This window comes from Hirundo rustica, chromosome 24, assembly GCF_015227805.2.
Source record: "Hirundo rustica isolate bHirRus1 chromosome 24, bHirRus1.pri.v3, whole genome shotgun sequence".
Lineage (NCBI taxonomy): Eukaryota > Metazoa > Chordata > Aves > Passeriformes > Hirundinidae > Hirundo > Hirundo rustica.
Window position 1 is genome coordinate 4,336,740 of NC_053473.1, and position 64,078 is coordinate 4,400,817.

Here is a 64,078-nt window from a genome sequence, read left to right on the forward strand (position 1 = left end):
GACAGTGCTGTCCCCAGCTGTCCGGGGCCACAGGCCCGGGGGAGATCAATTAGGAGAATCTGCTCAGACAAAACCCAGGGCAGCACCACAGGTCTCTCCAACAATAGTTCCCAGTGCAATTTGCATTTGTAAGATTATTGCCATGGCAGCAGAAATTTGCATATTAATAGAAGCCGGTCTTAATTGCTGAGCTGCTCCTAATGTCTTGGAGCGTAAAGGAGCCTGCTGTGATTCACCAAGCTACAACTGCCACTGCTGGGGGCCCTGCCTTCTCAGCCAATTCCCTTAAAACTCTCTCTCCTGCTCCTTTTGCCAGTCCCAGTCCAGCTCCAAGACCTTTGCAGCTCTCCACAGTCTCCATTTAGACGTGACATCCCTCTGAGGGACTTCTGGCACGATGCTTCTGGAATCCATTTGCCCGTGCAGGGCTAGTGCTATGCACAGAACCCTTCCTGCGTGCCCAGGATTGTCCAGAGGTGTTTCAAAGCCCACTGACCACGCTAAGTTGGGCACAAGCCCTTGCAGAGCAGGTAGCAGTGGCGCGCCCGGGGGTACAGCTGAAACGACCCTGCTGGAGGGAATTCCAGCCCAGCCACCCGCGTCAGCGTGGTTTAAAATGGGAGAGGCACTCCATCCCTTTCCTGTCCCTGGCTGGGACAAGACGGATGGAGCGGCCAGTTGCCATGGAAGGACTCGAACGTCTCCCTGAGGCGAGGAGTCTCCCTGCTCCCCGGCACAGGCGGATCCTGCATCCCTAGGGTGGGTGCAGGATGCTTTGCTGCAGCCCAGCCCTGCTCATCCTCCTCGGGCCACTCTCCCAGCGCCTGGACAGTTTCCAGAGGGGAAGCCCGGGATCCTGGAAGCAGCCCTTGCCTGGAGCATGTTTATCCTGGGCAATGCCTCTCGTCTGGGCTGCCACGGACACCCAGCGCACCCCACTGCTGTCTGCAGCCCCCGCACTGGCGGGACGCTCCCCAGGCTCCAGCCCGGCACGGTTCCGTCTCTCCGGGCGCCGAGCGGCAGCGTGGAAGGCTCAGGCTGTGCCGGAGCGGAGCCTCCGCCGCTGGATGGCACACGAGCCCCAGCAGAGGAGCCGGGGTGGCCTCGGGGCGCTGAGCGAGCCGCTGTCACTGCGGGCGAGGGCCGGGAGGTGCCGGGCTCCCAGCCCTCAGGTCTGCTCCTCCTCGGGACTGTCCGTGCCTGGGGCGGAGCAGAAATCGGACCTTAGCTGAACAGCACTTGCCGCACCTGCGGCGGGGCGTCCGGCCACTCCTCAGGAGCACACAAGTTTCTTCCTGACCAGCACTCCCTCCAGATAAGGGTGAGCTTACCTCCCTGCTCCTCAGGGAAGTTTTTAAACCCGCTGGCCTTGACGAGCACGGGCTGAAACGAGCTCTTTATTTAATTCTTTATGCCAATGACACTGCTGGAGGGCAGAGCCAATAACCCACTATAAAAACTCTTCTCTCCCCCAAATCCCTGACCAGCCACTTTTCTCTTTGCCCCTGTTGTCCTCTCTGCCCTCATCAGCACAGAGGTACCTCTGCAGCCCTTTCTTCACTGGGACATCTCCACCAGCGTCCAGGCAGTGCAGGGTGGCCGTGTGCTGTGGGATGCCCGGTGCTGGGATGGGGCAGTGCCACACTGCTCAGGCTGTGGCTCCCCTGTGGAGTCACCCTGCTCCAGCTTCTCCCTGGTGCTGCCAGCTCGTCAGCAGGGCCGGATGTGCCCAGGAAAGTGAGCGGACAGCCAGGGGAACGGACAGGTTGTCTCTCTGCTGCCCTTGGCCCCATTGTTCTCCCACGGCCACTGTGTCAACAGGAGCTGGAAGAGGAAATAGGGGCTAAGGAGATGCCAAGACCCCTGCTGCTCAGGGGAAGATAAGGAGGGAGGGGGCATTTACGGACTGTCCAGGGGTGGCGGATGCAGGAGGTTCCCCTGTGGTGCAGGAGAGGGACAGCATTGTGTCCCCAGACAGCTTTCCGTGTACCACGCTGAGCGTGGGCAGTGTCTGGAGATGCATGAGATGCTCAGGTGGTGGCTCAAGCCAGACATTTGAAAAGATGGAAGTGATTTGCCTGTGAAGCTTTGGAGAGGGCTGGCACCGTGGGGAGGACTCCATCACCCACAGACCCTCCTCATGGCACGGAGACGGCTGGGCTCTGGCTGGGGCTCTTGGGATGTTCCTGTCTCCTCCAGTCCATTCCCAGGGTTGTCTGCACCATCCCAGAGCCCTGAAGGGTGGGATGCTAACGGGCCATCCTGGCTGTGTCTGCCCACGGCCCCAGCATCCAGGTCACTTCCTAGGAGGAAGGGAGCACACATGGGAGACATCCCCACTGCCACAATCTCCTTCCTGGCTCCCAGCCCATGGGCTTGGTGGCCAGTGGACCACCAGTCTGCAGCTGCTGTTGGGCAGCAGCCGAGGAGCTGTCGTGCCTGTGTCCTGGACCTCTCCAAGTGCAGCGCCTGCACGTCTTTGCAGACACCCACTGTCTGCCTGGGAGCCAGAGCCAAGCCTTGGCACTCTCAGCCATGCGTGCTGCAGCCAAGCACTGGTGCCTTGTCCAGTCCTGCAGGTTTGCAGCCGTGTCTGCTCACAGGACTTCACATTCACAACGTTGTCAAAAGTCCCCAACACCCCCACAGCCATCTGGGTGCCCTGAATCCACACCCTCCCGGTCATCAAGTGCTTCCCAGGAACAGTAAGGAGATCTCCAGGCCTGTTTTTCCAGGGAAATCACTGCGACACAATAGCATCTTCAGCTGGAGCCTGGCTTGGCTCCACTGCCATGTGGCCAACACCTACAGCCCTTCCTCTCCCTCCCAGCAGTTTGTTTTGTTTCCTTCAACATTTATAGGTCAGCTGGAGTCAGGAGAGCTAATGAGCGGGAGCATGGCCCCAGGAATTTCCCAGGCTCTCATGGACTAGGGACAGGGTGGGATGGAGATGGGGAATGCTCCAACAGCACACAGCTGACTTGGGAATCCCTGCATTTCAAGGGTGGTGCAGGTCCAGTTCAAAGATGATGGAACTGACTTGTGGCGAAAGTGAAAGGTGAAGGTCTTCATGGAGAAAGTCTATGGAAAGAAAATTAGGAACAGTTTAATATTTATCCCATCAGGAAGACTGAATACTGTGTTATATTAAACAATAAAACAGAATGGTTATTTTGCAACCTTTAAGCTATATTCAAATTTACGTTCTCACCACCAGATCAGATCAAAGAATTTCCTGGAGAATTTATCTGAGGGAGGTTTTTGGGACATAGACTTGTGATGCTGCTCTGTTGGGGCACTCAGACTGTGACACTAATTACAACTCTTCCTTGTTGTCACTCAGCATTATTTCCAATGCAGGAACCAACCTGCACATCTGTTCTCTAGGGTGGAAAAGTGCCGGGTTGAGGCAAGGAGACTGTGACCTCTCTGGTAGATCACTGGGTGTGCCCAGTTCAGGGGAGATGAAATGCAAAAGCCAGCTCCTGGTCCCTTGCTGCACTCAGAGGACACGGAGATCAGGCTCAGGAGCCACAGCCATGCAGCGAGTGAGCACCAGTGTGAGCACGAGGCTTTCGGCTGGCGCCCATCTGCCCTGCAGCCACAGCAGCCCCCAGCACTGCTGCTGCAGGAGCTCCTGGAGCCAGCACGGGATCCAAAGAGCACACCGACATCAGAGCCAGGACAAAGTCTGGCAGGACACGGAGAGGTGTGAAAGGAAAACGCTGTCACATGTGCCTGATCCACGTGACGGCCGGCGCAGGACGTTGCCCACACTGTCTGCCCGGTGCTCTGCACATGTGGGGCCAGGATGGGGATGTCTCCCGCCATGCATGTCTCCTGAAGCAAGAACAGAAAGAGGGAGAAACATCCATTCCTGTGGCCACTGAGTGCCTGGACACGCTGTGTGGAGTGTCCCAAGACAATCCCAGTCCCCTGGCATGACCGTGCCGGTCCCTGGTGGGGTGCAGGGCCGAGTGGGTGCGTGTGAGGTGTCCGTGCACCCCTGCCAGGGCATCGCCTTTCAGGGGGCTTTGTCCACACCATCACTAATAATATCAAGGTGTTCTGCCAAGTTCCTTCCAGTAAACCTATGACTTCATTCAAAGTGACAGGGGACCTGATTTATTATACTAACGAGCCAGCGATAAATAAACATGACCTGAGAGAATCCCAATCCCACAATTCCATTCTTGTTCGGCTCCTTGGGGGAGATGAAAGGTTTCCTACAATTTCCCAGTGCTACCCAGAATCTCCCCTACTTGATCTGCCAAAGCTTTCTCCTGCTGTCGAGCCTGGCATTTGATTGAATTGACAGAAGCAGCTTATTAATTGTACTAATGAGGGGCTCAGCAATATGGAGCGGTGGAGAGAGTCCAGTGTGGCTAATAAAATGCTCAGAGCTGAGCAGAGCATAAGGTCACCGTGTTGCCAGGCTACTGGCTGAGCTGCCTGCAAAACGAATATGTGAACCAGTAGGTGACTCTGGGAAAAATATTGCTCCAGAACTCACATAATTAATAGGACAGTGATGCTTTATCTCCTTAGGATGAATATAGAGCAGGGAGGGTGTGAGTGCAGCTGAGCGGCTGGGGTGGCTGGGGGCTGCGGGAGCTGCGCTGGCGGAGGGATAACAGGGTCTCCTCCTCTCCTGGCCTTTTCCCAGCAGCCTTTTACTCCTCACAAACATGCAGGAGCCCAGAGCCGGGCTCCAGGAGAGGCCTGAGGAAGGTGTGCACACTGTGACAGTTTGGCGTGGCCTGAAGGGAGATTTTGGATATCTGGTAACAATAAGAGAAACTGCCCCGTGTTTGACCTGAGCTAATTCCCCAAATACCACTGCAGGGAGAGATAAACAAGGCTAATTAGAACTAACGATAACTGTAAATTTGGCAAGGGGATGTTCTCGGGATCTCTGATCTCTTGAGACAGTAATTCCCACTGGGAGTTTACCACACAGCCCCCAAGGGTTTATAGCAATAAATAGGAATATTTTTGCTCCACTAGGAAGGAAAAAGGAAAAGAAAGGGACAAATACTGATCTTAATCTCTTTATTTGCAGCTAGTTTTGTAGCCCCCATTCAAGTGCTCCAAATTGCACCTCACCAGGGGAGCTTTTTCTCATACCAGACTGTTATCTGAGCAAAGCCCTGGAGCACGAGCGTCTGCCTAAAGCAAACACTGGAAAAAGGTCATTAATCTTTGAGGCTCGTGTGGGACTTGCAGCTGTGGCACTGGGGGCTCCAACGTGCCCCCCGTGCTGCCTGTGAGGCTTCATGGGCTGCCAGTTCTGTGCTGGGAAATGTCAGCGGGGTCCCTGCACACAGAGGGATCTCCGGGGGTCTGGAGTGTCCCCCAGCACAGGGCTGCAGCCCATTGAGCCATGTGTTGGGTGGGCACTGACATTTTCCCCACTGTGTTGGCAGGAGCAGCCTTTCCATCTGCCCTCAGGTGGGCTGGGATTACCTTTGGGAGAGACGGGTCGATGTGGCTGCTGTGGCCGGAGAGCAGCTGCTGCTGAGCCACAGAAAAGACACTCAGACGATTTGGCAGAAAGGTCTCCTACAAAATCCACCACAGTGATGTCAGGAGAATGAGGCAACATGACAGAAAGGGCTTTGCCCGGAGATGGGATCATGGAAGATTTATCCATCAAAACAGAGAGGCCCACGGAGCCCCTCTGACTGCTGTGGGTGTCTCTGGCTGTGTGGGGCTGGATCCTGGCCATGGACTGGCTCCTGGGGAGCTGCTGGTTGCTGCCACACTGTGCTGGGATAAACCAGCTGCTGTTCCCCACAGCGTGGGGCAAGAGCCCAGGGTGCCCAGAGCCACATTCCCGAGGAGCTGGTGGCATGTGGGCTGGTGGCAGGGCTCAGACATCATCTGGTGGTGGGGCGGGAGCTGAGGTGGAAGGGGCAGGAAGGGAGAAAAGGCTCCGTGCTGTGCCTCAGCCCCGGGGCTGCTGAACAATGGCTGGAAAGGTGATGGGGAGATGGGAAGTGTGGGGGGAATGACGGGACACGCTCCAACTGCCTGTGTGCCAGATCCAGGCAGGCTCCTTCCTGCTGGCACTTCCCTCGGGCTGCAGTCTCATCCCTGGCCCTATGGCTCCCTGCCCCACAGCTTCCTGCCCCATGGCTCTCTGCTCTCCCAAGGACATGCCAGACCCTCCCTCCCAAAGTTCTTTGTTTCCTATCTCTGGAAGCCAGTGGATCTGAGGCTCGGGTTTCCAAGGCAGAAAACCAATTTCCTCCCCTGCAAATTGCCCCCGTTTGGTTTTGTTTCCTGACTCTTCTCACACAGCTTTGGAAGCCGGGCTGCTGCCACTGGGGCAGCCCACAAGACCTGTGGTGGTTGCCCCTGGCACCCAGGGCCACCCCAGTATGAGCCCCCTGGGAGCTCTGCAGAACCTTCACCTGAGTGGGTGTGGGAGCCAGGTGCCTTTCCCAGGGAGCTGCCTGCACCCTGGGCTCAGCAATGCAAGCTGGCCAAGCACAGAGCTGCAGCTGACTGCAGCCCCCCGTGCCAGAGGGTGGGTGGAGAGCGTAGCAGTAGGGAGCAGGGATGGAGTCAGGGTTCCTGGGCTCCAGCATCCGGGTGGGACACAGCCTCGGCCTCAGCATGGCCTCAGCTCTGGCTCAGGTGGGATTCTGGCTTTCTTCCGACAGAAATGGGTGATATTAATCCCTTGTTCATCCCAGGGATCCATGCCTGGGGTCACAGCTTCTGAAACCTCACCAAGACCCGTGCAGAGTTAGGGATGTACAGAAGTGCAGACTCTGCTCCAAACAGGCTGGTCCATGGATTCCACCGCGTAAGAGGGAGTTTTGTCTGAATTCCACCACGAGGGAAGTGAAACTAAAGATTTCCTGGTGTGAAGGCTCTGCCAGCACTGATGCAGCCCGCTGGGGTCTCTTGGGCAGGGCGGACCACTCCAGAGCATCCTGCCCTCACTCCCACCCCCCTGCGCTGAGGATACCGAAGGCCTCTCCGCCAAGTTCCTCCGCCTGGCTCCTCCTGCCAGCCTGAAATTCACTTGGGAAAAAAATACTTAGACTAACAAATAACAACCCTGGCGGCTGGCCAGTGATTCAAAGGCTCCAAAAACGAAGCCGAAATTTGCAGCTGGCCACACTCCCTGCCTGACTTGGCAAGGGCTCTGGTGTCTGAACACCTGCCAGGGCCAGGAGCGGCTGCGGCGCCTGCAGCGGAGCGCGCCGAGCCGGCCGCGGGGCATCGTGCGTGCCTTGGCATCGCTGCTGGGCCGCCAAGTGCGGCTGTACCTGTGCCCCGGGCTTTATTCTCACAGAAAGGGATCTTCTGGCTCCCGGGAGCAGCTCTGCCAGGACAAGGAAAATGACTTGGGAGAAAAAAAAAAAAATAATAATAAAAAAATGTTTGCAAACAACGCTGCTGCTGTGGGAGGCAGGGTGCGCGCCGGAGCTCAGCACTCCCGCATGCTGTGGAGCTGCAGGAGGACTGACTGGTCCTTCACCCCACCCTGGGCAGGCTGGTATCACTGCCTGAGCCAGCTGAGCAGCAGCTCAGCCGGGATGGGTGCTGCTGGGGTGGGGAGGGAGCCGGGGCTGGCTGGGCAGAGGGGTCAGTGCAGTGCTGGGGAGCGAACAGGCGGCTGTGGAAACTCAGCAGAGCCTGGCAGAGGGTCGGGGCTCCTGCAGAGAAACACAAACTTCGATAATCTTAAATGACAAGGAGGCAGAAAGGTGCAGGGGGGTGGAGGAGCCGGGCAGGAGGCTGTAGGAAGGGCAGGGCACTGGGCTGCAGCCCCTCGGCCCCCCCCATGCCCAGGAAGGGGTGTCATGTGGAAAGGTAATTGGATCCCGGGATTTACTGAATGATACTGTGGATTATTTCCCAGCCATCATGTCACAGTGTAATCTCGTTATGGCATTACACGGCCACGTGCACGTGCAGCCCTACTGGGCCCATGGCTGGGGACACACCAGGACCTGCCCGGGATGTACGTCTGCCGAGGGTCTGAGACCAGACAGCAGAGGAGGGGTCACTTAGTCAAGGGTGGCTGGTGACAGCTGGGACCTGGCATTTTCCAGGACACACAAGAGGCCGGGACAGGGTGCCGTGGCTTTGTGGCAGAGAGCTGAGCCCCTGGGCACAGCAGGAGCACTGGCAGGTGGCAGCGTGGCCAGTCCTGCCCTGGTGGCACTGGGGCTGAGGTTCTTGCCTCCAGCCTGGGCTCCTGGGGCAGAGGCAAGAGGCGGCCACGCAGCTTGGAATGCAGCATGGGTGCTGCGCTGGTTGTGACAGAGCTCAGACACTCAGAGGGAAATTCTCCATCCCTCCCGGGAGAACTGAGCCCCGGGCAAACTAGGGGAGCATGGTGAGGGCATTTCACAAGGCAAAGGGGGCTGGGATGCTGCAGGAGCCCTGGAAGGGGGGTCTGCAGCTGCAGCTAGCCCGACGACAAATATCTGCTGCGAGCCCAGACCATGTGCGTCCCCTCCCGCTCCCTGCACCACAGCTGCCTGCTTTTCCCAAGCATAACAGAGGCAAATCCCGTTTCTGAGACAGCGAAAACACAGCACACCCCCGCGAGGTGTGTAAGAATAGCAGATGAGCCGGGGCAGGCAAACAGCCTTGACCACAGCTTCCTGCCACAGGCGCAACAAGACGGAGCTGAAGGAGTCCCTGTGTCTCTGCCCTGGGGCATTTGGAGCCAGCTGGGGACTCACCGGTGCAGGGGTCTGAGACCTTTGCCCACCCGGGCTGGTGCCTGAACCCCCAAAGACAGAGGGTGTAAGGAAACTCTGGCATCCTCCTCTCCCTCCCTCTCCCTCCAGCGCAGGATGGGGAAGTGAAAATCACAGGGCGGCACAGAGAGCTGCCACCACCCAAGCCATGGCACTGGGCACTGTGTGATTAATCATGTTTGGTGCTTGTGCCCTAATGAACTTCCACCCAGAAAGTAAGTATTTGTACCCGGCGGCAACAGGCTTAATCAAAAACAAGGTGGTTTTTTTTTAATTTTTTTTTTTTTCTTTTTTTGTTTGCGATCAACTGAAACATGGAAATCTGAAAACACTGCAGATCAGCCAACTCTCCCACAGCGGCTTGCCAGCAGGTTAACTTTGAACTGGGACGATAACAAATTATCTGCTAAACACACATGTGGACGGAGCTCAGTGCCGGTCTGTCTGACTTGTCTTTAGCTGCTCCTGCTCTAAAATTTCAATTTTCTTTCGCATTTTGTATCCCTCGATTTTGTTCCTTTAAGCCTATAAACCAGGGAAAGGGTAGCAGTGCCTTTATCCTAAGATGAAGCATGACCTCCTGCTTTAAAACAAGAGCTGGCTTTATTTATTCCCAAGCTGGGCTTGGGGAATAACAGAAATGTTTGTTGTCCCACGAAAGACTGGCTTACCAGCTATTATTAGAGCAGTAATGGCAATTTAGAATCAGCTTATTAGGCACATTTAACCCTGTTCTTTGATTATGGAAGATCAGGGGTTTGTAACAGGGGTTGTTGCAACTGTTTTCTTCTGATGGTTTTTGGAGCCAGCACGGGGCCCCCACTAATGCAGCTGTGAAGCCATGGGTGGTTGTGCCACCATGATGGGTCAAAAATCAGTTCATGGGACACCTGCCCAGTTGAAGAAGAAGTTCTGGCTTGTACAAAAGACTCATTAAATTGCTTTATATAACTCCTTCTGCCTGTAGAGCTCAGTCACCAGAGTGTGTGTAAACCCAACACAAAACAACACGTGGAGAGGGCAGGACTGAATCTGCCGGTGAGAGCTGGTTTTGATGGACACTTCACAGTGCCCAAACCTTATCTCCAGCAACCTTGACTTGGAAGGCAGGACCTGGGCCCTGTAAATACATTTTCTTCCCCAAAACAACCTTCTTTCTTCTCACCGCTATGGACAACACTATTTCAGAGAGAGAAGAGTAGGACCTGATCTGGTGTGTGGCATCTCTGCCTGTTGTGAGGAGGCAGAATGAAATGATCTGCGAGGTCTCTTCTAACCTGAATGTTTCTATGATTCTGTGCATGGTCAGAGCAAGCAGGGTGGGTGGGCAGAGTGGGGAAACTGTCCCAGTGGGATGAGGTGAGAGAAGGGTGCTGACAAGTGATGGACGAGGCAGCAGCTTCCCGAGGACAAGCCACCTGCATCCTGACCTGAGCTTTGCTGCTGGCAGGGCAAAAAACCCCATCCCCGTGGTGGCAAAAGGCAAAGTTCCCAAAACCCGTTCAGGGCAAGGGCTGCCTCCGACTGTCGGTGTACTTTGGCGGTGCTGGACTTAGGCCTGTGTTTGTGCAGGGAGGGCACCTGACCCACTTCACAAAGAGCAGTCTCCACGCCAGCCACGGGCACTGCTCCTTGCTGCCTTTTGCCCAGGGTCAGAAATGATGCTGGGTTGGGCTCTGGGAGGGAGCAGGGCCTGCAGGGTGCCCTCCCTGCTCAGAACTGGAGCCCGCTGCCTGTCAGCAGCAATCCTGTGTCAGGGCATGCAGCAGCGCTGAGCTCCTCTCCGGGGATCTTTCCTCCAAACGAGCACGGTCAAACAAAGCCAGGGGGACAGAGGCTTTCCTGACATTGTCAGTCCAGGCTCTTTGGGAACAGAACAAGAGGGGGTTTGGAACAAGCAGCACAAATACGTATTTACACATGCACACAATAGGTTGTGTGCTCACAGTGTGGGATGGGAGCACACCGTGGCCATCCTGCCAGCGAGGGGAAGATGGAAACAGTGACACACTCAGCCACAAAGAAACTGCCAGTGTTGGATCTCCTGTATCCCCAGCTCCCTTCCGTGCAGCCTGATGAGCTGTGGGCTGGGCATTTGAAGGGACAGGCAGCTGCACTGGCTGGGGCGCTGCTGGCAGTGTGGGGCAGGTACCACCTTTCTCTATTTTCATTACTGATGGCCTCTGGGGGGCTGTTTTGGGGCAATGTTCGGCTATTTTGGGGGAATGTTCGGGTATTGAGCCAGCCCAGAGAGGGAGGAGGGCTGAATGGTCTCATGCTGCTGCCATCCATGGGGGCAAGAGAGTTCAGGGCACCTGGGTAGGGATGCCAGGGGACAGCCACACAGACTATTGTCCCCTCTGCCTCCCCTCGGCCCCATGAGCGGGGTCATGTTCACAGCACAGGCACAAAGGTGACTCCAGAGGTGGTCCTCCTCAGAAACGCAATCTGAACCACCAGGAACTCACCTGAGGGCTCTGCATTCCCCTTACTGGTACAGTAAGGGAGCATGTCCCTGCCTTCCTTGCTGCAGCTTCTGCCTTTATTCCCTGACAGACTCCCAGATACAGAGCAGCTCAGGCTCTGCAGCATGGGGATGTGCAGTGGTGCTGGCCTGGCACAGGGAGAGGTCAAGTCAGCTGGTACTTGCCAAGCTCCAGTTTAAAAATACCTGAGGAAAATAATCCTCCAGGCTCATCAAGGCCAAAGCAATTCTGAGCAGATTTCTGGACAAATACCGGGGTTTGTGTTTTTGTCTGTTTTCAGCACATACTTATCTCAGCACTCACTGCCTCCCCAGTGGGGTCAGGAGGTGTCAGTGGCCATCCCAGCCATGTTGTGACTTGAGAGGGAAGTGTAAGACCAGACAACCATAGCGTGCTGTGGGACAGGAGTGCACAGCCCTGTTTAGAAGCAGGAGTGGCCTGAGAGCAGCTGAGGCCACAGCATGTTTGGGAGGGAGGTGTTTCATGCCCAGGCCTGTGGTTCTCACCCCTGGCCAGTGTTCACTCTCTGTCTCAGCCTCCTCCTTCTCCATAACCAGCGCTGTTCTGTGCATCTCTGGGTTCCACACATTCGTGTCCCAAAGCACCAAGTGGGTCTCTCCAGTGATTACCCCCACGCTGGGAGCACTGAGGCTGGCACTCACCAGAAGCAGCAGGAACAGATGCTCTGGTGCTGTGGGCAACCCTACGTGACTGGGTAATGGGACCAGGGCAGGTGTCACGGTCAGCTGGTCAAACCTCCTGGCTCTCAGGCTGCCTGCAGTCCTTTCCCCTCCTCTTCAGACCTACAAAAGTGCCCCAATATCCCCTGAGACGATGCAGGACCAAAAATGTCAGGTACTAGAGAGAGAGAAGCCAGGCTTTGTGCAATATCTCAAGCAAACAGCTGCTGTAGATGCTGCAAATGAGAAACAGAACTGGAGCACAGCCTGGAGCTCCAGCTCATCCCCATGGTGATGGTACCCTGAGCTCGCTGAAGGCAGCATCCTTCCAGAGACAGCCCAGTCAACAAACCCATCAGCCATGGAAACTGATCCTAAAGATACTTTGTGTGGAGAGGGAGAGGTGCTGAAGCTTGTTTGGAGATTTAGGAATGCCACCAACCTCTTGACAGCCAGGGATCACACAAGGCAGGCTGAAACCAGGAAGAAACGGCCTCTCTGGGCAGGGATACAACAGAGAATGAAATGCAGGTGAGCTAGTGTTATTGACATATGAAGTTATTTGGTGCAGGATATGGTTAAATTATTTGCTGAGCCCCCACCTTTTCCTCCCCACCCCAAGAACAGGAATAGAGTCATTAAAACAGCATGTTCTGGGACAGTGGAGATCCCATGGGAGAGCTGGACACAGCAAGAAGTACACCCACCGCCGTGGCCTGTCCCAGTACCCTTGCCTCTCGCCTCAGGGGTCCCAACCCTGCCAGAAAGCTTTTGGATAAAGATGATCCCAGCGTCTGGTGTATGTAGCAGAACAGGATCTTGTACTGGTCAGACTGGTTTGGGTGACCCCAGCCTGAAGACAACAAGCATTGCTGGGATGCTGTTGGGTGCTCATCCAGCAGCATCACCTCCGTGTCTCCTCCACAATGATGCTCCTTTCCAGTGGGGTGTCACCCCCTGGGGTGATATTCACGCACCAAGCCCCTCGTGTCTGCATGGGGACACCGACCCCTTCCCCTGCCTGCATGGGGGCTCTGGCAGCACTGGCTATAAACCCTAAAGGATGAGTTACCTGCTGGAGTGAGGACTGGTGCTGCCAAGATACGCTTGTCAGGCAGCCAGCACTTGGGAAACAAGGAAAGAGAATGTGGAAAGAACAAGTCACTGCACTGGGAACATATGGGATAGCAATCAGGGAAGGACAGCAGCCCACACACTCCTTGAAGAGAGAGCAGAGACCTCATGAGTGAGTCCTCACAGAGCGTTGAATTAGTGTTGGAAAAAGAACATTGAACAGCCTCACTTTCCTCTGGTTCAGGAATGGAGGGGCAGGAGGAACAGAGATGCTGTTTCTTGTGCCGGATAAGTTCCTTGGCAAAAGGTGACATGCTTGTGCAGGCTGCAGCATGAGGGGCCTTTGAACAGAACCAGGGAGCTCTTACCCCAGAGCATGAGGAAGAGGCACAGTGCAAGGGACAAGGGAGGACTATAGCAATGGTGACATCTCAAATTTTGCCATGTGGACTCCATGTGGTCAAGGATCTCTTATTTCTAGGCAAGCCCTTCAAAGCGAGGATGCTTCTCCTGGCAGCAAAGAGCAGGAGTGGCAGCTGCCAGGGTGCAGCTGGCGCTGGCACAGCCTTCTCTTTCTTAGGCAGGATGCAGCAAAAACCAGATCAAAGCAAATGCAGCAGGCAAAGCTCTCTCTACGGGGCACAGTTACCCTCTTCCCATCTGGAACAGCAGGACCAGCTGACTTGCTGCCTCTTGCCTCTGAGTGCCACCACCCCGCACCATCCTCCTCACTCTCTTTCCCCTGGAGCTCACAGGGAGGTGGCAGCCCCTTTTTGGTCAGGGCTCCGAGATTATCCTCTTCCTGCCAGCCTCACATCATCTCACGACCCAAATCACTCTCTGTCTCACCGCTCACTGGTCACACAGTACCCCAACAGCCAATTTCAACCAGAAATTATCTCCAGTGCCACTAAGTAACAAGAACTGGGCTCTTCATGCTGACAAAAATGCAGGTCTCTCTGACACAGCCGCAAGTGTCAGGATCCAAGGGAGATCTCTGGGGAAACACAACCTTGTTAAGCGCTGGTCTGCGTTGCTGGGGACGTGTCTGTGAGCCTGGCACAGGCAGTGACAGAGCAGCAGTGGGAGTCCAGACAGGTAAAAAGTGTTGAGCATAGAAATGAACACAGTCACAGAGGTCTTCCATGGTGTTAGTGGCCATTTTGAACATCTGAGCAGGCCCTTTCTCTCTAAGGCAGATTATTTTCTAAACAATGGCAGAAGCTGTTGCATCACTACACCCCTGAACTGTGTCGTACCCATATCTTCCATGGAGGAGCGCTTGCACATTCCATGAGGACAGTGATCTGATGCCTTCTGTTGTCGCGGGGTAAACTCAGAGCCTGGAAGCTTAGTTGAAGGGAAATGTCAACCCAAAAGTTCAGAAAACCCTTCTGCAAAGCCTAGTCAGGAAACCAGGATGGATATCTCGATAGAACAGACTTTCCCAAGAGATTTTCAATAATTCCTGGATTTGGACTCAAGTTGTTACTTCTCTTATCAAGCAGGACATGCGTGTTCATGACAGATGAGGACTAGACTTCTACATCTGTTAGAGACATTAATTCCGGGAGAAATCAGAACTAATGATTATGTTTTGAGATTACTAGAGGTCCTTAGTGTTCACAGTGGAACACAGAAAACCTGAATTTGTACTGCTCTGCTGAGGCCACTCTCACGCTCTGGAAATGAAACGGTTTGGCTGTCCTGCATGTTGAACTTGCTCAGTGTCCACCACAAATGCAATCAGGAGCAGGGCTGCGAGGCTGCTTTGTGTTGCTTTTCAAGGACAGCTTTGTTGCCCAATATCCTGAAATAATATCCTGTTTTCCTCACAGGAAAAAAATTCCTAATAGGATTAATATTAAATCTGTCTTTTAAAGGAGACAAAAATGCAGCAGCAGAGAGCAGGAAGGACTCCTTCCCATTTTCAGTAAGATGGAGAAGCAGCAGGAACAGCAGGAATAGGAACAGCAGAGATGTCCTGGAGCTTCTCACCTGCCCTTCCAGCCCATCACTGCTCTGGCAGCTCCCTGCTCACCTGAACTCTGCCATCCCCAGCCTCTTGTTTTGCACATTGCTCTAAAACCCACACACTGGGGCATTGCACATCAGTGCCAGATGAAGGACATGCTCTCTGGCTTCATTCTGGGTCTTCTCACACGAAACTGGAAGACCATGTCCCACCTGGGATCCATCGCAGCACTTCCCACTGTTCGTCCCCTGTGGAGCAGAGCACTTGAGTCTAGCCAACAGCAGAGCCAAGTGGCACTTTGAGTTAGATCCAAAATTGCCCCTTTGAATTGTTATTTATCTTGTTGTCTAAGCAAAACAGAGTGCAGGCCTCTCCCTGCTCAGTCACACAAGAACAGATGGATCGACAGATCCTCCCACCCACTCACTCTTTGGGTTATGCTGTCTCACCTCAGAAGTGGGTAAAAGAGCTGCTTGTAGTCCCTGGGCTTTTATTGAGTGCACCTGGTCCATTGAGTGCCTCAACACGCTCAGAGTACACCCGTGACCATGCTCGCTCTGATGGAGGAGCAGTGGTTCCTTTGATATGGAAGGGCTCACACCTCCCCACAGCTGCTCCGTCTCCATCTGTGGAGAATCACTGTTTATTCCCTTCTTTCCCTTCCTTGACTCACAGTTGAACTACACCGCTCTTCTTTTGGCTGTAGAACAAATTAGAGCGTTACACATGCAACCCAGAAATGAAGTGGCATCATTAGGCTTTGGGATACAGCAAAAAAACCAGGGAAAACCAGTAACAGTGCCTTTGTGCAGGACGTGGGACACGTGGGGAATGAGGAACACTGGATGTACGGCTGCCATGGGGTGGTTTGCATCCAGAGATGAGGAGCTCTGCTTGTGATAGAAACATGCTACTAGCAAGGGCCTCTCCCACACACCGAGGTGTTTGTCATCCGGAGCCTGGGACTGTTTTATCCTGCAGAACCAAACCGTGAGTGAAACGGTGAGGGCATCCTGCTCCTTCACATCCCTGGGCACAAAGCTGAAATAACTGTGATCCATAAATGTCCCCCCTGGCAGTCTGTCTTTACCTGGGGAACACAGCTGCCAGTGCGGGCTGGCAACGCTAAGAAATGTTGTGAACGCAAAAGCACAATCGTCAGGCAAGATTATGATATTATATGAATTTTTAAGTGTTGATGGGTTTTAATACAGACACTGTACAGCATTAAGCACCTGAAGGGGTCCAGGACCCCGGGGGCAGGGCCAGGTATGCCAGGAACGGGGCCAGGACTCCCGGGAGCGGGGTCAGGGCCCCTCGGGAGCAGAGCCAGGATCCCTAGAAGCAGGGCCAGGAGCCCCGCGAATGGGGTCAGGACCCTCGGGAGCGTGCCCAGGACCCCCGGGAAGGATGAGGGCACGGCAGCGAGGGGCAAGGGGACCCCCTGCTCCTGCTCCGCGAGTGCAACTCCTGCGCCGAGTCACTCGGCGGGACAAGCTCAGCGACATCCCGCGCTGCCGCCGCGCCGGGCAGTGTCATCCTGCCGGGCCTGCCGGCACAGCCGGCCCCGATCCCCGTCCCGCCGCCACCGGGGGCCCGGAGGGGCCGGGGCGGTTCGCGCCGGGGCGGTACGTGCCGGGGCGCACGGCCCAGCCCGCCGGCCGCGGGGCTCCTGAGGGCGGGCAGGGGTCGGGGGGGGCCCGGCCAGGCGCACGTGGCGCTCCGGGGCCGGCGCTGCGGCGGGCACGCCCCGCTCCCGCCCGCCGCGCCCCTCCGCCCTTATAGCGGCGGGGGCGGGGGCGGCCGCACTCGGCGGCAGCGGCGGCACCCGCAGGTAGGGCTCGGGCGGCCCGCGTGGTGCGATGGGGCGGGCTGGGCGAGGGAAGGAGGGGAGGGCCTCGGGAGTCAGGCCGCCGGCTGTGGGAGTCCCGCGCGCTCCGGCGGCTCCCGGCCCGGCTTGGCGGTGCTGGAGCCGGCGATGGTTCCGGGCCGTTTTTGGGGCGGCCGCCCCCGTGGCCCTTCGCGCAACCGTTTGGTTTCACGCCGGCGTTTCTGGCCGTGTTGGAAACGTCCCCTCGGTCTCCCCCGCTCTCGAGCTGAGGGGGGAGCCATGTTTTGTTCCCGCTCTGGTATGGCCGCGTGGTGAGGATCCCAAAGCACCCTTGCTCCGACCGCCCTCGTCCCGCTCTCGCCGGCAGTAGCGCTATGGGGTCGGGGTTTCCCCGGGCCTCCTTCCCCCTCCGAGCAGCCAGGGTGGATGGTGGTGGCCTCGGGGGGCCCGGGTAGCCCAGTTGCCCCCAGGTGGGGGTTCCCTGTCCCGGGGAGCTCCTCGTTCCCCTTGCCCGGCCCTTCAGGCCGCTTCCCCAGCGTGTTTATGGGGCCTTGCGGGGGAATCTCCGCCCCATTTGGGGGTGCTCGATAAACGCTGGGATGCGGGGAAGAGGTGATCACTGTGTGTGTTTGGCTCTTGATAAAGACAGCGATGGCCTGGAAGCAGCGTGGGAACCATATCCTGGGAGTGGGTCTTTCCTGGGTATTGGGGTGCCCGGGGGTAGCCTCCGTCCCCATGGGGAGCACTCCTGCAGCCTTCAGCTCCTGGGTGACCACTCCATCGGGATGCCGCTCGAACCTGCCTTCAGGTGGTCCCCCTTGGCAGGTGCTCAGAGCTGGACCTCGGGCAGTGGAGGCTGCTCGGGTGGGTGCGTCACCCAAGCCCTTCAGCACTGTGATCCCGTGCTGACTCTGCGGGATGGACTGCAGAACCGTGCCTCGGCTCCAGGAAGGGCGCCTTCAGCGCTTATTTCTGCCTTGCTCAGGTGGTAGTAAGGTCTTGATGGCCCCATAGGTGTTTGGGGCATGCATCCACCCTCCGGTGTGTGAATCGCTCAGCTGGTGAGGTGTTGTGGTGACCAGCAGCAGAAAGCTGGGGCAGTTGGAGTTCTCTGGTGGCTGGTGGTAGCTTACACTCTCTGGGTAGCAAGAGGCTGTCGGAACGCTCCCAAAACCAGCACGTAGCAGCTCTGGTCCTGAGTTGAAGCCTGGTGGCCTCTGGCAGGTGTTTGCTGGCCCCAGGGTGAGATGCTTGGGGAGATCAGCAGGACTGGTCTCCAGACATGCTGCTGGAATGCTTCACCCAGGGTGGGTGTTGCCTGTCAGGCAGGAGTCCTGCAGCTGAAGGGTGCACAAATGCATCGTGAAAGTGAACAACGCTGGAGGGTCTGAAAGCTGACTCAGGCAAAGGGGACGAGTGTGAACAGGAGTATCAGAACGAAAGTGTGAATTGTATCTGCAGCAGGAGAGGTGTGATTTGTGTCCTGAAACACAAATCCCTTTAAGGGTGGACCTTTTTGCATGATGGTTACTCATGTTCTCCAGCTTTTAAGTTTCTTCTGAGCAAAAAGGTGGGGTTCCTTAGTTGCATCACAAGGAAGCAGGTATGATTCTGGGTTTGTGCCTTTCTCTGAGCCTTATTTCTTTTTGTGGTGCACAGGCATCCAATTTTCATGCTAAATGAGGTAATTTAGTGCTGTTGGATTCTCCTGGGTGTCTTTGCTGAGGTTCCCTTGGCTGTGTCTGAAAGGAAAGGAGCGGTGCTGAGAAATAGGCCAGGGCAGGGAGCAGCTGCTGTGTGTAAAGAAATTCCCCAAACTCCTGATAGTGCCTTTGTTAGGAAGGAACTTTCTTAGTCTTAGATGAACCGCTGGGGTGGTGGACCTCCTAATTATGAACAAGTTCTGCTAGTGAATGGCAAATCTCCCTGCTCCAAAGTCGTGGGGGCTGTCCCTGTCACTCTTGGGAAGGTGTGAAACATTTTTCCCTTCCAGGAGGTGTTACCTGGAAAAGGTGTGAATGGTTGCGTGTGCTTTTCTCTTGGCTCCTATTTGACACAGTTGGCCTGATTTATCTGGCAGCTAAGGTGGAAAATACCTAGTGATTTTCATGCTGTCATTTTTATATCTCCTTTATGAGGAGTTGAAAAGCTGCACGTAGGCTTGGGAGGTGCATCTCATTTAAGCCCTGTAGTGCAAATCTATTGTTGCACTTTTATGGCTTTTCCCATTTCCCATAACAGACTCTTAAGAAAGTGGGAGCCTCTCACCAGTGGTATCGGTATGACTCACTGTGTCCTTAGAGCCGCTGCAGTGTAGTTGTTCTGTAGCCAAGGAAAATCCACGTGGGGCTGTAGTTAATTACTGAAGCCCCAGTCACTGGAGTGCTGCTGGGCCCTTGGTGTGAGGACCTCTCCTGCCTCCATCCCAGTGCTGCCTTGGTCCTGGTTTGAGGGCTGGGTGCTCCGTGTGAGTGTCCCACTTCCATCTGTGTACTGCTGGGCGCTTGGCGTGACCTCCTCTCCCACCTCCACCCTTGTGCTTTTGTCCCACCTCTGTCTTGGTGCTTACTCGTCTGTGGTTTGCGGGCTCGAAGGTGGCAATAATGTGGCAGTAGCTGGGATCAAAATTCAGGCTCCTGCTCTTAGGGGAGAGACAGCCGGTTCTGTTTGATGATGACCGCTGTGACTTTTTGTGGTTTTGCAGCCCCCTGCTTTGCCAAGACACCCGGAGCAGTCTCTGGCTGGCATTGCGGGTCTCTAATGAAAGAATGCCGATGCTATTCCATACTACATTTTTCTCATTCTGAGGATTTCCGGGCGGGCACAGGGTGTCCTGAGAGCGTTCCTGAGTGCTGCTGGTGCAGGGAGGATCAGCTCTGTGTCCTGGCAGAGCATGGCTTGTGCTCAGGGTGTGACCTGGGAAACCCTGTACAGGCTTGAGCACCCCCTCTCCCCTCCTGAGACAGGGGATTGGCTGGCAGCTGGTGTGTGAATCCCTTTCCCTAGGGATGGGGGGACAGTTGGAGAGGGGACTCTAGGTGCTGTGCTGGGGGCTGAAGCTGATGTGAGCCCAGATTACATGCCAGAGCTGCTTGCTTCACGTAATATTCTTGTAACTGGTCTGCAAACCCCTCTGGCTGCAGGGTTTTGGGTTAGAGGGCTCTAGACGAGCCATGACCACAGCCAGGCTCTGGTGTGGAAATAAGCCAGGCTTTCTCACTTGGGCTTGTTGGTAGCTTGCTTAAGCTTGACTTCATGCTTTCTCATGCCAGTGAGATGCTTGGTCCTTACTGAGTGTCGCTGATGCCACAGCAGCCCCAAATGGGAGCTTCTCTGGTGGATGAAAGTACCTGCTCATCTCTGGTTGGTTGGCTTCCCCCAAAGCTGCCGACAAACTACCCCAACATCTCACTTTGCATGGCAGCTTGCAGCCTTTCATACCCTGTGCCATGCTGGGAGCGTTTTGGGGGCTGAGGGGCTGTGTCCACCAGAGAGACCAACTGTGAGTGTCCAGGAAAAGTCCGTGGTTGTGGCCAGTGGAGCGAGCAGGATGATCCGTGCCTCTGCGGGCTGAGGCTCGTGCTGCCAGTGGGGGAGCTGGAGGAGGGCAGCTGCCAACGCTGTGCCCCATGGCGTCTGTCTGTCTGTCTGCGTGCTGTGTTGGCTCACCGGGCCGGCAGACCGGGGCATGTCTGCGAGTGTGTTGGCCATCCCCGGTGGGAAGAGGCACTGAGTGGGCTGGGCTGCTTCTGGCCAAAACCTTGAGCTTGCCTGTGCGGGCTGCCGGCCTTGAGTGAGCCCTGCCTGTGCCGCTGACCTTGGCTCACCCCGGCAGCAAAGGCTGGGGCTGAGCAGGGCCTCAATTGACTATTGTCCTGGTGCAGAGCCCTTGGAAGCGCTGGGGAGTCACGTAGGCCATGTGCTGCCAGGTTAAACCCCGGCTGTGGGTGCCTGCTGGAATTAGAGTTCTGTGCATAATGCTCTAAACCTGCTTAAAACTGGTGGAAGTCGTGTCTCAACTCCTGACAGTCTCTATTTCGTCTTACTTCAGGCCAGAAAAAGGCCAGATTTGAAGCTCTAGAGTGTTATTGGCTGTGAACAGCTGGTGATTGCCAGCCCCTTGATTTCCCCAGCAAAAGATCTCAGTTTAGTTTCAGGGATCAGAAGGGATGTTGGGCAAATGTCCCATGGATGTTCACGGCCCTGTGCTGGGCACTGGAAGAGCCTCTTGTGGTGAGCTGGGCTTGGGAGGTTGTGCTGGGAGGGGTGGATGTGGCTAATCCTGTGGCTAATTCCTTGGGCTGGGCGGATGGGAACAGGCTCCTGGGGAGCAGCAATCCCCCTTTCTGCTGGGGGCTTGAGGGAAGAGCTCCCTCAGAGAGTGCCATCTGTGCTGCTAACAAGGGGCAGCTTTGTGCCCATCCTGCCTGGCCTCGGTGTCTCACTGTTGGCATTCCCAGGTCAAAGGCTGGGTCCAGCTGATTTAAGGCACGAGGAGCCCAAATGGCCGTTGGATAACTGGGACATCCCTGAACATCTTTTTGCTGTGGAGATCCTGCTCTGGATGGTGCTGTGTCCACCTCAGAAGCTGGGGGAATACCGGAGGAACAGGGAGCAAAGACAGCAGGGGTGGAATGAGCCACTGTGGATTGCACACCTACCAAGACACTGGATGAACTTCTGCTGGCAACAGCACAAGCCTGTGTGAGCACTAGGCTGATGATGGGCTGTGGGAGAAAGATACAGGGCTCCCTGCGTGTCCTGCTCCGTGGGAGCAAGAGTTGAGGCTCCCTGCGTGTCCTGCTGCAGCTCCCAGGCTGGGAAATGCTTTGTGATCCCAAAGGGCAGCAGATGCCCCCGAGTGTATGCGCAGTGTAGGGAAGCCTTGAGCCGCAGGGATGTGTGAGAGGAGGCAGAGGTGTGTTGTGCCTGGGCAGGGCCTCTGTTTGGATGGGGGAATGTCCCTCTTCCTTTGACCCCAAAAAGGAGCGCTGTGAGCCACTTTAATAAAGGCTTTGCCCCAGAAATACTTGGGGGCATTTGCGGCACTTTATAAATGTGAGCCTCTGTCTTTCTGTGCTGGAGTCCTGCCAATCTGAGCTTTCAAAAGCGCAGCAATTTACTGCGTTATGTAACTGGAAGTCATGAAATCGTACTGTTCCGGGCCTCTTCGGAGAAAGGATGACTGCTTCTGTGTGGGACCTGGGAGATGGCAGGGTTTTAATCTCCTGGGGGATCTGCTTTGAGGTGATACTATCCTCGTTGCCTCAATTCCTGCTCTTGCTATTGCTGTGCAGAGGAGTGTGGCTGTAGGCTACCCATTCCTGCAGATTAGTCAGGACTTTTATAGGGAGCAGTTGTGATACTCACAGCCATTACTTGGTCTCGTCAGTCTTAATTACTGCAAATATGGTTATTTTATTTCCAAATAGGGCAAATTGTAGCTGGCTGCCTGGCAGCTGTGAATTTGATTTCTAATCACGTCTTGCACGTTGCAGTTCTTCCAGAACAGAGCTGAAAATGTCATAACTATGTGTTCTGGTTGGTTGTGTTTTTTTTTTTTTTTTTAATTTCCCTTTTTGCAAATGGGAGGGAATCTTTCCAGTTGGGCTGGCTGCCTGACATGTGCTTTATTTTTTTTCCTCACTTGTGTGAAACTACTTCTGTGTGGGGGCAAGGAGTAAATTGTCAAGAAGCCTAATGGGGTTGAAGGATGAGCTTTCTGAAACTGGTCTTCCTTAATAAGGATTTTCAGTGAGTCAGGGAAAAGTGTTGTGGCATGCAGAAGTCCTTGTGTAAACTCTCTGGCGTCAGACTTCGGGAATCTTTAGTCTCAAAACCTTGTTCAGCTCAAGGTTTTTCACTGTGCCTCAGCAATGCAAGAGAGGTCATGTCTACCTGCCAGAAGCCTTTTATTTTACAGAGAGATGACACCTCAGCACCCGCAGGAGGAGGAATGCTGCTTGTAGGGGAAGAAAAAATAAATTAACCAAGCCACAGACATTTCGGAGCAGTTGAGCCGTGGGAGCCGTGGCAGAATTAAACCAGTGTGTATGTCTTGGGAACAAAAGAGAAAAATCCCCAACACCTCATCAGAGCTCCCTCAGCCTTTGCCTTGGATGGCTTTTATTGCCTGTAGTTTTAATTAGTGCTCACAAGTAGATTATATTCCTTGCTGGGAGCTTTTATAGCCAACACTTGGCAGTTTCAGCTTTCAAAAATGTTTTGGATAAATCAGTGTGGTTGGGTGATGCTTTAGGGTTCACTGAAGGCTGTGAAAGCTCGGTGTGACTCAAAGCAAGAGGTGGTGGAAACTCCAGTGTGCAGCTTATGTGGGGAGGGCATGGTCAGCAATTCCCAGTGCTTATGGGGGTGGGCTGCATCGGGATACCAGACCAGACTGCATCGGGACTCTCTGGAGCCTGGCAGTTTCCTCGGTGCTGCTCATCCCGGGTGGGTGCCCACAGGTGTGTTTTGGCCCAGGGATCTGCCTGCAGCCAGGCTCCATTGATACGGGCTCATCCTGGTGAGTCCCAGAGAGGAAGTCAGAAGAAACGGGCTCTGGCTCCTGGGCATAGTTCAGCTGCGGACGTGCCAGGGGCAGCGTCTTGTCAATGATTCCTTTGTTGGAGTGGTGGGTGGCTTGGAGCCGCTCGTGACGGTCATGTGTTGCACTGGCCAGGACGCAGGAAAATACCCTGCCAGGGAAAAAAATCATTGTCTGGGTCACACTAAACCAGTCTTAGCAGCTTACAGAAACCGACCTCCTGGGCTTTTCTTGCTCTCGCCCCATGTGGGTCTGGGGCATCACCTGGTAGGCATCACCGTGGCCAGGTGTCGGGTGGCTCTGGCACACCTGATGCTGTATCAGATAACTGCTGCAAGTACCTCGAGTGCCAGGTAGGAAGGAGTAGGATCTCCTCATGACTCTGGATCACGAGCTGTGCTTCGACCAGGACATCGGGATCCCAGCTTGGATGTGCACCAAGTGACACGGAGTGAATGAGAAGGCAGGAGCCTGCAGTATGTGCCGTGGGGATGTGCCAGGTAGATGCTGGCATGTCAGCAGCCATGGATGAGATGGTAATCGCTGTGAGCTGGGGCGGATGCAGGCTATAAATAGGAGGCTGCACCTCTCTGAGCCAGCGCCACGCTGCTTTGAAGTTGTCACTTCTGCCTGGTATGGCCTCAGGAGCTCTGGAAAAGGCTCTCCTGCTTGGAGAAGGTGGCTTTTTCCTCGAGTGCAAACCTGAGCGGCAGAAAGCTGCGGAGCAAGGGGCGGGCTCTAGTGAAGGAGCCTAATGTTTCCCTTTGGCTGGTGCACTGAATATGGGTGGGTGAGGTGGGGGTTTCTCTGGCTGTGAGGCTGGGGAGGGCTGCAGTGCATCAGAAAATGCCTTCTGAAATCCCTGGAGGCACAAAGGAGTTCTGGGGCTGGCAGGGATTTCTGTTGCTGTGCGTGTTGTGACCCTTGTTTGTGAGCAGCTGCCCTTGTTACGGTTCCTTGCTGTGATGCCTTGTGCTGCTCTCGGCTGCCTGCACCAGCCGACGTTTGGAGTAACAGCAGCTCTGGAGTGTGAGCTAGTTCTGCTGCAGTGTGGGCCCATGCATGAGCAGCCTGACCCTGACGGCTTCTGGACTGCTCCCAATCAACCTCTCCGAGGGGAGTCAACACTTCAGCAAGCCTGAATGACGTTTTCCTGTTTGTTTTGCTTTCTTGTTGCTTCTCGTTTTGAGCTTTTTAGATTAATTGTTTTTATATTTGGGTGCTTTGTGAAACCTGCTGTAGCCCTTTCCATCAAGGAGGAGGGTTTGGATGCAGTTGGGTCAGGAGGTGCCCTGCCAGGGTGAAACAGCAGGGGAACAAGGCTCTGCAGGGACTGCTCTGTGTGGATCCATCTCCACCTTCCCTGGTGGCATATAGAAGCCTTCCTTAGTCACTGCTCAGGCTAAGTTTAGCCACAGTCCCTGACCTTTAGGGATGGAGGGTGTGCTGTGACACCCAGCTGCCCCTTTTCAGCAGAAATAGTGGTGTCCTGTTTGGCTCATGCATGGGGACTTACTTCCCCTCAGTGTGTCTACATTTAATAAGCAGCTCTTGCTCTAGGTGGCTTGGGGCTGCTTGGGATTTTGCCCTGCTGGGATTGCACTCCTGCAGATGCTGTGGGAGCTCTGCCTATGCAGATGAGGCCTCACTGTTCTCACAGACACTGCCTGCCCTTTCCAGCTTAGATCAGGGCGTCATGCCTTAAATTTGTCACTTAGAAACGTGTGCTGACTGGAGCTCTTAAAGGCCAGCTGCAATCTGAGCGTGTGCTTTGGGGTGGCCCACTGCGCTGGTGATCCTGGGGTGCTCTCACCTCACAGATCAGCTTTCCTCATGGTGCTGGGGGCACTGGTGCGGTGCCAGCCTTGCAAACCGAGCTTGAGCTGTGCAGCTGTACGCCAGGAGCGGAGATTCTGCTTTCAGCTGAGGCAATGCTTTGTCGTTTGCAGATCTGTGATCCGCGACCGAGTCATCGCCGGCTTGACTGAAGATGCCACCGGCCATCGGAGGCCCCGTAGGATACACTCCTCCTGAAGGAGGGTGGGGATGGGCCGTGGTCATCGGAGCCTTCATCTCCATCGGCTTTTCCTATGCCTTCCCCAAATCTATCACAGTGTTCTTCAAAGAGATTGAGGTCATCTTCAATGCATCCAGCAGCAAAGTCTCGTGGATTTCCTCCATCATGCTGGCTGTTATGTATGCAGGAGGTAAGTGGGCTGGTGTTGGAGTCCAGCTGGAGGCTGGAGGCAGTGGTGCGTGGGCTCCTGCATCGCAGCACGAGGTGCTGCTCTCCTGCTGGGGCTGGTGATTCCCACCTGACTGTAGTGACAACACCCAAAGTTTTGCTGAAACTCGGAATTCTCTCCTTATGTCAGAGCAAAACCTCCCTTAATGAGTTTTCGTAAAGGAGGTTCAAAAAGTTCCATTTAATGCCCAGAATGCAAAAACCGGGTTAATCTGTCCTCCTCTGTAAAGCTGTAAAATCTTTCCGGGGAATTATGACTTGTGTAATTCTGCCCTTGTCCTTGTTACAGAAGGCTGGAGATGCTGTGTCTGCTCTCAGCATCTTCCTGAAGGCTGGGGAGCTGCTGTGTCACGTGTGGCAGCTCTGCTCTCAGGGGCACTTTCTTTCAGCTAAGACATTGATTTTTATTTTTTTTTATTATTTTTTTTTTCTTTTTTTCAATTTGGTGAATAGTGGGTATGTCTAGGGATCTGTCCCCAGTTTCTTGTCAGCTCAGTTGTGCTTAGAGTGCACTGAAGCCTCGTGCTACATGTAACTGCTTGCTGGTGCCAAGAGGCAGCTTGTGCTATTAGAGGATGGCAGTGTGCACTGGAAGTAGAGAGACATGAGCAGAATAAGGTAAATAAACTAAAACAGCTCCCCTCCCTCCCCTGTCCTTCAGAAGCTGCCTTTTAAAGGCTTTTAATTCCCAAGCTGGGTACTTTATGCATGTTTTTAATGGGTGAGGAGCATGCAGAGCGTTCTTGGTCTCTAGACCCTGGGGTCTTGTATGTGCCTGCAAACACAGCGTTGTGCTGGGCTGAAAGAAACACTGTGAGCCTGCTGTTGTGGCCACTTCAGAGGCAAATGGGAGCTTGCCCACGGCCGCCAGTCCCCAGCTGGCGAGTTGCCTGCAGCCTTGTTGGATTTGTGCATCCAAAGGAGCTGACGTCAGCTCCCGGCTGAGCACGAGGCTTTTCCTTTGTGGGGAACAGGCTCTGCTTTGTCCTCGCTCAGCTAGCGAAGCGACCAGCACATTTCCCCGCTCCAATGTTGTAACAAGCTTGTAAACCGTGTAACTGCCTTAATGAGACCCAATCTGGGCCATTCCTCCTCTCCCAACAGCTCAGAGCTGGTTCTTCTGGGGGCACTGTTTGGAGCTGCCTGGCAGCAGGGTAAGAACTCCCTCCTCTGGTGCTGGAGTTGTGGTTGTCCCCATGTCCCCCTCCATCCATGGCGGTACTGTCTCTCCTGCTTCCACTGAACTGTTGCCATTAAATTCCTGTGAATCTAGAAAATAGGAGTGGGTGTGAATTATTTTCCTTTAAAAAAAGGGGGTGGGTATGGGGGAAGTTGCCCCTAGAGTTCCTGGCACTGCCCAGCTGGGTGGCTTCCTGCTGGTTGCCCTTTGGAGCCTGCTGCTCGCCGCTGGACTTCCCGGAGGAAAGGCTGTGGCTGCCTTCAGACTCTGTTCAGGGGCATCTCGTTTGCTGAGTTCAAGGTCCAGGTTTTGCAAAGTGCTGAGTGCTGTGATGTGGCAGCTCCCAGGTGCTGCTGCTTTTCACAGGACCGTAGCCCCTTCCTGATGGCATTTTGCTGGAGCCTCTGGAAGCAGAGACGGAATGCCGTGGGGCTGGGGGCAGCCTCTGCAGCTCCAAGGCTTCTGTAACCTGCTCCAGGCTTTGTTTAAACTGGGCAAAAAGGTCAAGTACCATCTGAGGACCCATGAATAACATGTTGACAACCTCCCTGTCTGTTAATGGCAAAGCAAGGTCTGTTAATATTCAATGGATGTTCATTCAGTGTATTTAAATACATTTTAGTGTCTGTAGAGCATGCTTGGCAGTCTCTAATCACTGTTTGCTTTGGATTAAAGCTCCTGATAGTGAAGCACTTAAAAAGGCAATTGGATCCTGTCTGCCTTAGGGGTAGCAGTGAAAACAGAAGCACCCCTTCTCCTGGGTCAGTGCTGCTTCTCCCCAAGCCCTGGGGAGCTTCATCTGCACCCAGAGAAGGTGTTTCCTCACAGCTTTGTCCGGTCTTGATCAAAAACCTCTGGCAGGAGATGTGCAGTTGTTTTGTGGCTGAGACCCCAGCCCATGGTGGGTGGGTGGCCGCAAGTGGGGCAGAGCCCACGGCATAGCACGGGGCAGGTGGCTTCAGCCTGTCCCAAAGCCCTGTCTCTGGGGCAGCTGGTGGCCAGGCAGCTCCTGTTTCAGCCCACAGAAGGCAACTTGCTCAGAGAAGTCAAAGCTTTCTGTGCTTCAACAATTCTCTCTTATGGTTGGTTTAGATTAGATATTTAGGAAGTAATTCTTCCCTGAGGGTGATGAGGCCCTGGCACAGAGAAGCGTAGAGAAGCTCTGTCTGCCCCATCCCTGGAAATGTTCAAGACTGGGTTGGATGGGGCTTGCAGCAACCTGTTCTAGTGGAAAGTGTCCCTGCCCATGGCAGGGAGTTGGAACAACATGATCTTTAAAGTCCCTTCCAACCCGAACTAGTTCATGATTCCCTTATCTCCAGCTGCCTCTGAACCTCCTGCCCTTTCCCCTTACCCCTGCTCCCTCACCGGGAGAAGCAACGCTGTGTGAAAGCTGGAATCCCCTGGCAGTAAAGCTGCAGTGTGCCTGTGTGTGTGTGTGTTCAGCCTCCCATGCAAAGATAACTCCTCTCTGGGTGCACCTCCTTTGTTTGCCCAGGTCCCATCAGCAGCATCCTGGTGAACAAGTATGGCAGCCGGCCCATCATGATCGCGGGCGGCTGCCTCTCCGGCTGCGGGCTGATCGCAGCCTCCTTCTGCAACACCGTGGAGGAGCTCTACTTCTGCGTTGGGGTCATAGGGGGTAAGTGATGGCTCTGCTCTGGTGGGGCAGTGAAAGCAGCAACTTCAACCCAGTAATTATCAGCTGGTGTCTGAATTTGCATGAATTCTGGCTCTTATCACTGCCTGGGCGCCTCTTCTCTAGCTGGCAGCAGGAGCTGACTCCTGCTCATGCAGCTGGGGAGTGGGTGGGTCAGGGGTTGGAATGGACTGTCTGGGACACTGGTGGGATCACCATCCCTGGAAGTATGTGGATGTCACACCTGGGAGCGTGGGTTAATGCACCTGGCAGTGCTGGGGGCAATGATTGGACTCCATGATCTTAGAGGGCTTTTCCAACCTAAATGATTCCATGATTCTAAGTTGAAAATGCAGCTGCCAAACCCCACTTGTCACACCAGCCCTTCTGCCAGTGCCGCTGGGGGTGTCCAAGCCCTGAGCCCCTTATCTCTCTCCTGCAGGCCTTGGACTTGCCTTCAACCTGAACCCTGCCTTAACCATGATCGGCAAGTACTTCTTCAAGAAGCGTCCTCTGGCCAACGGGCTGGCGATGGCGGGCAGCCCCGTCTTCCTCTCCACCCTGGCACCTGTCAACCAGCTCTTCTTCGGCATATTTGGCTGGCGTGGTAGCTTCCTTATCTTGGGTGGCCTCCTGCTGAACTGCTGCGTGGCTGGATCCCTGATGAGGCCCATAGGTCCCAAGCCGGATCAGCTGAAGAAAGAGGCTAATAAAGAAGTGCAGCAGGAGGCCGGGAAAGCGGGGAAAAAGGATGATGGTGACACCAGCACAGACCTCATCGATGGAAAGACCAAGAAGGAGAAGAGCTCGTTCTTCCAGACAATCAACAAATTCTTGGACCTGTCTCTATTCACACACAGGGGCTTCCTGCTCTATTTGTCAGGCAATGTGATCATGTTCTTTGGGTTGTTCGCTCCCTTGGTCTTCCTCAGCAATTATGCAAAGAGCAAGAAGATTGCTAGTGACTCTGCAGCCTTCCTGCTCTCCATACTGGCCTTCGTGGACATGGTGGCCAGGCCTTCCATGGGACTGGTGGCTAACACCAAGTGGGTCAGACCCCGCATCCAGTATTTCTTTGCCATCTCTATTATTTACAATGGGGTTTGCCACCTCTTGGCCCCCATGTCCACCAGCTACGCTGGCTTCTGCATTTATGCCGGCTTCTTTGGATTTGCCTTTGGCTGGCTCAGCTCGATCCTGTTTGAGACCCTGATGGACCTGGTGGGAGCTCAGCGGTTCTCCAGCGCTGTTGGCCTGGTGACCATCGTGGAGTGTTGCCCTGTGCTGCTGGGACCCCCTATGCTAGGTAGGGTGTGCTGTGCCTGGAGAACTCACTGGAGGATGTGGTTTTAATGGGGTGGGGCTGGGTTGGTGATTGAACTTGATGATCTTCTTTGACTCTGGCTGTCCTGCCTGGACTTGCTGAATGGTGGTGGGGTCCCTTGAGCCATGGGCAGTGGTCAGGAGACCACCCCAGCATCTGAGGAATGGCCAAGGATCTGAACCCCTGGTGCAGGGTAGGGGAGCAGGGAATAAAGGAATGTGGGACAGATCCTTGCCTGAACGTGAGGGTGATTGGCTTGGGCTGCTCTTGGGAGCATCTCCATGACCTGGAGCTGCTCTGGTGGGGCATCTTGCTAAACTGTCCCTTCCCTTGTCTCTTAGGGAAGCTCAATGACATATATGGTGACTACAAGTACACGTACTGGGCCTGCGGGATTGTCCTGATCATCTCTGGGATCTACCTCTTCATCGGAATGGGCATCAACTACCGCCTGGTGGCAAAGGAGCAGAAGGCGGAGGAGAAGGCGAAGAATGAAGCGAAGGAGGAAGAGACCAACATTGATGAGGCTGGGAAGCAAAAAGAGGCAAAGAATGATGTGGCCCCCTCACCTCAGAAGAACGTGGAGGATGGTGTCAAAGAGGAGGAGAGCCGCATGTGAGGGACTGGTCTTAATCCCGGAGTGTCGGGGAAGCGCTGCTGCCCTGGCGCGGCGGCTGGGGCAGAGCTCCGCTGGCGCTGGGTGGCCGTGAGAAGTGTTTAAACCGGGTGTTCATTTTTAAACAGGCTCTGAATTGTCTTTCCATCTGTGTTAAAACAAAGGTAACAGGACTACACATGCAGTATCCTCGTGTGTCCAGGGGCAGGGGGGCTTTTACAGTCTGGCTTTTTAACAGTAACATGAATGTACTAATATGTGCCTTACAGTCTCCATATCTAGCTGAATCTGAAGGAGCCTTAACTCTAAACTGTGCTTTAGCTCTGTATTCTGCTTGGGGTTGGGGGGTGGGGGGATACGTGTGTGTTTTGGGGGAGTTTTGTTGTTAAAAAGCCATAAAAAAGCAGGATACTGGATTTGTTGAAGCACGATGGGCTTCAGGGCCGGCCCTGGATGAATACTGCTTCACACGCTTCTTACTGCAGGCCCTCTGCGGGGCAGATGCGGGCATGGGGCGAGGTGCTCCTCGCCCCCTGTGCCCAGTGCCTCCTGGCTCTTTAGGTGGTCTTTAGGTATGTTTTGAAAACAGTTTTAGCTACTGTAGTTCTTTGAAATCCCTGTTTTTTGTAGCTGTTCTCTCATGGGATATTCAGGTAGAAGAAAGGTGGCTGCAGTTCTTGCTGGGCAGCGTCACCCACTCCAGGACCGTGGCAGCCCTGCTTGCCCAAGCCTTTTGTGGGGCAGTGTTGGGGTCCCCTCTGCCTCTCCACTCTGCCTCAATAGTGCCTCTTCTCAGCTGGGTGATGTGAAATGGGCTCAGGTTTTGGTGCTGGCGTTCACCTTGCTGTGGGCTGTGCTGCTCCATCCTGCCCATGGGGTGGGTTTCCACCGCAGCATCCCATCCAGCCGAGTGTTTTGGGTGCCTGACCTTGGGCAGAGTGGTGAGGTTGGGGGGAGTTGGTATATCCCTGAGACTTTTTCCTGCTTTTTGCTCTTTTATCTGTTAGAGAAACCTCTTTTACTTGCTTCTGTTCAACTGAGATCTTAAGGCGGTGGATGCTGAACCTCTCACATCTAGGACACGTTAAGGGGGAGGAAAGAATTTGTACGTATTTATTTTTTATTTTTTAGTGTTGGAAAATATCTCAACGTACGTGGAGCAGGTTAATGGCTCTCAAGTTCTAGTAAATGTTGATCAGAATTCATGTTAAGAGGCTGAGTTTTTTCAAATAAACTTGTTTTTTTACAATTTACCCTTCAAATGTTGAACTTCTTTCTTAGAAGTGTGATTCTATGTGCCAGATCACATAGATTCAGGGTCAGTTTTGGGGAGAGGGTGAGTGGGGCTGTGGCAGGGCCTGGCTCTCCTCTTGCTGCTCCACCACCCTGTGGAAGCTGGATGCTTTCTGAGAGGGTGAGGTGCCCTTTTCAGCTGGAAGAGGAGGCTTTGCTTAGCAGTTGGGATGGCTACAGCAGTGGTTTAAAAACCAGCACTCTGATTTTAGAAACCTGTAAAAACCCTTGAGAACTCCCTTAATTGTGAAGGGGAGGGACATGCCCTGAAAAGTCTGAGCAGTGCACAGATGCTCTTGCTGTGTTTCCTTCTGGGCTGAGTGGAACCAGCTTCAGCGGGGCTGAAACTAAATGAGGGGTTAAATGAAGGTGGTCTTAAGGGAGTTGTTCTGGGATCCCTTCGTCTGGCAGGTTCAGGCCCTGTGTTGTAACTGCTCTCCTTGCTCTCCCTTGTCTGTGTGACCCTCTTTGCCATTTTTTGGTTTAGATATCTCATAAAGCAGCCTGGATTGTTGGAGGGTTTTTTAATACTGTAATTATAAAAGCGAATATTTTGTGCAAGAGGATGTTTTACAGTTAGTGAGCTGTGATATTGTAAGGCCAGGTAATTGTATTTTCATAGCTGGGGTGTCTGGTGGACCACAGGGGTGGGCTCATGTCGCAATAACCAACCCCTGGGAAGCTGCTCCTGATATCCAGGTTTTTGTAGACACAGACAATGTGTCCACACATTGTCCCCTGTGTGTGTGGGGTGGTCTCTGGTGGGACTCAGGGCTGCAGGAGGTGATGCCTGTTGAGAAGAGCGTCCTCTGCAATGCAGGGTGAGCTCAGCCTCTCTCTGCTGGTCCCTACTTGTGGGCATTGGCGGTCCTGCCTGGGCTGTGTCCACAGCTGACATGGGTGTTCCTGTAGCCAGCACCACTGGGAGAGGCTCACACAGCCAGGGCAGGAAGCCAACCCTGCTTCTAAGGAAAAATGTGTTTAAATAATTTCCTGCTGCTTGGATGTGGCTGTCTGAGGACACTTCAGTCATAAATCCTGGTTGTTCTCTACTGGTGACATCCACGCCCTATCTGAAGCTGGGTGTCAGCCCTGTCCTTGCTCCAGGATCTCCTGTGGGACTTGTTCCTATGATCCAAAGCTGTGGAAATGCAGGTGAGAGAAGAAAGATGCCTTTTGGATTGGGTGGAGAAACTTAAACTCTTGTCCTGTGTTAGGCTATAAACTGTGAAGTGTCCTGACTGGGGTAGAGCACAGTCCTGGCCGTGGCAGGCGTGGCAATGCTCCAGGGCACACTCTCTGCCCCGGGCCAGCCTCTCCCACTGGGCAGGGGCTGTCCCTGTGCCTGCTCGTGCCTCAGCTCTCAGGAGCAGCGGAGCTATATTTAGTGCTGTTATTTCTGCAAGCCAAGTTATCTGCAGTGATGGGAAGTACATGACAAGGACCACAGCACATCCATGGGGACGTGTGTGCTTCCCTGCTCCCCAGGCCAGGAGCTGTGTGTGGTTGGGAGCATTGCTGGCCAGATTCCCCCCTCATTCTTCCACAGGTTTCCTCTGTGTACATCGCCTTCCTTCCTCCAGGGATAGCAAAATAAAATTCTCTTCATAGCGGGCAGAATTGAGGAAATACTTGGGAGCTAATTCCCCCGCAGTTTGTTTTCCCAACCAGCTGAAGCTGCCGGCCAGAAATGCTCTGCAGCAGCTGGAGGAGTTTGGGGGCTCCTAGAGGAGCTGCTGACTGCTGGTGGCAGCCAGGATTGTTGATGGAGCTGGGACGAGGCAGGCAGACCCCAGCTGTCCTCCTTTCTCCCCTCTGTTGGGAATTTGGGGACAGCTCGCTGGTGAGCTCTCTGGATTTGGTGCCTATGGGCTGTGGTGTTGGGCCATCACCTCCCTGCAGGCTGCCCAAACGCCCCCCAGCCCCGTGGCTGCCTTGAGCCCATTTTCCCTGCCCTGTGGGGCCGTGGTACTGTGAGAGGCCAGGCAGCCCCACAGACATTCCCAACCTCCTGAAGCAGCCTAATCCTTCCCACAACGCAGCACAATCCCCTTCCTGGGGCGAGGGGAGCCCAGCTGCAGAGCTCATTCATGTGACAGGCATGAGGAGGGGATCTGGGTCCCTGCCTGCTCCTGCTCTGCCCAGGGCCTCTATTCAGTTCTTGTGGGAGATTTGGGTTATGCTGATTGTGCAGCTCTGTCCAAGCACTCTGGGCTGCTGCTCTGCAAACAAATGCTGCTGTTCCCAGCCTCTGCCAAGGTGCTGGTGGGGCTGGGCTGAGCAGGTCTGTCTGTCCCATGGCCAGTAATGTCTCTGGCTGTGTCTGTCTGCCCTGGCAGGGACAGGGGCAGAGAGAATTACAGGATCATGGAATGGTTTGGGTTGGAAGGGACCTGAAAACTCATCTCATTCCACTCCGTGTCATGGGCAGGGGCGCTTTCCACTAGGCCAGGTTGCTCCAAGCCCCATCAACCTGGCCTTGAGAGCTTCCAAGAAAGGGCAGGGTGATCAGTGCCACCCACACTGCTGCGGCTAGCTGCCACCTTCCTGCTGCAGGTGGGTATGTGGGGGTGACCACAGCTGTGCAGCACCCATCCTGGCTCCCACAAAGGCTTTGAGCTGAGCCTTGCTGTGGGGACACTTCCAGCATCACTCAAACCACCCTGCTCGCAGCTGAGGAGCAGGAGGAACTTGCAGGAGGAGCTCCTGGCCCTCCAGGGAGCCTTCCTCTTTCTCCTCTTCCACCTCGGGCTGCCTGTGGGACAGGGCTGTGTCCAGGTTTGTGCCCTGGCACAGAGCAAACTCCCTTGTGCAATGATGTTGGAGAGCTCTGCCCGTGGCCTGGCATGGCACAGGGATGGATGTGCGGGAGTGGGCACAGGGAGAGGGCCACGGCTCAGCCTGTGCTGCCTGGCCTGGGCTCTGTGGGGACAAACAACAGGAGCCAAGCAGAATTACAGGAGACAGAGAATCGATGGCTGCAGGATGATCATCAATTATTTTCAGTGCACATTATATTCTGTTAATGAGAGGCCTTGGCTTTGTCAGGGTTGGGGGGGCTGAGCAGTGCCCCACTGCCGTGGAGCTGTTCCAGAGGGGGTCAGGGATACCCCAGTGCCATGGAGCTATTCCAGGGGGGGTCAGGGGTGCCCCAATGCTATGGAGTTATTCCAGAGGGGGTCAGGGATACCCCACTGCCATGGAGATATTCCAGAGGGGGTCAGGGATGCCCCACTGCCATGGAGATATTCCAGAGGGTCTGAGGGATGCCCCACTGCCATGGAGCTATTCCAGAGGGGGTCAGGGGTGCCCCACTGCCATGGAGCTATTCCAGAGGGGGTCAGGGATACCCCACTGCCATGGAGATATTCCAGAGGGTCTGAGGGATGCTCCAGTGCCATGGAGCTATTCCAGAGAGATGCCCCACTGCCATGGAGCTATTCCAGAGGGGGTCAGGGGTGCCCCAATGCCATGGAGCTATTCCAGAGGGGGTCAGGGATGTCCCAGTTCCATGTGGTGATGGGGCACACGTGCAGGGTGCCCAGGGTGGCTCTGTGGGGCACAGGCTGTGTTCACTGCAAACACTGCCAAGGACAGACTGTGCTGCACTTTGCTCAGGCTTTTCCCCTGGGTGGGCCCTGGACCTTTGCTCTGCTTCAGGCAGAGGTTTTGCCGTCCCCACGTTGTGCAGCCCTGGGGATCAGCCCTGCGCTCGGGGCTGTGTGGTGGTGTGGGGGACGTTGCTGCCGTGTCCCCACAAAGTGCTTGAGGTGCTCCAGACCAACGAGTCAAAGGAGGAGAAGCTGTTTGGAGGCACGCAGGGGGCACAGTGGTCCTGTCCATGCTGTGAGCTGCACTGTGCACGATTGGGAGAGGCTGCACTGGCCCCGTGATTGGCTCAGGCACACCCTGAGCATCCCAGGTTTTTTACAGGGCTGGCACATGGGAAGTGCCTGAAGCTGCTGGGGCCAGTGCCTCAGCCAAATGCCCATCTATGCCCACTCCTCTGCCTGCCCTGTGCTCTGGGGAGAGGAGGAGATGCTCAGGGCACGAGATGCTCGTTGGAGCAGTCTCCGATTTCTTCCATCTAGTGCCCAGCAGTGAACAGCTGGAGCTGTGTTGGGAGGTTTAGGTTGGATATCAGGAAAAGGTTCTTGGCCAAAGGGGTGAGCAGAAGTGGAACAGCCTTCCCAGGGCAGTGGTCAAGTCCCCAAGGCTGCCAGAGCTCGAGGAATATTTGGACAACACTCTCAGGCACAGGGTGGGATTGTTGGGGTCATCCTGTGCAGGGCCAGGAGTTGGACTCAATGATCCTCGTGGGTCCCTTCCCACTCAGAATATTCCATGATTCTATAATTTACCCTCTAAATCAGTAAAACCTCCCGGAGCCACAGAGCATCATCTGCTCACCCTTGGGCTCTCAGTGTCTCAACAGCAGCTTTTGTTGCTGTGCTGCCCTGTGATGGGTTTGATATGAATATAATTATCACCATTGATCATCAGAAGGGGCTGTGCTGGTGGCTTGTAGAGCCCCCTCAAGATTTACAGCCGGAGCAGCTGGGCACTGGTAAAATTAAGGCTGGGGCAGAGCATCAGCGACCCACACTAACGATTTACAGCAGCAGGGCGCAGGCAGGAGGCTGCGCAGTCGTTCCCGAGTCAGCTCCAGCTCCATGAGCACCCTCTCGTGGAAGCACTCCACGCACGGCCCTGCTGCCCCAGCTGTGCCCAGAGCCTGGACTACAGGGGGCTGGAAGCTGCAGCCTGGCAGCTCCCACAGCTCAGCTGTCCCTGCTGGGGGAGGATGAGGTGGGAGCACAGTGACACAGGGTGCGGGGAGCCTGAGGAATGCGGGGGTGCAGTGGGAGCCAGGACCCTCCAGGGGCTGTGGGCTGTGCAGATTTATCCCAAACCCCTGCACCTGTGACTGGTGTGTGAGAGCTGGGAGTGATTGAACTGGGAAAAGGCTAAAACTGAGTAAATCAAACCACGATTAACAAAGTATTAACTAACTACACACCCGCAGAAAGAAAGGTTGCTAATTACCTTCTGTGGAAAATTAAGGGGGGAAAGACAGAAAATGAAACACGTTCGAAATGTAGTTGGAGGCCACAAAAGAACGAGCCGGGTTTTGTCAATTTAATTGTTGGCAGTTGCAGATCAGTGTCTCATTTCCATCTCCTCCCTGTCAGACTGGGGGCTGCACCCGTTCTCCAGTGGTGCTGATGTCTCTGCATCCCCCATCCACGCTGGACTCCCACCGCCCCACCACCCTGTCCCCAGTCACGGGCTGCCCAAGGTAGGGGGACCCAAGTGGTGTCCTGAGGGCTCCTCCGCCAAGAGCCTGAGCAGCTCCCACATCTCCCAAAGACCCCACAGGCCCCTGCATCGATCCCTTTCCTTTGATCTCCGCGTCAGGAGTGCCCATGATCTGCAGACAATGCCACGGTGAAGCTCAGCAGGCTTTGAACTGCACTAAACCATGCGAAAATTGAATCAATCCTGCAGTCAGATGACTCAGCCACCAAGAGCCGAGTCCCCCACCGCGGTGTGACACATCTCGGATATCTTCATTGCTTTTATCTGCGTGGAGGGAGCAGATTTACCGGGCGGCTTTTCAACCAAGACTGCAGCAAATGGGCTGATGATTATCCCCACCCAGAGACAGCGCAGAGGTTAATCCCTTGATCCATCCCAACGCACCAGGGCGGAGGGGAAGCCGCCGGCAGAGCTGGGTTCTGCACCATCAGCCAGTGCTGCGGGGCAGCGCCAGCATCTGCAGCTCTGGGTGGCAGGAAAGGTCCTGTTTGCTGTGCGGGGGCTCGAGGGGGGCTAGGCGGGGATGGGTGGGCACCGCGGCTCGTGAGGAGGGGTCAGGGTCAGGGTCGGGTCAAGGTCAGGGTCAGGGTCAGGGTCAAGGTCGAACCTCTCCGGTCTCCCCTGCCGTTCGCAGCGGGGCCGCCAGAGGGCGCCCTGCGGCCTCGAATCGTTCTGGGATGGGGCAGCTCGGAGCAGCGTCCCCCAGTTCTGCCCCAGCGTCCCCCAGTTCTGCCCCAGTGTCCCAGAGCAGCGTCCCCCAGTTCTGCCCCAGTGTCCCCCAGTTCTGCCCCAGTGTCCCAGAGCAGCGTCCCCCAGTTCTGCCCCAGTATCCCAGACCAGTGTCCCCCGGTTCTGCCCCAGTGTCCCCCAGTTCTGCCCCAGTGTCCCCCAGTTCTGCCCCAGTATCCCAGACCAGTGTCCCCCGGTTCTGCCCCAGTATCCCACTCAACCTACCCCAGTATCCCGGACCAGTATCCCCCCAGTTCTGCCCCAGTATCCCCCAGTTCTACCCCAGTATCCCGGAGCAGCGTCCTCCCTGTTCTCCCCCAGTATCCCCTCTAACCTGCCCTCCGACAGTGCGACACCATCCCCCCTTGTCCCATCACTCCAAGCTTTTGTCCAAAGTCCCTCTCCAGGTCTCCTAGAGCCCCTTTGGGCACTGGAAGGGGCTCTCAGCCCTCCCTGGAACCTTCTCTCCTCCATGCTGGACAGAGAGGCCACGTTCTACAGCTAAAGTGAAACAACTGCTGCTGGCACACCGTGCTAAGCTGCTGCTCTGGCTGGCTCGTTATTAGAGGTCATGGGCTTTGTCTGGAGAAGAGGAGGCTCAGGGAAATTATCACTCCCCACAGGAGGTTGCAGTGACACGGGGGTTGGTCTCTCCTGCTACAGCTGCTGTGAGGGATCCAGAGGATATGGCCTTAAACTAAGGGGGGGATTCAGATTAGACACTGAATTTATTTTTTCAGTGGTAAGAGTGGTCAGGCATTGAAATAGATTGCCCAGGGAGGGCGTGGAGTCATCATCCCTGGAAGTGTTTTACATTGGTCTGGATCTGGCACTGTGTGATGTGGTTTAGGGATTTAGGGGTTGCAGTGGCAGTGCAGGGTTGACATTTGTACTGGATGATCGGAAAGTTCTCTTCCAACATTGATTATCCTATGATTCTATAATTCTATTCTACAACAGCCTTCTTTAGCCTTGAACTTTATAAAAACAAACTAACCAAAATGACAAAAAGTGGGGAAAACAAGTACCAGTGCTCTCAGGACGTCTCTGTGCAAGTAGAGCGAGCAGGATAAATGCACAGCGAGGCTGAAGAAGTGCTGCTCTCAGCTGTTTCAGAGAGACAAGAAAGGGAATGAAAGCAAAGCGTGGGAGGGGAATTAAACTTCACAAAGATGGAACTCTGAGCATTTCACTGAAATGACCTTCACCTGTGAAGCCCAGAGGAAACTCACAGGATTCAACATTGCTGTGCCTCAGCCTTTGCTGGGAAGCTGAGGGCAGGTGCTTGGCCCTGATACTGGTGAGAATTAAAGCTTCCTCAAGGCAGGAAATCCATCTGCTGCCACACAAGGACCTGAGCACACAGCTGGCATCGTTTGACACACAGAGTCACTTAATTTACAGGATTTATGGCCTCCAGTGCTTCCTACCCTTTCCCTACCCTCTCCCATTAATCCATAACCCACCATTATAATGCTTAGGAAATGATTTATATTTTTTTTCCCCTTCAATTTCCATCTTGGAAATGGCACCTGTCAGCATCACAAATGGCTCCAGGGCTGGGAAGTTGGACAGAGATGGTGGGGAAGGGCCAGGGGAGATAACAGGGCAGTGATTTTGTCCTGTGCCCCAGTGCTCCTGCACAGCACCGAGCCACAGATCCCCTGCTCCTGCCTTCACCAGAGTGGTGTGGCGTGGTCTGGGTTGGAGAACAGTGGGCACCAGCTGAAAACAAAGCACCAGGAGCCCAAAATTCCAGGGGCTGCTGGTCTGTATAAAGTAATTTTCCTGTCACTGCAGCCACTCTTGGCAGCGTGAGCACAGCTGTGCCTTCGGCTGCTCAGTGTGCCTTCTCCAGAATTAATGCACAATCGGCCAGGGGCAGGGATTATTATAGGGAAATTATGCAACTAAATAGGTTGTTAACAAGTTGATTTAAAATTCATAAATGAGGGGGGAAAGATAACAGGGCAGAGAACAGCAGGCTCAAATTAATTTGAACTGTTTGATGAGGAATCAGTGAGGTGGGGAGTGAGATAAGGGAGGAGGATTAGAGGGAGTTCCTATTCAAAATCAGTTTGAAGAGGTGCCAGAACCCACTCCTCTGGGACTTGGCCATTGTGAGTCCTCACTGCTCCTTTCCTTAGCTCCAAACTCCTTGGCTGTTCTTAGTGGATCCCAGATGGGGGAAAGGCTGGGCAGGGGCTGATCTCCCACCAGGGGCTGCAGAATGCCTTTTCTGCCCCAAATGGATCTTCTCAGGACCACAGCAGCCTGGACCCTGTGCCAGGGCAGTGGAAAGGCACAGGCACATCTGAGGAGAGCCCAGATGGTGGGTGTGAGGACAAGAGGTGCCTGGGGAGGGAGGATGGAGAAAGAGCAGCGACAGAGACAGCTCCAGGTGCTGCGTTGGTGCTGCAGAGGCACAGCTGCTGCAGGAAACCGAGGAGGGAAGGAAAGGTGGCTGCAGAGCTCCTGCCAACGACTTCTCCACCGCCATCACGTGTGTTCTTGTGATGGGTTTGCATAAATGAGGCTTGGAAGACCAAGCTGAACCCAGCCAGTGAGTCATGTCCCGGCTCAAGACGTAAGCAAAGCAGGGGAGAGAAAGCCTCCAGCTCTTGTCCTACTATGCCTAGTCCTTACTGAGAGGGAATATATGCATTTTAAAGAATAATTTGCTAAATCATCTTAGAATCCCAGGGTGGTTTGGATGGGAAAGGACACTAAACTCCTCTTGTTCCACCTTGGGCACCTTCCACTACCCCAGGCTGCTCCAAGCCTTATCCAACCTGGCCTTGGACACTTCCAGAGACGGGGCAGCCACAGCTTCTCTGGGCAAACTGATGTCAGGGCATCACCACCCTCAAAGAAAAAAAAGTAAAAATAAATTCTTCCATATATTAAATGTAAAGTTTAAATTTTTTTCCCCCCTTGTCCTATCCGCCTGTGTAAAAAGTCTCTCTCTCTTATGAGTAAGTTCCCCTTTAGGCACGGGAAAGGGCTCCAAATCCTCCCTCCTGAGGCTGAGCAGCCCTGACTCTCTCACCTGTCACACCACTTTCGTGTGGAGCTTTGTCTCCCGGGAGCGGCAGCTCGGTGGCAGTGCAGGATGCGCTGTGGCCACAGCCCGGCGTGCTGACTCCCTGTCTCAAATAAAGACCCGCTCCCAAACAATTTGCAATCAGGAGACACGCGTAAAGCTCAATTACGAATTGTTTTCACTCTTGGTGACTCCTCAGCTCGGCAAACATTGGTGTTCAAAACCATTAATCACCCGGGCTCCTTTTGTGCCATCCGGCCCCTCACCTCCTGAGCCGGCAGGTCTGAAACCCTTTCACCGTGCGTTTAACTTCCCAAATGATTTATCAAACGCAGCACCCAATTAAACTGCCCTTCTGTATCCATTAGCCACGATATCGATCTCCTCCTCGCTGCCCTCGCTGCTGGCCGTGCGCCTCGGCTTCGGTTAAACCGTAAATATTATTGCACATCTTCCTAAAATCCTGCTGATGAGCCCGCGCTGAGCGTCACCAGGGTTCGCTCCACTCTGCCTGGCCCCAGCTTGACATTCTGCCAGCCCCCGGGCTCAAACCTCAGCCGCTGGTGGCAAAAGGCAAGAGAAGGTGCAGAAATCGCAGATGTCTCAGTAAATCCAAAGCTTTTCACTGCGGGGAGCCAGTGCAGAGGGAGGTAGGGGCTCCCGGGTGCTCCCTTGGAGACAAGGGCCGCTCTGGGATGTGCCAAGGGATCGCGGCTGTCCCGCGCCAGCACGATGAGGTGGGATCCCAAAAGGTTCCCAAGCTCCAGAAGCGCCGCAGGGCATGCGGCTGGTTTGTCACGGAGCGCACGAAAGGGAAGTGACTTGCCCCCGGCTACGCAACACACGAGAGATTAGAAGCCAGGTGTGCTCAGTTCCTCTGCCCTGCCCTCCCCACCACGTAAAGCACCTTCTTTAGTCTTCTTTGTGTCCACAAATCTCAGTTTAATTAGCTGCATCTCCACATACCTGTTTTATCTCTCTTCCTGTGGCCTCAGAGACTGATTTCTCTCTCCATACCCCTGGGCTGTGTGTGCTCCTCGTAAAGACCACCCTCTTCACCCCCAGGAGAGACAATAAATGAATTCACCCTTTGGGCTGAGGAATATTCTTCTTGGTTCATCAACACAACCAGGTGGTTTGTCTCAATTCCTCACAGAAGCATCCCAAGTAAGACAAGTTTCCATCTCTAATCCTGTGCTGTTTCATGGCTATTTGGAAATAACACATTAAAGGAAAAAAAAAACCCTGGATTGTGTCAACCTGCCTGGGAGCACTGAGTCAACAGCAAAGATAATTAGATACTAACACAGTTGTTCCATATTGTCCTCTGAATTATATTCAAAAAAAAAAAAAAATGCCCTGGATCAAAGCAAAATGGGAAAAAAATGCAAATTCCAACTGGCTTTATCTGCTCCTCTCCTCACAGCCCAGCTTCTGGAGCCTGGAATGTTGGATGGGCACTGGGTGAGGGATGTCCTGAACTCCTCTTTCCCTTACCTACCCTCCTGGCTGTACCATGGGTGCCCGTGGATCCGTTTGATTCACCCGGGGGTGACAGAGTCCGGCACGGGGTGGCACCAGGGGAGATCACTGTCCCCTGCCCAGCCTGCAGCCAGGAGCTCACACACGGCATCGAAATCAATCAATTCATTTATTTACCTAATTAAATCGGAGTGGTGCTATCAGAGAGTCAGCAGATAGAGGAATGAGAGCTGTAAATAAAAGAGGAAAGTGTCAACTTTGCCGCTGATCCCGTGGCTCAGCCATGAGGCTCTTGGGGGCTGCGGGGCAGCGCTGGGTCCCAGGGCAGGAGGATCCCCTGTGCCTGGAGCATGGAGGTCTCCAGGGGGGCTCCCAGGAAGGCTCCTAATCTTCACAAGTCTCATCCAGAACCTTCCTGAGGCGAGCATGTCTGTGCCTCTGCACGGTTTGCCCAGCCACCCACCTGCTCAGGGGAGCATTGACACAGGGCAGTGGAAACTCCTCTGGCAGCAGCTCTGCCTCGCCCTCTCATTCCTTACGGCCTGCTGGAGGGGATGAGAAACCACCCAAGCACATTCCTGTTATTTCCACATTAATATTTGTCTCTCTAACCCTCTCTTCTCGCTCCCTGGTGCAGCCCTGTAGCGTGCACCCCAGGCTCTGGCCGTGCCACCAGCCCTGGGAACAGCAGCTGCAGGATGAGTTGGAGAGCTCACAGCCACTTAAGTCAGAGCCTGGAGGAAAAGGTCGGGAAATTTCCAGCTCCTGGCACAGCTGCAGGCTCTTTGCAGTGAAGCTCTGTGTTTTTTTTTTTTTGAGTCTGGAGAATCACAGATTTGCATGCTCACCCTGAGCATCACCTGCTTTTCTCCATCATTATTATGGGTTTTCCCCACCATTACTATAAATTTGCCCCACCATTGTTATGGGTTTTCCCATCATCGCTCCCCTGGGCCCTGCTGAATGGGCAATGTACAACCAAATAAGTGTTCTTCACAGAATAATGGCATTTTTGACAGTTTTACAAGGTAAACCAACTACATATTATTGCGTTGTTGTTATCTCAGCAATAACTCATGCTGTTCATGATATTGTTCTAAACCACCATTGGTTTAGCTACTACCACTGCATGTCACTGTCCTGACAGTGACAAAAAGATCCTGTGTGAGGTTCAGCAGGACTGAGAGGCCCCAGATCCTCACTGCAGGAGCTGCCCCGCTCCCTCACCTCACCCCGGCACGCTTCTCTCATTGCACTGGGTGATGCCAACCCTGCAGCAGAGGGATGGAGGGGACAGGGACGCGGCTGGTGGCTCTGCACAAGTGCCCGGGAATTCTGCACACTGCAGATTTAGCAGATCGACGGGAAAGGAAAGAGACAAGTCCAGAAATCCTTGTCCTCAGAGGGGATGCACCAGTGACACCCAGCTTGCATCCCTGCAGAAGGAAGAGCCGTTCTCCTTGCTGGAACCTTCAGGTCTCGAAGCATTTCAGGCGCAATTTGGTTTCCTAATGCAAAATGGAAATGCATCCCAGGCCCACAGGGCCAGCAGCAGCCACGCTTCCTGCCACTACTGCAGTTAAAAGCCTTTTGGAGAGCGAGATGGTGAAGGAGAAGGAAGCGATGGCAGAACAAAGGGATGCAATGCTGCTGCCATTCCAAAGGCATTGCAGCTCCACGGGCTTGAAATATTTATCATTATTTTTCTTAGCTCCTGAATTACGAAGCACTGGGCGTGTGGTTTATCCCACAGGAGCTCCTGAGTCGTGTTTTTTTCTGAATGAACGGGGTGCTGCAGGGATTGCCAGGGATTCATCCCGCCGAGCGGGAGCGCGGCTCGGCGCCGAGCCCTGCCGGAGCTGCCAACCCAGCCTGCGTCCCTGGGGATGCCAGAGCTCGTTCTTCAGCTCCTGGGGCTCGGTTCCAGCTGTGAGCAGAGGGCACTCAAACGAGCACAGCCAGTGCCCGGTGCTCTGCTCACAACGCTCCCTCCAGCACACTCAGAGTCAGGAACGGCTCCGTGTAGCTCCCTCCTGCTCCGTGCCAGCTTTGAGCCTAGCCAAGGAGCACTGTTCAGCTCAGCCTTGCTGCTCTGCAGGTTAGTCTAAGACCCGGTATTAACCGAAGGGGATGAGATCAGGTCATAGAGACAAGGCCTAAGGCAAGGAACGGGCTGGGAAATGCCTGACGCAGTCCAGCCTAAGGCTTTGAACGCAGAGCAGGATCCACAGTCCTGCTTGGAAACTGATTTGCAGCCCTGCAATGATGGAGAAGGCTGGGTAGAGGCAAGAAAAGGAGTAACTTGGCTGCAATTCACCCTCTGTATTTTTAATTTCCCTTGTATCAGCAGGCTGCAGTCCATTAAACAAAGGAGCCAAGTCCTGGCCAAATTCCCCTCGCTCAAGCAGGGAAGGACCATTCTGGGGGTTTAGGGGCTGCTGCAGGCTGGCAGCAGCTTGAGAGATGCCTCATCTCTGGAAATGTTCAAGGCTAAGCTGGATGGAGCCTGGAGCAGCCTGGTCTAGTGGAAGGTCCTTACCCACAGCAGAGGGTGGGATCTGCTGAGCTTTTTTGAGGTTCCCTCCAACCCAAACCAGTTTGTGATTTCATGAGTCCGTGATTAGGAGAGCAGAAGGCTGCAGAAGGCACCAAAGGAGCCCTTGCCAGGCAGGTCCAGGCTGTGTCCAGAGCAGGCAGATGCCAAAAAAGCAACATTCGGGAGGAGCTGGGTTGACAATGAGTCACCAGTCGCCGTTCCCCTCCACGCTCCAAGGCTTATCCACAGACAAACGGGGAACATCCTCTCCTGAGTTCAGCTGCCTTCAGAAGGGGCTCACCAGCCTCTCTCGGGTGCTGCAGATGAAGGACCAGCAGCTCCTACACCCTGTGCCGGGGCCAGGAATGCAGCTCATGCCAGCTGCTGGCACAGGGGGCTGTGGGGGCAGCTTGGGCTGGGGAGCACCAGGCCCTGGGAAGGGATTCCTAGTCCGTCAGGCACCAGGAAAAACCCTGTGCTGTGGCTGCTGGGGCTTTGCAGGAAGGAGGAACCCAAAGTGGGTTTGCAGGGGCTGTGGGGGAGGTGAAATGTGGGATGAATTTGAGGACCTGGAGTCAATCCGTTTTATTCAGCTAAAATTGCAAAGGCTAAAATTTAGGATTATTTTTTGTGCATATTGCTTTGAAATGCAAATTCTAATGCCAGCTTAGACACTTGCTGAGTCTCACAGGGTTAAAGGACAAAGGCCAGCTAAGAACTTGAAAAAAAAATCCATTTCCTCATAACACTTTGTACTATCAGGCAGAATTTAGCTTGTGTTTCTTCTACCTGGATGATTTCCATATATCCAAGAGTGAGAACTCCATTGTACTGTGCAAATAGCATGGAGTTCTGAGCAGTGGCTGGTTCTCACCTCATCCCGTTGGGATTCACAGGGAATGCCAGATGCTGCGGTGTCAGGGAATTACCAGGCTTTGCTGTCCATCACGGGGAGTTCCCCTTTTCCTCTCACTCTTCTCTTCATGGTTACCTAAAGCTGACGGGTTTTCTTTCATTGTTAACGTTGCTTAAACCCAGACGGATTTACAGACTGCCAGCCCTGGTGCTGGGCACAGGCTGCTCTCCAGCACACACCCCGGGGGTGTGTTAATTAGACAAGGGGGGCGTTAATTAGACAAGGGCGCGGCGGCAATAACACACGGTGAATGTTCAGTCCTCCCACTCTCTGCGTGTGGAGCAGATCAATAAGCAATCCAGCCATTAGAAATAAAGGTCCTCCTATCATCTCCTGATCAATAATTCATTAGTCTCGGATGTACCTGCCTTGGAGCACCTCTGGAAGGAGAGAAGCTTCCAGCAGGCAGAACACGGGCAAGTCAGGGCGTGCAGCGATGTTTTCCCCTCCCACGCCCCTGTGAACCTTTGGCGACTGAGGACAGTGGGATTTTCTGCAGCCCAGGTCTGTGTCTATGATTAAAATGCAGCAGCAAACAGCTTTTTACTCTTGCACACTCCCTGCCCTCCCGTTGCTGCTTCCCCCTGCCCTGACTGGAAATGCTGGCAGTAATAAATGGCTGGAAAAGCAATTATACACGTTAAGCTGAGAAGTATGGAGCCGAGGTCAAAACTATTTTCTTTCTATAATTACACGGAGGGTAAATTAATTTTGCCAATAAAAGCAACACAGAAGGTCGTGGTGGGCAGGTGGTCACGCTGTCCCATGGGGAGCTGCCTCCAGAGCCATCCTCCCCTGTGTCCCGAAATCCAGGGGTTCAGCTGGTGCATTTAACTGGAACATGGAGCTGTGAGGAAGCCCAGAATTGGGCAAGAGCTTTTTGCTTCTCTTATATTTCTCTTTTTGCTTCATTTATATTTCTCTTTTTGCTTTCAGATTACTTCCGGGCTTCTTGAGTGAGCGCTGAGCTGGCCGTCCTGCTCTTTGAGTGCGAGCCAGCCCTGAAACAGGGGTGTTCGCCCTGAAATCACGTTTATTAAACTCCAGCAGGGTTTGTAACTCTGTTGATGCACCATATAAAAAAAGCTATGAAAATCAACTGCCAGGTGTAACAACCTGCTGGCTTCCAGCTGAATCGCCTTGCCTGCTTTATGACTGAGTTTATCCTCTGCAGAGGAGGGAGAAGAGCGCGCTCTGCAGAGCTGGGATGTTGTGCCCATCCTGCCTCACGCCCTGCTCCCACCTCCAGGCCCCACCTGCAGCTGGGTGACCCGGGGTGATCCCCAAGGATGATCTCCAAGGGTGGACCGGGGAGCAGAGGTGGCTGGAGCACCCATCACTGTGCTCCTGGAGTGTGTGGCCTCTTGTGGACAGTGCTGGTGATCAGAGGTGATCTTGAGCTTCCAAAACCTGAGCAGATTCGATTTTTTCCTGGGTATAAACAGTCTCCTGGGGTCAAGCACATCATTGGCTTTCTAAGCACTGGTTTCAGTGGATGCCATCTGTAGGAGTCAGCATTTCCCACAGCCTCACTGCCTCGGGAGCGCCTTAGAGCAGAGGTAGCACATGGCAGTAGCTTTTGCTGGTCCGTGGTACCCACCATCCATCAGCCATCACCAGTGGGATATTTTTCATTTTCCCTGGCCAGGGAACAGCTCACAGGGGCACAGGGCCAGGTGGGAGCAAACAGCAGCAACACCGAGCTGCGTGTCCTGGTGGCATTGATGGGAGAGAGTTGGGTACAAAACCCAGGACTCTCCTTCTGCGGGGTGAGGTTTCTCCTAAGACCCCAGATGGCTGGCTCTGGAGTATCTGTGGCTGAATAAACACCTGTCCTGTGCTGGGAAAGCATTTCCATGCCTTAAAATTAGTTTATGCTTTCTTTGAATCAAAGACCTGAGACAATTAATCACCGCCCACCTCCTGCTTGTGAGGTTAAAATGCCCAGTTTGAAACAGAGAGCAGGAACACAATCCAATCACTCTGTAACAAGGTCTTCAAAATAATCATCACTGTCCTGATGTTGCACTGAAAGAGCAGTTCTGCCTCCTTGCAAAGGGAGAGGATTCACCACCAGCAGCCAGGAATGACAGGATCACAATTCCTGCTCTTCCCACTCAGGTGCTGGAGCGTGTCCAGAGAAGGGAACACAGAAATCAGGCAGTGTGGAGGGTAGGTTTTATGATGAGCAGCCAAAGGGGCTGGGGTTCTTTATCCCGGAGAAAAGGAGGCTCAGGGGGGACATTGTGGCTCTGCACAACTCCCTGACAGGAGAGGACAGCCAGGGGGGATTGGGCTCTGCTCCCAGGGAACAGGCACAGGACAGGAGGACGTGGCCTCAAGCTGTGTCTAGGGAGGGTCAAGTTGGGTACTGGGAATAATTTCTTCACTGAAAGGGTTGTTAAGTATTGGGATGAGCTGTCCAGAGAGGTGGTGGAGGCCCCATCCCCGGAGGTGTCCAAGGGATGAATGGCTGGACGTGGCACCCCACGCTCTGGGCTGGTTGACAAGGTTTGGGCACAGCTTGGCCTTGATGGTCTTGGAGGGTTTTTTTCCAACATGATTCCTCTTGCATGGGGGTGAGATCTGGGGCAGCCGCTGCTCCTGGAATCATGCAGTGCACTGGAGGAGGAGGAGGAGGAGGAGGAGGAGGAAGAGGAGGAGGAAGAAAGCATTCCCAGCCTTTCCAGACACTGTGCTTTTGCCAAGCCCTCTCCCAGGGCAGGACAGCAGTCAGAGCACAGCTCCAGGGCTGCGAGTCTCAGGGATGGGGGTCCCTGTCTCCCCAGGAGCTCTCTGCAGCAGAGGCCAGTGTGACACCTTCCCCTCCCTGGTGGCACTGCCACCACTTGTGTCTCAGCTGGCTGCTGACCTCCTGCTGCTCTCAGAGTTCTTGAGTTAACATCTGGCAACACCTAGTGACAAAAACCCTGCAGTTTATTAATGACTTCCATGCAACATTTACAGTAAAAGAGCATTTCCCACAGCTGTTTCGATTTCAGCAGAGGCGTGTGCAACCTTTCTGTGGGATCCCCAGGGCCCCACTACGGTAACAGCATTCAATAAGGAAAATTCAAATCAGCTCCTTTCCATTTCCCCCCTCTTTCTTTCTTAGTTCACAAACCATGAAGGAAACAGATGGGAGTTAAAGAGAGATTGAAAACGACAAAGGAAGTCTAGAGACATTTATTTCCACTCAGAACAAATTAATTAGCATGTCTGGGGACAACTGATTAAAGTTCCTGACAGAGGAAGGGAGCTAAAGCACCATTCCCTCTCTGCACAGGGAATGCTTTTGTACGCTCCATCACTGGGACAAGGGGGCCCCAGCACAGGCAGGATCAGGCTCACTGTCCCCTGGATGGGATCTGGGAAGCTGTCCTAGAATCCTGGAATGGTTTGGGCTGTGAGATACACTAAACTCACATCCCTCCCCTGCTCAACATTGCTGGAGTCCAGGGCATGTGGAAAATCCCTCGAACTGCCCTGGGGTCTGAGACCCTGGCTGGGACCCCAGGAAAGCATTGCCTTTGACCTTAGAGCATGGGAAAAACTGCCAATGCTCAGAGATGAATTAAAAACAACAAAAAATTGAAATAAGTAGTAGTTTAGTTAGTCACAGGGTGAAAATTTCTAGTTTTGGGTTTTTAGTATGGAGATAGATGAGAGCAAGATGAAGGATTTCAGACAGTGTCTCCTTCTTCTTCTTCTTCCTCTTCTCTGTTTTCTGCTCTGACAGTGGCACAGAGACATTGGTGGAATGGGTTTGATGCAGAAATTGCGTGTTTAGAAGAGGTAGCGATTATTGGCACAGAACTGTAAATATAGTACATTTTAAGAGTTAATTGGACTAGAAACCTTTAAAAGACCTTGGAATTCTTCGGCTGGCGTTCTTGCCAAAAAGCTGCAAGTTCCATTCATCTTTTAACCCTGGTACAGGACTTGGTGGGAGAGAAAACTCTCGACTCCCACAGCCCTGGGCAGGGACACTTTCCCCTGTTCCAGGCTGCTCCAAGCCCTGTCCAACCTGGCCTTGGTCATTTCCAGGGATGGGGCAGCCAAAGCTTCTCTGGGCACCCTGTGCCACGGCCTTACAACCCTCACAGGAAGGAATTTCTTTCAGCCACTCTGTTTTCCAAGCTCCCAAGGCACCCAAAGACTATTTTATTATATATATATATATTTTCCTGCTGGGTTATTCTGGGGTTTATTGCCTGTATTATAAGAAGAAGGGAAAAAAAAAAAAAAAAAGTTCAAGTTTTAAAATATGATAGTTTTTCTCTTTCTCTTTGATATTGGGCTTTCTCTCCTTCCCATTTTATTTTGCATGACTGCCAAAGGGGAAGAGAAATAAAGAAATGAAGTGTCAGGAGAGTTGAACCTGAAGTCAAAATGAGAAGCAGTGGGAGAAAGACTGGGAACAGCCTTTAATCTTAGAGATGTTCCATCCCAGGGGATTGCCCTTCCTCTTAGCAGGCAATTAAAGCCTTTATTAGGGAGCCCTTCATTAAAAACCAGCTCCTGGGTGTGGCTGCTGCACCAAACGCCTCTGAAGCTGCAGCAGAGGAGCACAAACACCATCGGGTCTCAATAATCACCTTTAATGCGAGTCCCCCGTCTCAGTTAGGCGCTAATTGGGTGTGACACTGCAGGTCCTGTCCCAAACAGCCGCAACAGTTCCGAATTTCGGGAGCCCGGGCAGCACCCAGAGCTTTGCAGCTGGCTCTGGGTTTCATTCAGCTTTATTTCATGTCCGTTTGGGTATTTCCAGGCAATTTCTGCTTAATGTGCTTCTGGCTCAAGTAGGGACAAGAAGGGTCTGGTTTGCCCGGATCAGGATGTAGGTGGTCACTGGTGACTGGTGACTGGGACACCAGTCACCCATCCATGCTGGGATGTGCCACAGGGATGGCAGGTGCTAAATGGGCTTGTGGAGAGCTCAGCATGAGCCCCCTGTGCATGGTGGATATCACATCACCACCCGAAATTAATTACCCCTGGCCCCAGAGTGCCCTGCAGCACAGAGCCCTTGAAGCACCCAAGGTTTGTGCCTGCAAACCAAGGCAGAACAGGGATTTCCACCCATGACTGCAGGCTGGGATGGAAGATCCAGCCATGACTGCAGGCTGGGATGGAAGATCCATCCATGACTGCAGGCTGGGATGTAAGATCCGCCCATGACTGCAGGCTGGGATGGAAGATCCACCCATGACTGCAGGCTGGGATGGAAGATCACGGCTACAGAACGAAATGAAGCTTTTCAGGATTCCCAGAGTCTCCTCCTGGTGCTGCTGCAGCCAAAGGAGGAGATTGGTCCCTGAGGCCATCGCTCCCACGGGGTTGTGATGCCGAGGTGGGCAAATCCTCACGCCTGTCCCGGGAAGTGACAGCCTAATGAGCCACTTCCATTTGCTGTCTCCTAATCTGGCTGGAGACATCGCAGCACATGGCAGCAAAATGCTGTGTTTAAATCCATAATGACTCCTGGCACTATTCCTAATATAAATCGAGGGGGATGCAGCTATGGGAGAGAATGTTTTTATGACCCTATCTTCATATCATCTGTCAAAAAGACAATTTGGCCTCTGCACTATTCATCTATTTTTATCTAGACATGTGCACTTGTTACTCCTGTGATATCACCTTCCAAATGGTGAGATTTATTTTTTCCCTCTCAGCCTCAGGAATTTCTTCCCTTCCCCTGGATGCTGTGGACGGGTAAATGCACATTTATGGCCTGATGTAAAGAGTTGGAAAAGCCCTTTGACACCCACTGAGGGGGCTGAAGATGGCACAGAGCAGGGTGGTGAACCCTGGGCATTCCTGGCACCGTGCCTGGACCTGGCACGGGAACTCCTCCAGCCAGGACACAATTACCTGAGATGGAAGAGTGAAGTCCTTCCTAAATTAAATATATATAAAATCTCTGATTACCAAGCTGTTTTCAGCAGAGAATGCTGTCTGCTCCTGCTCATTCCCACTCAGTGGTCCCTCAATTTGCCCCCATTGCTGGGTCTAAAGTACCTCCATCCTTCTGTACTCTGAGGGGACCTTTACCAACACCCCCATCACACCCCACCTCTCCTCTCCCATTGTCCTGGATGTAGCTCAGCTCGTGATCACAAAGAGGGAAGGAAGAGGATGAGGGAGGGAGAACATGCCAGTGTATGTGTGCGGGGATTTCTCCCTCAATAATTCCTGTTTAAAATTCGATAAACTCTGTGAGAATTACTCCAAGTGAATGTGATATTGCAGATATTGCTCTCCAAGAGAATGCAATATATCTGCTTTGGAGGAGCTCTTCCGGAGGCTGCAGATGTGGGAGCGGGGGTAGGATTATCCCCGTCCTCCCCAGGAGAGGGGAGGGCACAGGGAGGGTGTGCTGGGGCTGAATCCATTTGTATCAGTGGGAGTTTTCTCTTTAGACCAACCACATCTGGAAATTTGCAGGCTGCAAGAGCACATGCCCTTAGAAAAAACGAAAGGAGAACTTTGCTCATGGAGCATTTCATGCCCAGAGTGGTCGGACGTAGGAGCAGGGCTGCAGGAATGAGCAAACATCACGATGTAACCCATGCATGGGGGGGACACTCAGACGTGCCTGCAAGAGCAAGGCATCGATCAGTTTGGCAGCACAGGCAGGGCTAAGCAGAGGACAAGCTCTTCAAAAACCCCCTTTTGCTCATGTCACCATCCATCTCACTCATCCCCAGGCCCCCTGCACCGCGCCAGGTCAAGCACTGTGACAGGAGTGGTGCTCCCTGTGTCCCTCCCTCCTCCTGCCCAGCAGCCTCACAACCACACCGAGGAAAAAATAATAAATAATAACAATAAAATGGTGTAAGGCCCCAAATGACTCGCTAAATAACACTTTTAAAAGGTCTTACCGGTGTTCGTGTACTCTGAGTTAGATGCATGGGAGAAATACCAGCAAGGTATTCTCAAGAAGTCAAAATTGCAAGAAAAACTTTATTGAAAGAAGAGTTTTTCTTGTTTTTACAAGAATAATGCAACTTTAGAAGATCAAAGGATTTTGGCAAAATGTTTAGAGCAGCATTCAATCAACATAAAACACGTCTTAAAGCATTAACCTAGCTCATTCAACTTAAAAAAGTCTAAGCCCATTCAATTTTTAGTTACTCAGAAATTCTGAGTTGTTTTGCCAAGATTGTTTTGAGAAGAGGTTTTCTTGAGAACTTCTCCCTTGGGAAACACTGCTAGCAGGCTAAAATCCCTTCAGACCTCGAAATGTCAGGCTCACAGGGCAGGGCATCGCCTCACCAAAGGCAAGGTCTGATCTGCCTCTTCCCCCATGCAAAGAAATGTTTGGAGCCAACAAACCCCGCAGCCTCTCACACTGTACAACAATAACAACCGTACCAATGCTGATATAAATAATAATGCCAACAATAATAGCAGTAAAACTAATGCTAACAATAATGCTGCGAAAGAAGGAAGTGACTTTTCCTCGGAGCCGTTTCCCCAGCCAGTCGAGCTGCTTTCAGTGCCCAGAGAGAGCACGGCCACGGGAGGCTGGGACATGTCCCAAGAGCAGGAATCAGCTCACCCAGAAGCACAGAAGTGGCAAAGCGTTGGGTGCACTTTGGTTGCTGTGAGTTTCCCGTTCCTCATGGACAGCTGCGATGATCTGCCCTTAAGGGGAAGCAATCTCTACGTGAGCCTCTAAAAAAAGCTGCTCCAGCAGACCAAGAGCCTGAAGCTACTCTGTTCTTTCCCTCCCATTCTGTGAAAATGTCCTTTGGGCATCACATTGTCTAAGTGGAGATTTGCCCATTTTTCCTGGAATAGGATGTAGTAACAGTTCTGGCATAGCTTCCCTCTGCCCGTGTGTTGGCAAAGGGACGCCAGGATAGACTCCCGTCCTTTAACTTCTGCAGCCTCTGCTGTTAGACAGCAACACCAATATGGAAAGCATGAGGGAAATCACAGAAATAATGATTTCTTCAAAAAGATATAATTTGGAAACAGCTTTTCTATTTCCACTTTATTGGGTATTTTTAGTTGAGCAGCTGTTCTTCTGGTGTTGATCTAAAACCTGTTTCTTTCATGCCCACGGAAAGAAATTCTTTGTTCTTGTGGCTGTAGAATTCAACTTCAGAGGTCACTTACTGTTTCCAAGTTCAACGCACTCTGGAAGGAATCTATATTCTTCTCCTATGGTTCCTGGGCTTGAAAGCAATCTCTAAATACTCAGAGGATGAAATGAGGTCAAACCTGCAATTCTGCACAGCTACTGCTGAGGGAAGCCAGCACTCCAATGCACTGCTTTGTTTCTGTCAAAGCACTTGAGAAAACAGCAGTGGGAAATTATTTTGCAATAAATAGAAACTTGCAAGCACAGATGGGCTGCAGCCTCGGGTTTCCCTCCAAGCTATTCCCCTGAAAAGAGATTAGGAATTGCAATTGGCTGCATTAAATTGGTAGGTGGAGGATAAGCTCTTTCACGTACAAATTATTACAATTGTAGTCATTTACAAATCCCTCTCATGTGCTTAAGCCTTCACATGTCCACAAGCACAGGGCTCAAGCATCAAGATTTTCCTTTGCACGTGGGTTAAAATGGTGCTTGGAGGTGGGAAACAGCAGCCAGCACCTCACAGCTCCTGGGGAATGGGCGCTTCTCTCTCTGTCTCTCTGAGATTTGAAGCAGGAGCTGAAGAAGTTCTGCCAGTATTTGCTCAGAAGTGGAGGAGCTGAGCCACTTCCTGCTGAGCTTGGAGGAACTGCTCTCCAGCACATCATCCGGGCTGGCTCGGGTCAGCAAGGCTCCATTTCCCAGGGAACCGTCACAGAATCATCATCAGTAAGGTTGGAAGAGATCCCTGAGATCATCAAACCCCACCTTTGGCTAAACACCACCATCCCCACTTGGCCGTATCGTGGATGGGGGTGTCCCGAGCCAGGGGTGCTGCAGGGACGCCCCTTGACCCCAAATGCTGGGTGGGGGCTGCACATGGCCCTGGAACTGCTGTACCAAAGCGTTTCCCTTTCTTCTCTGGAAGCCTCCGTCGTGTCTGAGGCTCGGTGCAGGTGTTAATTACACCATGCTCATTTCTGAGTGGGTATTACAGTGCTTTCCCTGCTTCAGCTGGGGGATTTTAACACGATTCTGGAGAAAACCGAGCATTCTCAATGTTCAAATGTGTTTAAAAATTTCGCACAAATCAGCATTTGCAGGGGTTGCAATTAGCTCAGCCAGTGCAGAACTTCCCAAAATAACCAGCTCCTTTCTTTTCTGGTGCTCGTTATAACACACAGAGGTTGTCAGACGTTTTCTCACCAGCAGATTGTAGTTAGACTCAATTCATATAATAGAGGACATAAACCCAGTTTCTTTTTACCTCCGTTCTAACAAAAGCTTTCCTTTCCTCCAGCCACCTGTGTTTGAAGTAGCCTGAAATACTGACAGAATTTTGCTGTATGAAATTCAGGAAAAATTCAACATCCATGGAACAACCTGCTTAAGTTGTCCCTTTACGTGCTCAGAAGCTCAAATCTTTATAAAGTTAAACTGATCCACAAACTAGAATTTATGTGTGTATAGATATACATACACGGTCTACCTCATCTCCTGCATCTTCTATTTCATGTGTCAGCAACTCTGCATAGAAAAATATTGCGTGCATAAAGAATCTTTGCTCCGACTGTAAAACTGCAGGTGTCTCTGGGCGAGAAACATTATCTGTTTAACTGTGCAGAGCAGCACTGCAAATCCATATAACATGAGGCAACATTATTACATTGCTATTTCCCATGGAGTCTGGGCAGCATCCTGTCAACCTGGATAATTTTCTGTCTGAAATGACAGAATTTGGGCAGGGATTGGATAAGGCTTCATTTCTTCCACGGTATTCCTGGAAGTGTTCAAGGCCAGGCTGGAGAGGGCTTGGAGCAACCTGAACTAGTGGCAGGGGTTGGAATGAGATGAGTTTTAAGGATCCTTCCCATTCAAACCATTCCAAAATTTTATATATCCCTTCTCTTGCAGAAAGGTTTATAAAACCTTTAATTGCCTAAACAACCATCTTTTTTCCTTATCTGGAGGAAGGCATGGATTTCTGTGCCTTCACACTCATGCTGTGCCATCTCTGATATAGCCCAACAATGCTGTCTGCTGAAATCATAAAGTTTGCTTTCAGGAGCTGCCAATCCTTTTTTTTTTTTTTTTTTTTTTTTTTTTTTTTTTTTTTTTTTTTTTGAATCTGTCAGCCCAGAGTTTTGACCAACAGTGAAAAATAAGCTGTTTGAAAATAAGTTTAAGCTACTCTGTATGTGTAGCTCATTGAAGTAAAAAACCTGCCCACTGCAGCTTCAAGATCTTTGTAATTAATACACGTAAGTGATTGATTGACCTCAAAACTTTCTGGCAGGAAATCTATTCACTTGTCAATCAACTCAAGAAGAGCTGCCATTTAAAGAGGACTAAGACAGATGGCAGCAATGAATTGTGCCACAGTGAAATGAAGCCGGGAATACGACATCAATTTTTCACTTTCATCTGCGCCGGAGTGCCACCATGTTCATTTACAGAACCTGTGTGCAGGGCCATGCACCATATGTAAAACGACTGGCTGAGGCTGAGGCAGGGGTAGGAATTCAGTAACAAATTACAGGAGGAGATGGGAACAGAATGAGAAACGCTGCAGCTGATATGGTTTGCCAAAGGCTGGGTCTGGAGCACCTGATGGACAGGAGGAAGATCAGCGCCGCTTCCCAAAGATGCTCGGAACTTCTACATGCTCCTCTTGGGAGCCGGATGGAGCTCTGCAGAACTTCGTGAAACCATGTAAAAATGTGATTTGTGAACTCAAGTTCCCCAGTACCACACATACAGGAGTGTCTGAATGTGAGCAGCAGAGACCGGTGAGGTGTGACCAAAGTCACTTTGGCGTGAGGACGAGCGGCGAGGCTGGGAAGCGCTGCTGTCACACAGCAGTCTCCCACCTCCGCTGGAACGCTTTGCATTGTGACCTTGCTTCCACTGGTGCTGCTTTAAGGAAGAGACAAACAGAACAGAGACGTTCAAGAGCTTTGCAATGCCTTGGTCTGCACAAACAACAGCTCTGCCGTACCTGGCAACGCAGCGGAGGTCACACAGTCGTGGAATGATTTGGAAGGACCTGAAATCTCATCTTGTTTCACCACCTGCCAAGGGCAGGGACATCTTCCACTAGCCCAGGCTGCTCCAAGCCCCATCCAGCCTGGCCTTGAACAATTCCAGGGATGGGGCAGCCACAGCTTCTCTGGGCAACTTGTGCCAAGGCCTCCCCACCTTCAGTTCCCTGGTGTCCAAACGAAAACTCCTCTCTTTCAGTTTAAATCCATTCCTGTCACTCCCTGCCCATGTAAAAAGGTGTGAAGAGATGTTCCTCCCTGGGCAGGAAAGTCTTCCCACCCCATCTGATATTCCGCAATAGCAAGTAATTTTTCCCAGCTTTGCATCGCTGAAGCTCCCTTCAAACAGTGATGAAACACCCAAAGCTTCTGCTGTTACAGGCAGGACAGGAAAAGGGGCACAAAAGATGGGGAGGGATTTATGGGAAGTTATCCCAGAGTGTAACCCGAAGTTCCTTTCAATACGACACTTGGAGTTTCCAATAAAAACCCCATGAAAGCAAGAACTGCGTATCATTAAGAAGTGCAAATGAAGGTGTTTAGCAAAGTGTTTTGCTGCATTTCAAAGGGATGCGCGCACACGAAATCGTCCTTCAAAGGCTGCCAGTGCCCCAAGCACGTGGGAATCTGTCCCTGCCACCTGCTACCCACGCAGCACAGGGCGGAGGATGTGCATACACACTAATTGCTGTTAGGTATGGTCGCATGTGGGGTTTTTTTATTTATTTATTTTTTAATCATTCCTTCTTTCTCATTCACGCTTTTTCTCTTTCCAGATGAAAACAAACTGCATTAATTTCTTCTGATTTAGTGGAACCTCAGCTCTGTTTACACTGACTCAATGCTTCATCATTTGAACCCAGGACAATTGTAATTTCGGCTCTATTTGCAGCTGTTCAGATTTTAATATGTTAGCCTGAACATTTCTGCAGAGGGTGCTGAGCACTGTTTTCATTATAGTTAGTGCTGCAAAAATTCTGGTTCTGTTAGCTCCACTTTTAGTATTTTATAATCAATAACCAGATAAATAATAATGCAGTCAGGATCCCCTTTGCCTGTGATAGAGCAGCCAATATCCTGCGAATGCAAAGGTGTAAACCAAGAGTCCTGACACTCAGTGGAGAAGATATTCACAGCTCGTGCTGTATTTTGCCCTGTGATACAACAGAAGAAAACAAACAAAATGAATTAAAAGGCTGCAAATTTTTTTTTTGCAAGGGCGTGCATTAATAGGAAAAGGAGGAATTAAACTGACAGAGAGAAGGTCTATATTGGATGTTAGGGAGAAATTCTTCACTGTGAGAGTTGTACGGCACTAGAACATGTTGCCCGGAGAAGCTGTGGCTGCCACATCCCTGGAAGTGCCCAAGCACGGTTTGGAAGGGGCTTGGAGCAGCCTGGGGCAGTGGAAGCTGCCTCTGCCCTTGGCAGGGGCATGGAAAGGGATGTTTAAGTCTCTTTCTAACCCAAACCGTTCCTGGATCCAACAATAAATATTCCTAGCATGCTATTTCAAATCCTTGCATTCAAATTATCTTCAGTGCGAGGTGGTGTGGAATATTTAATAACAATTACATGCTCCTGCTGCTCCAGGTCACGTGCACGGGAAGCTGCTTAAAATTCGGAGCAGACGCCTCCGTGTCAGCCCTGCCTCTTGCAGGGAAGTTTCCATCTGAGCAGAGCGAATTTCAGTGGAAACCTTGAATGCTGATAGTGGAATGTGATGAGAAGAGTCTCGGTCTGGGTGCTGGCTCTTTGCTGCCAGAGGAGCAGGAGCACCTGGAGATGGGCAGGCTCCAGCGTGGGCATCACCAGCACGGGCAACACCAGCGCCAGCACCACTTCCGTGGGCACCACCAGTGCCGTGCCCAGCTCAGATTCCCCGTGCCAAAGCGGCTGAAACCTCGTCTCTGTGGTTTTATTCTGAACAAAGAGACAGCGCGATGGATTTGGCCGCTCTGGACTGCAACAATCCCTCACTTCAGCTGCTGGTGGGGTGTGAGAGTGAACCCCCTGGGCTGGGCTCTGCAAAACTCTCATGGGACCCCGGAGCGATCGCTCCCTCAGACCGTGAGAAGCCCAGGAGAAGCAGAGCCCACAGCCAGTGTTTGCCTCTCCACTGCTGCGGGAAGGGGGTCCCTGCCCTGGTGCTCCATCACTGACAGCTCCTGAGAGCCGTGGCTCTGTGTGGTTGTTGGCTGCCAGGCTCCCAACAGCACCATCAATCCCGGCCTGTCAAGGCTCGTCCCTTAGAGCAGCCAAAGCAAAGGAAACGCAGGCAGCAGCTATGAAAGAAAGGAGAGAAAAGGAAAGGAGAGCTCTGGGTGTGTGAAGAAGGTGAGTCAAGTGATTGAGCTCCACCGGCAGAAGGTCCTGAGGGGCTTGCCTGGGTGTGTGGTGCTGCCTGGCGCTTGGAATTTACCTGTTCCTCAGCAGGATGGACCAGCCTCTCCTCCCATCCGCACTTCTGACGCTGGTGAACAACCTGAGATGAGTGAGTGTCAGTGGCTGGGTGGGTTCACTCCGAGCTGCCTCTCCAGATGGGAGTTTCATGGCCCAGGTCATGAGCTGTGGACAGGGCACATCCTCACCTGCTCCTGCCCAGCTTCGAGATCAACAGAAAATAAAGCCAAGGGCTCTGAAATGCTGATGTCAAATGACTGCTCCCAACAAGAGAGAGGTCTTACTCTGGATGTTTTGGATCAATTATCACGCTGCCTGGAATATCACATATGCATACAACTGTGAAACTGAGGAACAATCATTGGAATTCATGTTGTACAGCTTGCCCTCAAGTTTCCTTTACGGTGAATTATTAGGTTGATGATAAATGCATTCTGTCGTTTCCTACATCATAAACATTTATTTCTAGCACCAATTAGAGCAGATTCATTGTCACAGAAGTTATAAGCATCTGTAAAAGCCTGCCATTGTTTCACTAGGCGCTGCGAGGGCAGATGTGCCCCCACAAATCTGGGATACAGTGGCAGATGGCAGGTATTCCTGTACAATTAGCCAGCAAGGCTGGGTTACCCAATAACCTGGGTAATTAAGGAATTTGTAGAAAAATATTCAGCTAAGGCAGAAAGATGAATATTACATCTCTCTGCCTCTGCTTTTTGAGCCTTTATATTCACTGTTGGCTTGTGAAAGAAGTACAAGGGATGGAGCACAAAAGGAGCTTTTCCAATTGCTCACGTGCCAGAGAGATTTCTAAGGCTTGGGGAGGGTTTTGTTAGCCGGTTATTTGTTGATTTAATGAGGTCTGGAGAACTTTTGCTGTTGCTTTCTGGTGGTAACCAGAAGCATTCTTTCCAGCTGTGTTTTCTGAGCGTTATTGTTGAGCACGGCTGTACTCAACACAGTCAAGAAACGTTGGGGAGTACAATTACATGTAATATGTTTAAGACACAAGAGCCTGTGCAGCAATCCTCAGGCACAGGCCACGTTTTCCCCTCTGGCTGTGAGCCCTGCTATGGGATATTTCAGCAGCTTTGCTGTTACCCTGGCTTTTCTGAGCCTTTTGATTTTCTTAAATAGAGTCAGATCTTTTTAGTTATTGTACAATATTAAGAGCAGTTTTCTACCTTTCCCACAGATGTAACATAAACAAATCCTTTGTTTTTCATTCTCTGTCCTTTGTTTGCATATTTCTAACCTGAAAACAATTGTAACTGACAATTGGTCTGGCCACTGAGGCTGAGGGGTGGAAACCCCAAAAAGCCAATCTTCTGCTAGACCCACAAATGTATAAAAAGTAAAAATAAACAAAGGGGCTCTTCTTCTCTCCGCTCTCTCAGCTGGGAGCTGGATCAGAAGAACCTCTGTGAAAATCTCTTTTCTGCGTGCGACTGCTTTGTGTGTCTCAGTGACACTTTGCCATTACCAGCACGGGCAGTGGGAGCGGTTTGCTGGGCACAGAGACGACTCTGGGCAGCAGATCCTCCTGGCACCATCAGGTTTCCAGCCTGCATGTATCCTAGTGCCTTAAACACAGTGCCTTGCAGATGGGAAACCTTTTGGACCGGTTCAGCATTCCCCATAAATGATGGGGTGGGAGCAGCCCCCTGCTCCTGCTGCGGGGGACAGCAGGGACACAGCTCCTGCAGACGCTCCCCTCCCAGCCAGGTCCATGGGCTGGTGCCCAGCGCAGCCTGAGGGGATTGTTTTGTCTCCTCTGCTCCCAGGGATCCGTCCAAAGGGATGGGTGAAAGTGTTGTTGGTGCCAGAGGTTGGAATTGGGATCAAAAGAGGAAAAAAACTAAGGCTGGACATAGCAAATGCAGAGACAGCCGTGCAAACCAACACAGAAATTGTGGTGTTTGGGCCTTCTGGTGCTGCACAGCATGTTGGCAGGGGGAGCAGAAACCCCCCACATTGTGCACAGAACTGTAAATGTGATCCCGTTTCTTTTTTGACTCCTCTGCATGGCAGAAGAGTGGGTGCAAAACTGCCAGAATGCAAACCAAGAGGAAAATACTGAGCTTTGTATTAGAAGTCTTGCCTAATTTTGTCGTGAAAGATGTTGGATCACATTCCTGTTGTGGTTATATTCAGTAACTCTGTTCATGAGATCATACAATCCTGTGAATGAATCCTGGAATGGTTTGGGTTGGAAGAGACCTTAAATCCCATCTGATCCCATCCCATCCCATCCCATCCCATCCCATCCCATCCCATCCCATCTCATCCCATCCCATCCCATCCCATCCCATCCCATCCCATCCCATCCCATCCCATCCCATCCCATCCCATCCCATCCCATCCCATCCCAGGGACACCTTCCACTATCCCAGGTTTCTCCACGCCCTGTCTAACCTGGCCTTACACACTTCCAGGGATCCAGGGGCAGCCACAGCTCTGGGCGCCCTGTGCCAGGGCCTCACCACCCCCACAGGGAAGAACTTCTTCCCAAAATCTAATCTAAACCTATCCCAATGTATATTACAACATCATCTGCAGAGAGAATGAAGCTCCCGGGCAGACTCCCAGCCTGATGAAGATGCAGCTCAGCTCAGGCTTTAATGTCCAGCGCTCCTCCAAGAGTGATGAACTTTGAGTGGGTAGCAGGGCAATTTCTTCTCTGGATCTCATTTGGGCCAAGAATGACAAATGTAGCTGTTAATTTAATTGTCAGTTGAATTGCCTTTTGCAGGGCTGGCCCAAAAATCAATGCATGGAGTTATGTTGGCTGCATGTATGAGCGTTATATATGCCCCCAAAAAACCCCCACACCTGCTTTTAGTCAATTGGAAAACAGTGTAAGATGATAATAAAGCCTGAACTCAAATAGGCTATTTGGCTGAAATATCTGTACTTTAAAATGTGTGCGTTCCCACTTCCACCAGAGCAGAAATGGAAGGTCATGTGAAGTGCTGGGAGCACGAGGATGGGGCAGGGAAGCCTGGAGAGCGACAGGGATGGTGATGGAACTGCTCTGTGGCAACTCACATGGGGGGCAAATCCATGCCTGAGTGGGGAAATGTCCCTAGGAAAGGAAATACAATCCCTGGAGGGCTGCATGGTGCTGTCTGCTAGGAGGAGTTTTAATCCCAGAATCCCAGAATGGTTTGGGTTGCAGGGATGTTCAAGATCATCTCATCCCAGCCCCTGCCGTGGGCAGGGACACCTCCCACTAGACCAAGGTCCAACCTGGCCTTGAACATTCCCAGGGACGGAGCAGCCACATCTTCCCTGGGCAGCTTGTGCCAGTTTCTCGCCACCCTCTGAGTAAAGAATTTCTTCTAACATCTAATCTAAATCTCTCCTCTTTTAACTTAAAGCCATTCCCTCTTGCCCTGCCACCATCTGCCTGTGTAAAAAGTCATTCTCCCTCCTTTTTGTGAGCCCCAAGGATGCGCGTGGTGTGGTGATTCTGGCCACTTTGCCCAGCTCATCCCCAGGCTGGTTGTTCCTTGTACTGGAAAGATGTGGAGACACCAGTTCTGGTGTCTTGGCTTTTGGGTGAATTATTTTCCATGAGCAACATTGCCCATGCTTTGTTTCTTGAGCAATTTAGACCAATTAATTTGTTTCAAACTAGTTGCTTCTTTGCTATGACAGCAAGGCTACTGCGAGCACCATTTCAAACAATTAAAAAAAAATGATATGCAATATAGTCCTTGAGCTTTGGGCCAGATTTTTGATTAATAATTTAATTTAAAATTCATGTGAACCCCCAAAGAATCGCAATCTTCCTCTGGGAGTCCAAATGGGTTTCTTCTCTCTGAGCATCCCTTGCATCACCCTTAGTACCTGAAATGTAATGTAATGCCCGATGTGATATGAAAATGCTATTTTCTCATCAAGAGCACAATGTCAGAATTATTTGCATCCTGTTCTTTAAGATACCTGTGCTTTCCCATCCTCAATTAAATGTCAGGTCACCCTGAGCATCCAATCAAAGCTGGAGCTGTTTCAGATCCCATTTCACACAAGCGTGGAGAGGAATGTTGAATTTTTATCGCCTTAATTTTTTGAATTGAAACAAATATCTGAAGACTATACAACCTGAGGAAAAACCTGACATATCCAGCCCGTGGGAAAACAAAGCTGGGGCTGCCTGCACCCAGCACCACACCCTGCACCCACCACCACATCCTGCCCCAAACAAACCATGCACAGCTCCCCTTGCCTCCTTCATCCACTATGTTCCACAGAATTAAGCTGCAAGATTAAAGCAATAAGGAAACAAAATTGAAACAAGTTGATGAGAATGCAGATAATGTCATTTGTAATTAGATCTTTTGTCTTCCCGTTCCATTTCCCACTCCATTATAGTCCTTCCAGCTTTTGTGTCTCCTCCTCATCCTTCGTTTGACTTTTTTTTTTTTTTTTTTTTTTTTTAAATCTGCTGCTAAGCTCTGACTAGCACATCTGCATTATGTAATCCTCAGACAAATAATTAACCTGAAGAGGCCGTGACATCTTTCTCTAGCATCGCTGCTGCCCTGACCTCTGCTTTCTGGCAGTGACATCCCACAAATCCTGAAAGCACCAAACCTGCTGCTCCCAGGGCCCTGCAGGCAGAGGTTTTGCCCCAGAAATCCAAACCGGAGTGTCTGGTGGAGCTGGAAACCAGCCTGGATTGTTCTACCAAGGCTGCAGAGAGGGCTGGAGTGCAGCTGGGGCAAGAGGCAGCTCCAGCCCCATGCTCCAGCCCCATGTCTTGAGCTGACCCCCCATCCCAGGCTGGGTTTGGGGTGCAGCAGCCCCAGAAGTGCAAAACCTCTTCTGTCCAGCTGTGGTCTGGAAAATTCTGTTGTTATCCCAGGAAGAGGCTTGGGAAACCCAAGCCC

At 52.7% G+C, this 64,078-nt stretch overlaps 1 protein-coding gene across 1 annotated transcript; it reads left to right on the forward strand.

Annotated features, from left to right (window-relative positions):
• The first annotated feature begins 16,707 nt into the window (after positions 1–16,707).
• SLC16A1 (solute carrier family 16 member 1) lies at positions 16,708–31,579 on the forward strand. Its single transcript, XM_040085459.2, has 5 exons — positions 16,708–16,778; positions 25,272–25,529; positions 28,246–28,389; positions 28,829–29,692; positions 30,052–31,579. Exons 2-5 carry the CDS (start codon positions 25,313–25,315, stop codon positions 30,327–30,329), a joined length of 1,503 nt encoding a protein of 500 aa, XP_039941393.1. The 5' UTR covers positions 16,708–16,778; positions 25,272–25,312; the 3' UTR covers positions 30,330–31,579.
• Positions 31,580–64,078: the final 32,499 nt, after the last annotated feature.

What these genes read in the sequence shown, in the direction of transcription:
- SLC16A1 (XM_040085459.2), top strand. Translation starts at nt 25,313, where the DNA reads ATGCCACCGGCCATCGGAGGCCCCGTAGGATACACTCCTCCTGAAGGA. An exon ending in GGCTGTTATGTATGCAGGAG is followed by an intron (nt 25,530 to 28,245) that starts GTAAGTGGGCTG and finishes TTGTTTGCCCAG; the next exon opens with GTCCCATCAGCAGCATCCTG. An exon ending in CTGCGTTGGGGTCATAGGGG is followed by an intron (nt 28,390 to 28,828) that starts GTAAGTGATGGC and finishes TCTCTCCTGCAG; the next exon opens with GCCTTGGACTTGCCTTCAAC.